The 64,499-nt window shown below is 42.7% G+C and overlaps 3 protein-coding genes across 10 annotated transcripts in view; all 3 read left to right on the top strand.

Annotated features, from left to right (window-relative positions):
• Positions 1-4,055: 4,055 nt before the first annotated feature.
• Positions 4,056-40,557, top strand: LOC124038474 (nuclear protein localization protein 4 homolog). 2 transcript variants are annotated; one of them, XR_006839358.1, is made up of 18 exons: positions 4,056-4,274; positions 6,137-6,217; positions 16,010-16,119; positions 16,736-16,948; positions 18,207-18,255; positions 18,371-18,465; positions 18,673-18,796; positions 19,086-19,265; positions 19,881-19,967; positions 26,099-26,170; positions 26,362-26,488; positions 28,485-28,645; positions 30,029-30,100; positions 33,869-33,961; positions 34,479-34,595; positions 37,581-37,683; positions 37,967-39,428; positions 40,272-40,557. XR_006839358.1 is itself a non-coding variant. In XM_046354399.1 (17 exons), exons 1-17 carry the CDS (start codon positions 4,260-4,262, stop codon positions 38,128-38,130), a joined length of 1,863 nt encoding a protein of 620 aa, XP_046210355.1. In that variant the 5' UTR covers positions 4,056-4,259; the 3' UTR covers positions 38,131-40,557. The 2 variants fall into 2 exon arrangements, 1 of the variants encoding a protein (XP_046210355.1); XM_046354399.1 differs by having other exon boundaries at positions 37,967-40,557.
• A 1,346-nt stretch (positions 40,558-41,903) lies between these two features.
• On the top strand, positions 41,904-44,923 carry LOC124038473. 3 transcript variants are annotated; one of them, XM_046354398.1, is made up of 4 exons: positions 41,904-42,003; positions 43,125-43,225; positions 43,664-43,793; positions 44,098-44,923. In XM_046354398.1, exons 2-4 carry the CDS (start codon positions 43,126-43,128, stop codon positions 44,405-44,407), a joined length of 540 nt encoding a protein of 179 aa, XP_046210354.1. In that variant the 5' UTR covers positions 41,904-42,003; position 43,125; the 3' UTR covers positions 44,408-44,923. The 3 variants fall into 3 exon arrangements, with proteins under 3 accessions (XP_046210354.1, XP_046210353.1, XP_046210352.1); XM_046354397.1 differs by lacking the exon at positions 41,904-42,003 and adding an exon at positions 42,805-42,943; XM_046354396.1 differs by lacking the exon at positions 41,904-42,003 and having other exon boundaries at positions 42,854-43,225.
• Positions 44,924-45,219: 296 nt separating this feature from the next.
• rnf213b (ring finger protein 213b) overlaps positions 45,220-64,499 on the top strand; it is a 71,060-nt gene continuing 51,780 nt past the window's right edge. Inside the window, exons 1-26 of one of the 5 annotated variants that reach the window (XM_046354391.1) lie at positions 45,220-45,478; positions 45,985-46,203; positions 47,339-48,084; positions 48,241-48,396; positions 48,538-48,707; positions 48,803-49,077; positions 49,202-49,449; positions 49,551-49,757; positions 50,018-50,231; positions 50,339-50,394; positions 50,477-50,642; positions 51,120-51,281; positions 51,403-51,501; positions 55,134-55,262; positions 55,417-55,582; positions 58,264-58,431; positions 59,049-59,198; positions 59,376-60,004; positions 60,185-60,344; positions 60,509-60,726; positions 60,874-61,017; positions 61,103-61,255; positions 61,387-62,740; positions 62,838-63,022; positions 63,169-63,327; positions 63,448-64,499. The exon at positions 63,448-64,499 is cut by the window's right edge and continues 2,782 nt beyond it. In XM_046354391.1, coding sequence (XP_046210347.1) covers positions 46,048-46,203; positions 47,339-48,084; positions 48,241-48,396; positions 48,538-48,707; positions 48,803-49,077; positions 49,202-49,449; positions 49,551-49,757; positions 50,018-50,231; positions 50,339-50,394; positions 50,477-50,642; positions 51,120-51,281; positions 51,403-51,501; positions 55,134-55,262; positions 55,417-55,582; positions 58,264-58,431; positions 59,049-59,198; positions 59,376-60,004; positions 60,185-60,344; positions 60,509-60,726; positions 60,874-61,017; positions 61,103-61,255; positions 61,387-62,740; positions 62,838-63,022; positions 63,169-63,327; positions 63,448-64,499 — 7,322 coding nt within the window. In that variant the 5' untranslated portion in view covers positions 45,220-45,478; positions 45,985-46,047. Of the gene's footprint in view, positions 45,479-45,943; positions 46,204-47,338; positions 48,085-48,240; positions 48,397-48,537; positions 48,708-48,802; positions 49,078-49,201; positions 49,450-49,550; positions 49,758-50,017; positions 50,232-50,338; positions 50,395-50,476; positions 50,643-51,119; positions 51,282-51,402; positions 51,502-55,133; positions 55,263-55,416; positions 55,583-58,263; positions 58,432-59,048; positions 59,199-59,375; positions 60,005-60,184; positions 60,345-60,508; positions 60,727-60,873; positions 61,018-61,102; positions 61,256-61,386; positions 62,741-62,837; positions 63,023-63,168; positions 63,328-63,447 lie in introns of all 5 variants that reach the window. The other 4 variants (XM_046354390.1, XM_046354392.1, XM_046354393.1 and 1 more) reach the window with 4 other exon arrangements.

The following is a 64,499-nucleotide window of genomic DNA, read 5'->3' as shown; positions in this document are numbered from 1 at the left end:
AAATTGAATTTTTAGCATTTATAGTGTTGGATCCTGTATTTTACATTATAGCCATTAGATATATATGATTAAATATTATTTACATTTACATTTAAGTCATTTAGCAGACGCTCTTATCCAGAGCGACTTACAAATTGGTGCATTCACCTTATGACATCCAGTGGAACAGCCACTTTACAATAGTGCATCTAAATATTTTAAGGGGGGGGGGTGAGAAGGATTACTTTATCCTATCCTAGGTATTCCTTAAAGAGGTGGGGTTTCAGGTGTCTCCGGAAGGTGGTGATTGACTCCGCTGTCCTGGCGTCGTGAGGGAGTTTGTTCCACCATTGGGGAGCCAGAGCAGCGAACAGTTTTGACTGGGCTGAGCGGGAACTGTACTTCCTCAGTGGTAGGGAGGCGAGCAGGCCAGAGGTGGATGAACGCAGTGCCCTTATTTGGGTGTAGGGCCTGATCAGAGCCTGGAGGTACTGAGGTGCCGTTCCCCTCACAGCTCCGTAGGCAAGCACCATGGTCTTGTAGCGGATGCGAGCTTCAACTGGAAGCCAGTGGAGAGAGCGGAGGAGCGGGGTGACGTGAGAGAACTTGGGAAGGTTGAACACTAGACTGGCTGCGGCGTTCTGGATGAGTTGTAGGGGTTTAATGGCACAGGCAGGGAGCCCAGCCAACAGCGAGTTGCAGTAATCCAGACGGGAGATGACAAGTGCCTGGATTAGGACCTGCGCCGCTTCCTGTGTGAGGCAGGGTCGTACTCTGCGGATGTTGTAGAGCATGAACCTACAGGAACGGGCCACCGCCTTGATGTTAGTTGAGAACGACAGGGTGTTGTCCAGGATCACGCCAAGGTTCTTAGCGCTCTGGGAGGAGGACACAATGGAGTTGTCAACCGTGATGGCGAGATCATGGAACGGGCAGTCCTTCCCCGGGAGGAAGAGCAGCTCCGTCTTGCCGAAGTTCAGCTTGAGGTGGTGATCCGTCATCCACACTGATATGTCTGCCAGACATGCAGAGATGCGATTCGCCACCTGGTCATCAGAAGGGGGAAAGGAGAAGATTAATTGTGTGTCGTCTGCATAGCAATGATAGGAGAGACCATGTGAGGTTATGACAGAGCCAAGTGACTTGGTGTATAGCGAGAATAGGAGAATATTATCTGAGAATATTATCTGATGTTGGTTGTGTGAGGTGTCTGCATTTGTGCACTGGAGCATCATTATGAGATTAAACAACTGCTTGCTACTTGCCTGTTTGTGTGTGACAAGAACTGAGTAACATGGTGTGACCTGGATGTTGCAAAACTGCAGATAACAGCCCAGCAGATGCTTTGTCCTTGTGTTTGTATGTAACAATATTGAGCACATGGTGTTACTTGCTGTATCTTACAAAGTTGTGATAGGGAGGGGTGGTCATCACGAGGTTTAACTGAGATGGAAAAATACTGAACACAATAGCAGGAACTGAGCAACTGTTCTAACTAGGCTGTGATACCAGAACAGTAAGGATCTATACATCGAGGAGGGAGAACTCCAAGAAGCGCCAAGAGGCGGGGACCCGCCTGAGCGCCTGCAATAGGCTGGGCAAGTTTAAACCACACCCAGTCTCTACTGTGATAGGCCAACAGACGTGTTGGTAGTGGAGTAGGGTGGTGGGTTTTTCACGAGTGTAGGGTTAGATGACAGGGTATTTGTTGATTTATAAAATAAAACAATTATACTCCAGTCTAGTAGGTGGCCGTAATGCAACATTTATTGGATGCCAAATGCCGTTAAACCTCATCGAAGAAGAGTATTGCCAGAGTGTAGTTTTTATTTTTATTTCACCTTTATTTAACCAGGTAGGCCTGTTGAGAACAAGTTATCATTTACAACTGCAACCTGGCCAAGATAAAGCAAAGCAGTACGAAAAAAACAACAACACAAAGTTACACATAAACAATTGTACAGTCAATAACACAATAGAAAAATCTATGTACAGTGTGTGCAAATGTAGAAGAGTAAGAGGATAAATAACAATATGGGGATGAGGTAGTTGGGTGTGCTATTTACAGATTGGCTGTGTACAGGTACAGTGATTGGTAAGCTGCTCTCACAACTGATGCTTAAAGTTAGAGAGGGAGATATGGACTCCGGCTTCAATGATTTTTGCAATTCGTTCCAGTCATTGGCAGCAAAGAACTGGAAGGAAAGGAAGCCAAAGGAAGTGTTGGCTTTGGGGATGACCCGTGAAATATACCTGCTGGAGCACTTGCTACGGGTGGGTGTTGCAAGGGTGACCAGTGAGCTGAGATAAGGTGGAGCTTTACCGAGCAGACTTATTGATGACCTGGAGCCAGTGGGTTTGGTGACGAATATGTAGTGAGGGCCAGCCAACGAGAGCATACAGGTCTCAGTGATTGGTAGTATATGGGGTTTTGGTAACAAAACGGATGGCACTGTGATAGACTACATCCAGTTAGCTGAGTAGAGTGTTGGAGGCTATTTTGTAAATCACATTGCCGAAGTCAAGGATCGGTTGGAAAGTCAGTTTTACGAAGGTATGTTTGGCAGCATGAGTGAAGGAGGCTTTGTTGCGAAATAGGAAGCCGATTCTAGATTTCATTTTGGATTGGAGATGTTTAATGTGCGTCTGGAAGGAGAGTTTACAGTCTAACCAGAAACCTAGGTATCTGTAGTCAGAACCATCCAGAGTAGTGATGCTAGTCGGGCGGTTGCGGGAAACACTCGGTTGAAGAGTATGCATTTAGTTTTACTAGCATTTAAAAGTAGTTGGAGGGCTAATTTACAATACCTCTGACTATATTGAGTTGGTATCAGTCGATGTCCATTTTTTCATGAATATACAGTACCATGTAATGTGTCCAGGCAGTGTTCTGTGTACCACCGTTCTTTTCTCTGGGAGCTGCAATCGGTCGTTTTTAAAAATAATAATGTGCAATTTGACAGAAGTCACATCGATTTACGTGTTTATCAAAAACTATGGATTGCAGCACCCCAAGAAAATAACATTTACACAGTCGGGAGAATTTGGAATAAGTGGGACACATTTCCCATTTCTGTCTTCTGTAACCCTTTCGACGTCTATCCAACATATTAGCCCAACCAACACATGATACATTTCTGAAATCCTCAAGATGTTTCATAATCACACACAAAAAACAAATGTTGATATCATATTCACATGAGGCATGACACAACCATTTGTGTACATTGAGTAAAATATTTTCAGTTCTTATTTGGTAGACTGGAACTGCAGGGTAGACAAACAGGGGCACCATTATTATAGTCAATTACAATTACAAATATATTCAATTTTGTGATTTGTGAAACATTTGATAATTTCAGAAATGTATCATGTCAGTCTAATATGTTGGAAAGAGGTTACAGAAGAGTAAATGCAAAAAGTGTCCCACTTTTTCTGAATTCACTTAATTAAATAACAGGACTAATAACGGTACTACATGAAAAAAAAATGCAGGATATACAGTAGCACTACAAGAACCAGAGCCCCGCCTAACCTAAGTACAGGGTGGTCCCTATTGTAAACTGGATATCTTTCCTCCATTGGAAAATCCTATAAAACTGCCCCACTTCAGCTAATCCACGCTGCCCTATTTAGTAAAAAAATTAACGAATTACAAAATGTAAACATAACATTGGCAACTTTTTAAAATGTATTTTCATGCACTAGTACATAGTAGGCACATTTACAATTTGGCACTGTGCATTATGTATGAGTTTTATAACCTTAACATCATAACTGAAGAAAAAATGTCGTAACAATAGTTTAGATTTTCTCTTGTCAGACCAATAAATAAACGCCTCAAGATTAAGCTGTCTCAGTTTATAAAATGTTCACTCTGATATGAATTCACCCTACAATGTATGAAAGAATGGACATTTTTACAAGTATCGACTGATACCGACTCGTTGTAGTCGCAGGTAGGGTACACTCCGCCAAAATTAATCGCCTCGCAATTCAACTCCCTTGAGTATCGTGGAGTTGAGAATTCTTTGTGAGGGAGCAATAACCTGTGGAAATGCTGCAGAACAAAAGTCTCGGAAGGATTTTATATCGAAGCCTCTTTCACTCGGGCAGTTGCGGAGGGGCACTATGGCACGGACTTGTTAGCGTGTAACACCCGGTGTTTGAGTCGTGGAATGGAGTTCCGTTGATTCTGGCCAGTCAGTAAATATTTTATCGTTAGTATCGTTCTCTTTTGCTACACAGTGAAATAAATCGGGACCACAAACCCGAACATCATGGCAGAAAATATTGTAAGTATGACAGAGCGTTATAGTTAAAGCTAAAAGATTTAGGATTGATAGCCAGCTAGCTAACGTTATCAAAGTCTGACCAGCGGAGTGATGAGGCAGCAGAATTAGCCATTTGCTAGCTAACATAGTTAGCATCTCCCTAGACTGACAGGGCCTAGATAACCGCTAACTCCCTCTGTTATATAGCTTACCTAGCTAGTTAGTCAGACATCTTTTATTTCAAATTTGCCAACATGTTGTGGTGGCTCAGTTTACGTTGACCTATCATAGCTATTTATTAGGAAAGTAGTTAAATCGTGTGTTTGCTAGGGAACTAACTATCTTTGTAAACTATTGGTTTTGAAAAATGCGTGGACGTTCACTTTGACAAAGGCACATTGCTGTTGACGTTATTAGCAACCTACCTAAGCAGCCAACAAGTTTTTATCAACATTCCCTGGCCCCCATTTTTTTGCAAGAACGAGGTGATAGTTTCTGTAGCTAGCTAACTTTGTTAAAAGTAAAATGATCTAGTCAGTGTTCTTAGCGACCTTGTCTTCAACTTGTGCCTAAAAATAGTTTTAGCTAGCTAGCTAATTACTTTGTCACGAGTTGGCTGGCTTGCTAGCTAAATAATTAACGTTAGTTAGCTAGCTAAATTATACTGTTAAGGGTTATTTTCCCTGCTCATCCGAGATTAAACAAACCGGCTAACTAACGTACCTACAGCAATTATTTAAAAACCAGCCAGCCCATAACAGAAGCTGCTCATATCATGTACTTTACAATTCTTAGCTAACGAAACTAGGTAATTCACCTTCACAACCAAATTATTGCTTGTTAATTATAACCACTGTGTCACAACATCAATGAACGACGGGTGCCAACGAACCTCCACCCACATTTCTGCACTGACAGCTCTAGCAGAAAAATCTAGCTAAATAGTTACAGCAGTGTCCTGTTTTCTTTGGGTTGCAACAAATGTCAGCGAGACAGTTTTGGGTGTTAATAAAATTAGCTGATGAGTCAAATCACATTTTATTTGTCACATGCTTTATAAAACAAGTGTAGACTGCCAGTGAAATGCTTACTTACAGGTTGTTTGCCAACAATATAGTTAAAGGTAAAAACAAAAACATAGAAATAGTGACACAAATACAAAGTGAATAACAATAATGAGTTAAAAATAACATGGCTGAATACAAGGAGTACCAGTACTGAGTCTATGTGCAGGGGTACATGGTAATGTAGCTATGTGTACATAAACTTAGGGGTAAAGTGACTAGGTGACAGAATAGATAGACAGTAGCAGCAGCATATGTGGAAGTGTGCTTGTGGCGTGTGTGTGTGTGGCATATGTAGTGTATGTTGGGGTGTCAGTGTAATAAGTATGTGTGGATGGAGTCCAGTGTGTGTGTGCATAGTTAGTGCAAAAAAGGGTCAATACAGGTAGTCTGGGTAGCCATTTGATGAGTTGTTTAGCAGTTTTATGGCTTGGCGGTAAGCAGCTGTTTTGGGTCCTGTTGGTTCCAGACTTGGTGTGCTGGTACCGCTTGCAATGCGGTAGCAGAAAGAACAAACAGTTTATGACTTGGGTGGCTGGAGTCTTAGACAATTGCTTTGCCCCTTCCACTGACAGCCTGGTATAGAGGTCCGTACTCACCACCCTCTGTAGTGCCTTGCAGTCGGGTGCCTTGCAATTTCTGTACCAAGCGGGGATGCAGCCAGTCAAGATGCTCTCAATGGTGCAGCTGTAGAACTTTTTGAGAATTTGCCTAATCTTTTCATTGGTGTTGAGTCATTGAGCAATATGGTTTCCCAATGTATTTGGTTTTGTTAAGCAACCTAATGTGGAGAAATGTAATATTTTTCCTGATTTACAGATCATCCGGGTTCAGTCCCCGAACGGGATGAAGAAGATCCTCGCCACCAAGAAAGAGACAGCAGCCGCTTTCCTCAATAAGGTATGGAAACATGACATGGAGACAAACCTGGGCTCTTAATGGTATTGTAGGCTATATGGTTGGGCTGTGTACAAAAACAAACTACTCTCCACAAACACATGGAAAACTTGTGGTTCTTTCTGTCATTCTGTAGTCTTAATAGCACATTTTGTCTAACTGCTTTTGGCCAGGTAGCATCAGAAGATTGACATCTTTCTCTGTCTTTCTCACTCTCTCCTGTGCCCAGCCTGTGCTCAAGCTCAGTGTTCATTTATGAGGTAGGCAGCTCTGCAGGAAAGGGAGAGTATTTCTGCAGTGTTCCCCCTCATCTGTGCACTGTGCAGCTAATGAGTGAGCCATCCACAGTGGAAGGATCCAATGCATTGCTCAGCAGAGACCTGTGGGTGATATGTCAAATAAAATCAAACTTTATTTGTCACATGCGCTGAATACAAGAAGTGTGGACTTTACCGTGAAATACTTATTTACAAACCCTTAACCGACACTGCAGTTGAAGAAGAAGAAGAAGAAGAAGAAGAAGAAGAAGAAGACATTTTTGGTCCTAGACTTAGCACTCCGGTACCACTTGCCATGCGGTAGTAGAGAAGTCTATAACTTGGGTGACTGGAGTCTCTGGCAATTTTATGGGCTTTCCTCTGACACTGCCTATTATATAGGTCTTGGATGGCAGGAAACTGGGCTGTACACACTACCCTCTAGCACCTTACGTTCAGATGCCTAGCAGTTGCCATACCAGGCGGTGATGCAACTGGTCAGGATGCTCTCGACTTGTGCTGGTGCAGCTGTGGAACCTTTGTGGCTAGGGAGCTGGGTGTTAGAGGGAGTGGGAGAGCTGTGTATTATTGCAATTCCTTTGAACAGTGGTTTATAAATAGTTGTATCACATCCGCATGCTTGCTTGCCTGCCAGTCTTGACCACAACTGGACCTCAGAGACTGTGAGACAGTATTGGGTAGGAAATCAAGGAAATACCTTCGAGGCAGTCAGCAGTTCAGACAACAACCAATTGGGCACCCCACCACTGTTTTGGTAAAGAACTGAGTGATGGGGCTTGAGAATGGAACCACTTTCAAATTCATAAACTGAGCTTTCATAAAAGACACACTGCACCACCTCTCTCTCTTCTCTCATGAGGAAGTTCTTAGCTCCATGAGACCCGACAGTAACTGTAGAGTCAGGAGTGGGATTTTTTTTGAATAAATACGGGGCTCTGTCCTTGATCTGGCTCCAGTGTCTAATGCCATCAATGACAGTCAAGATCCTCAGGGACCGAGCTATGGATACAAAGAATATCCATCCATGACATCAATATTATAGGTAACCATGTTTTGAAGCTACACAGTGTTTGTTTACAATTACATAGTTTACAAACAAGGGACTAAAATAAGCTTATATTTTGTTTTGATGGAGTAAGATAGTTGAACTAAGCTCATTAAGCATTTACTGTAATTTCCGGACTATAAGCCGCTACTTTATTCCCACACTTTATTCCCACACTTGAACCTCGCGGTTTATACAATGATGTGGCTAATGTATGGATTTTTCCCGCGTTCACAAGATTCATGCTGCCAAAAAGCTGAGCACCGTTACATAATGTGACGTAAATCGAGCGCGCTCAAACTTCCCATTATTCTGATTTACGGTAGTAATTTTGCCACCCTCATCATGGCAAAGACACGGAGAAATGCATATGATGCAGCTTTCAAGTTGAAGGTGATCGATCTGGCTGTTGGAAAAAGAAATAGAGCTGCTGCATGGGAGCTTGGCCTTAATGAGTTGATTATAAGACTTTGTAAACAGCAGCGTGAGGAACTGACGCAGTGCAAAAAGACAACAAACCTTTCAGAGGGAAGAAAAGCAGATGGCCCAAAGTATTTGCAGCCACTCGAAACATCAGTGTAAATCGTGCATTTAAGGTGGCGCTCCGTGTTCAGTGGGAGGCTTGGATGACAAGTGGGGAGAAATCCTTCACTAAAACGGGCCGCATGCCGAGAGCAACTTATGGTCAAGTCTGCCAGTGGGTCCTGACAGCGTGGAGCATTGTCAAAAAATCCACTATCATCAACTGGTTTCGAAAGGCTGGACTGCTGCGTGTTGAAGGGGCAGCATGAGCTCAGCGGGGTATTTGCCTCCGGATGAAAGTGACGAGAGCGACAATGAAAACGATCCAACATCGGATGAAGCAATTCTGAGGCTATTCAACTCTGACACCGAAGGAGATGACTTCAGTGGTTTCAGTGCACAGGAGGAGGAAGATAGTGACCAATGACTTTACTGGTAGGCTACTGTTTAATTTTTGTTACAAGCCGTGTTTCGTTAAAGCCTATTTATTTTTGTTACAAGCAGTGTTTCGTTTAAAGGCTGTGTAAAGTTCATTTGTTTCAATGTACCAGTAGGCATCTACGGCTTATAAACATGTGCGGCTTATTTATGTACAAAATACATATTTTTTAATAATTCAGTGGGTGCGGTTTATTTTCGGGTGCGCTTAATAGTCCAGCAATTACGGTATACGTTATATTCTTCAAGAATCAATGGGTACATATCATTTAAGTCAACAAATGTATGTACCAATTTCAGATTGCCCATTAAACTCAATTGCAATATCAGTGGCTGAAAAAGAAAAGTCACTGGATGTTTGGTCACAGTGGAGAAGGGTTACCTTGCCTGTGGCAGAACCCTATTAAAAAAGTATGTCTTTTAGTTAAAACAGAAATGTGTTGCAGATCAATGGAGAGAGAAGTCTAATTTGTATTCCCTGCCTCTGATGTGCTGCCAATCAGTCAGTAATAGGGAGAGTTGCATGAAGAGCCCAGAGAGGCACTGTGTCTGATCAGACGAGGGAGGGTAGGGAGGGGGGGGGGGGGGGGGGGGGGGGGGGGGGGGTTTCCCAGACGCGTTCATACATTATTTCCCTTTGCATGTCATTGTTATATTTATGCTGATATAGGCTAGACCACTACTGTTGTCTTGCCCATAAGAACAAAGGCACTGCACTGTCTTCTCAGCTTTGAATAAACTGCATTTTTGTGACCTGTGTATGGCTGACACAGGATTTTTACCATGAGCAGTCTACTTTCGAGACTTTTTAAAAAAATACACTCACAGGGATTTACAGTGCTACCACTTTGGCCGCATAAGCTCCCTAAATATTTTACTGTGTTACCTGGAATTTTAATTTTGGCACACCCGTGTCCCTAGGGATTTTTTATTTATTTGGTCATTGCTGGCGATTTCTTATCATTCATACCTTGAATATTTTTCATTGCTCCGAGACTTATTTATTTGCTCTTATATTTTTCAACATGATGTAAAAAGGTGATTGGACAAGTCAGTCTGCTTGCATCCATAGTAACAAGTCCGGTAGGCTTGATTACCAACAACGACGAGACGGCCTACAGGGAGGAGGTGAGGGCCCTCGGAGTGTGGTGTCAGAAAAATAACCTCACACTCAACGTCAACAAAACTAAGGAGATGATTGTGGACTTCAGGAAAAAGCAGAGGGAACACCCCCCTATCCACATCGATGGAACAGTAGTGGAGAGGGTAGCAAGTTTTAAGTTCCTCGGCATACACATCACAGACAAACTGAATTGGTCCACTCACACTGACGGCGTCGTGAAGAAGGCGCAGCAGCGCCTCTTCAACCTCAGGAGGCTGAAGAAATTCGGCTTGTCACCAAAAGCACTCGCAAACTTCTACAGATGCACAATCGAGAGCATCCTGGCGGGCTGTATCACCGCCTGGTACGGCAACTGCTCCGCCCTCAACCGTAAGGCTCTCCAGAGGGTAGTGAGGTCTGCACAACGCATCACCGGGGGCAAACTACCTGCCCTCCAGGACACCTACACCACCCGATGTTACAGGAAGGCCATAAAGATCATCAAGGACATCAACCACCCGAACCACTGCCTGTTCACCCCGCTATCATCCAGAAGGCAAGTACAGGTGCATCAAAGCTGGGACCGAGAGACTGAAAAACAGCTTCTGCCAACACACTGTCATTGACACTGACCCAACTCCAGCCACTTTAATAATGGGAATTGATGGGAAATGATGTAAATATATCACTAGCCACTTTAAACAATGCTACCTTATATAATGTTACTTACCCTACATTATTCATCTCATATGCATACGTATATACTGTACTCTACATCATCGACTGCATCCTTATGTAATACATGTATCACTAGCCACTTTAACTATGCCACTTTGTTTACATACTCATCTCATATGTATATACTGTACTCGATACCATCTACTGTATGCTGCTCTGTACCATCATTCATATATCCTTATGTACATATTCTTTATCCCCTTACACTGTGTATAAGACAGTAGTTTTGGAATTTTTAGTTAGATTACTTGTTGGTTATCACTGCATTGTCGGAACTAGAAGCACAAGCATTTCGCTACACTCGCATTAACATCTGCTAACCATGTGTATGTGACAAATAAAATTTGATTTGAGTGAAGACAGTATCCTGTCTTATGTCTAAGTGATAATGCCCTAGAAGCCGGTGTTTGGCGGATATATTGACCGCGCCAATATATCCTCCAAACACCGGCTTCGAGGGCCTTATCACTTTTATATAATTGGTTATCAACATGTTCAAATTATGATTTACATATTTTCATTAAACATTTTATTTTAATAAATTCATCAATTTTAGCCTTCCACAAGATACAGTCCTGACCCAAATTTAGGGTTGATAGGATTGTTCGTTCTATCGGTTTGTTTGCCAGAGAAGCGACCCAGTAGTTAGGTCTTTTTGTTCTGTATCTATGGACACGACCTAGTCGTGCTTTCGACAATGCCAAGCATCAAGAATATATCTGTGACTGGTTGGTCGTAGGGATATTAGTTGAAGCTTCTCTGACAATTCCTTATCTAACACCAACTTGACACTCAACAAAGTGGTAGAGCTTGTGAGACAGTCAGAGCAAGTAAAGGGGCTCAGGTCAGCACATACCCTCAGCTGGTCTTTGTTCTTCTTGGGTACCAGGACCATAAGCGCACACCACACTGTGGGCTCCCCAGCATGGGGAACTCTGGTGAGTGGTGTGATCAGGGAACCCACTCTCTCGCGGGAATTCCACTAACAGTCCGTATGTTGCTAACATGAGCAGGAGCTACGTTTGGCATCTGTACTGATGGCGCAAAAGCCATGACCGGGAGACATGGTGGAGTGGTACTGCACGTGCAAGCAGTTACTCCCGACGCCACTAGGGTACACTGCAGCATCCACCAAGAGGCTCTTGCTGCCAAGGGAATGCCTGACCCCTATAAGTCGCTTTGGACACTACAGTGAAAATGGTTAACTTTGTTAAAGCAAGTCCCCTAAACTCTAGTGTATTTTCTGCGCTATGCAATGATATGGGCAGTGACCATGTAACGCTTTTACAACGTGCTGGTTATCAAGGGGCATTTTTAAAGTTTTTTTTTTGAGAAGCACTTAAAAACCTCTTACAACTACCCCCTACTTTGTGCAATTTCCGCCTGAAGACATACCCAAATCTAACAGTCTGTAGCTCAGGCACAGAACCAAGGATATGCATATTCTTGGTACCATTTGAAAGAAAACACTCTGAAGTTTGTGTAAATGTGAATTGAATGTGGGAGAATATAACACAATAGATCTGGTTTAGATAAAACAATGGAAAAAAACACGTTTTATTTTTGTATCATCTTTAAAATGAACAAGCTAAAACAAACATTCAGATAGGATGATGGGGACAATTTCAGTGAAAAATATAAAAGGGCAACAGTACTTGCTACATGACAGTTATCATGAAGTCAACCAGGTGTCCCGCACAAGTAGCCCAAATGTACCCAAGTGGCCAAATTGGTGGAGGTATACATTTTGAAACAAATAACTATATACAAAATACCAAAATGATATTCTAAAAAAAAAAAACGGGGGAAAAATAATAATAATTGATTTAAAAAATACATGAAAAAATATATATATTTACAAAATAACATGGGTAACTATTTACACACTTTCAATATTTGGAAGACCCTCAGTCCTTTATAAAATCTATTTATATAGCCCCAGCCTAAAACCCCAAACAGCAAGCAATGCAGGTGTAGCAGCACGGTGGCTTGGAAACACTCCCTAGAAAGGCAAAAACCTAGGAAGAAACCTAGAGGAACCAGGCTATGAGGGGTGGCCAGTCCTCTTCTGGCTGTGCCGGTGGAGATCACAGTGGGTGTAGAGGGTGCAATAGGACAGCACCTCAAGGGTAAAAATGAACAGTTTAGGGTTCCATAGCCTCTGGCAGAACAGTTGAAACTGGAACAGCAGCAAGGCCAGGTGGACTGGGGACAGCAAGGAGTCATCATGCCAGGTAGTCCTGACGCTTTGTCCTAGGGCTCAGGTCCTCCGAGAGAGAGAGAGAATTAGAGCGAGCATACATAAATTCACACAGGACACCAGATAAGACTCCCATTCGGAGTCAGTGTCACTATGAAAGAATGTTCAGTTAGAATAGTTTCACATATTTTTTTTGTATCTTTATTTTACTAGGCAAGTCAGTTAACCTCTTGCTCCTACCTGACACGCAGGCGTCCCATCTAGACATCTGGAAATGCAAATGCACTATGCTAAATGCTAATAGTATTAGTTAAAACTCAAACGTTCATTAAAATACACATGCAGGGTATTGAATTAAAGCTACACTCGTTGTGAATCCAGGCAACAAGTCAGATTTTTCAAATGCTTTTCGGCGAAAGCATGAGAAGCTATTATCTGATAGCATGTAACACCCCAAAAGACCCGCAGGGGACATAAACAAAATAATTAGCATAGTCGTCGCTACACAAACCGCACAAATAAAATATAAAACATTCATTACCTTTGACCATCTTCTTTGTTGGCACTCCTAGATGTCCCATAATCACTATTGGGTCTTTTTTTAGATTAAATCGGTCCATATATAGATCTATGAAGACTGTGTGATAAACGGAAAAAAATAGCGTCTTATAACGTAACGTCGTTTTTTTTAAATTAAAAAAGTCGACGATAAACTTTCACAAAACACTTCGAAATACTTTTGTAATGCAACTTTAGGTATTAGTAAACGTTAATAAGTGATCAAATTGATCACGAGGCGAAGTATATTCTTTAGCTGTCCGTCTGGAAATAATGTCCGGGTAAATCTCAACCAAAATATCCGGTCGGAGACTTGAACAAATGGCTTGTCTCTTCTTTGTTTGACCAAGAAACAAAGCCTAGGCAAATGACAAGACTGTTGACATCGTGTGGAAGCTGTAGGTATTGCAACCTCAGCCCCATTTATTGTGGTTCGCCTTTATCAATGGGTTGAAGTGGCGGATGGATATATATTTCCATTTTCAGTGATCAGATTTTCCTGCACTTTTCGATGAAACGCACGTTCTGTTATAGTCAGTTTTATAAACGTCTGAGTGTTTTCTATCCACACATACTAATCATATGCATATACTATATTCCTGGCATGAGCAGCAGGGCGCTGAAATGTTGTGCGATTTTTAACAGAATGTTCGAAAAAGTAGGGGGTAGGAGTAACAGGTTAAGAACAAATTATTATTTTCAATGACTGCCTATGAACAGTGGGTTAACTGCCTGTATCAACAGGTATAATAAATATATATGAGTACAGGGAAAATAAGGTTGAATATATTATGACCTGCTAGATCTACTGTCTCTTTTATATTATGACATTTCAGCTAATCTACTGTCTCTATTATATTATGACAGACCAGCTGTATCTACTGTCTTCATTTCACTTTGGCCATTGTTGTGGGCCTGCCCTCCCCTCTAGGCTATTTCATGTGGGTTGGGGTGGGGCGGCAGACGCACGCATCTCACATTTCATGACATTACATGTTTATATGTTTATATATTTAATATTATTCATTTCAAACAAGGGCATTAGCATGATAAGAACTTACCAGTCCAAAACGATGTCCTCTCCCGTTCAAAAAATATTCCTCCACAATTGCTAAATGAATCGTGCTACAACAATCTTAGTCTTACTTTCCCATCAATTTATTCTAAAATTGTGTGTACATCTGTATATCTAGACTTAGATTTAGCTTTCCCTGACTTAGTCACCAAACTGATTGATATATAAACAGCTGAATATGCGTGTTTACCAAACAATGCAGTGCGTAATATGTGTTTCTCCCTCCGGTATGAAACTCCAATAGCGAATGACTCTTACTCTTACACTGGAGCTTACTACATGGGTTGGTCTTGCAAGACATAAAAAGGACCATTTACCATTTACCATTTACCCATTTACCTCAGCTCATTGGCTGTCTACCCAGCTAGATTTCAAGACAATCAATGGTCATTGGGTTAAAAGACAGTCAATCAACGAAACAGCGGGCAAATCATTGGTGCACAATGACACAATGACTTGTTCAAATCGGTTTCTTTCAGTCAATACGTCCCGCGAAATGACCCATCACTTTTGATTGTGTTGCAAACAAACCAGTTGATTGCAGTGAAACCAAACATGACTGGAAAAGTCACGTTCTGTGTGGGCTATTTACCTGGAATGAGACCGAATTCACGACACAAGCGGTTCACAAAATGTTTCGTGTTTTTATTTGATCAAACAAAAGATCATTCATTGTGTAATAATGAGCATTGGAATTGCAAACAGACGAAGATCGTCAAAGGTAAATTATTTATTATAATGCAGTTTGTGATTGTTAAACCTGTGCTGGTTAAAATAGTTGTTTTTTATGGGGCTCTATGCTCAGATAATCGCATCGTATTCTTTCGCAGTAAATCCTTTTTTAAATCTGACAACGCAGTTGGATTAGCACGATTCTATGCTTTCGATACATGTGAGACACATTTATGTAGCGATCACCATATGTTGTGGAATTTCAGCCCGCTAGCGGGTTCCGTTCGCAGAGAGGTTAACGTATTCTTTACTGACCATTTTTACTTGTCTGACTGCTTGCAAGATGAGTTTCTCACACTACTGGTTTATCTGTTTTTTTCTCGCCTAAATGGTCTGAGTCTAAGATTACAGGGACTCTCCGCAACTATATTCAATGAGCGGGACAAAATTGAGGCTATGATTAAGAAGTTGGAGTTCTTCTCTGTCTGCATTAAGGACAACATAGGTCTTTCCATCATTGTATGATATTATTTTTTTTGTGTGCAAATGAACTCAAGCTTACGGACAATGTCAAATATGATAGAGCGAAGCACCTTTTTAGTTTTTTTTAGGTTTCTTTTTTTAACCTTTATAACTAGGCAAGTTAGTTAAGAACAAATTCTTATTTTCAATGACTGCGTAGGAACAGTGGGTTTAACTACCTGTTCAGGGGCAGAACGACAGATTTGTACCTTGTCAGCTCGGGATTTGAACTTGCATCCTTTCGGTTACTAATCCAACACTCTAACCACTAGGCTACGCTGCCGCCCCAGATGGTTAAATAAAGAGCAAAATTATTTATTATTTGCGCCCTGGCCCTATAAGAGCTCTTTGTCACAACCCAGCTTGTGGGAAGTGACAAACTCACACTCCTTATGTTTCAACATTTTATCGTACAGTGTGTGTGGCAGGCTTACAATGATGTCAGTGCGCTGACCCTGGTGCTAGAGGGGGTACGCAGCTGGAGGTTGAATGTTTTGAAGGGGTATGGGACTATAAAAAGTTTAGGAACCGCTGCTCTAAAGTAAAGCTCATCATTACCTAAACTCTTTACCAAGTCTCTTTCCACAGCTGTGCCTTGGGTCTGGCAGGCGAGACTAATCATTATTACCCTTTTTCTACTGTCAGGTGGGCAAAGAGTTTGGCTTCACCTCCAATGGCTTCTCTATCTTCCTGAACCGCAACAAGACTGATGAGATCCAGTCCCAGAATAAGACCCTCAGCCTGCTCAAGATCAAGTGAGTTTGGAGAAACATTAAGTTATTGTTTAAACAATCTGGTGGTACTACTGAGTATATATATTTATTTTTTGCACCTTAACTGTTTCCATCCACTTGACAACCTATTTTAATGCAAGTATTCTATAATCCGCATGAAGAAAATATGCACATGCAGAGGTGTTTCCACTAATTTGTCTTGTTGTGGATAAAAATCAGTGCGTGATGACACGGTGCACACAATGTACTTCATCATGTACTGAATAAATATCTAAAGTTCCAGTTGTTACCATCACATTTTCAACCCTAATGATTTAGTTTTGTCAAACAAATTGTTAGGCTACTCCATTTAGCTAGATAAACATGTAGTTATTATTTACACTGCGTATACTGAACAATGTCCTCAATTCGTCAAGTGTTCCACAGGGATACTGGCACATGTTGACTACAATGCTTCCCACAGTTGTCAAGTTTATTTATCAAGTTACCGCAAGAAGGGATCATAGCATTCACCTGGTCAGTTTGTCAAGAGCAGGTGTTCTTAATATTTTGTACACTCTGTGTATAGCGTCACTTCATTTTGTTCACTACTTATTATCTTGGATTATCATTATGCTCATTGTGTGTGTTTCTCTAGACATGGAGACATGCTCTTCCTGTACCCGTCGGGCTCCCCAGGACCCTCCGGAGAGACCATGGATGTGGCCACCACTCACTCTTCATCACTACCCTCATCTTCATCGTCCATGATGACACGCTCTCACTCGGCACCCCACATCCCCGAGGATGAGATTGACCAGTACCTGGCCAAGCAGGAGGGCAAGATATACAGGAACAAAGATCCACAGCTGTAAGAGATTTTACATAACTCCTGGGAAACTGTGGCACTCCCAAAAACTTTTAGAAAAGGACAAAACGCATTAGCCTGCCTGGCCGAAAATGAAAAGGTGAAATGAGGTGACGTCCTTTTGGAGTGCCATCATTTCCCAATGTTCTTGAAATAGGGATTTAATTTGAAGAAATCTACACCTGTGAGAGATTGATTTAATTTCTGTATGTTGTATAGAATCAAAACTACACAGCAACAGAGATCTACAGCTGTATTTATTTCACCTTTATTTAACCAGGTAGGCAAGTTGAGAACAAGTTCTCATTTACAACTGCGACCTGGCCAAGATAAAGCAAAGCAGTTCGACACATACAACAACAGAGTTACACATGGAGTAAAACAAACAGTCAATAATACAGTATAAAAATAAGTCTATATACAATGTATAGGAAATGAGGTGAGATAAGGGAGGTAAAGGCAAAAGAAGGCCATGGTGGCGAAGTAAATTCAATATACAATATAAAGTAAAACACTGGAATGGTTGATTTGCAGTAGGAGAATGTGCAAAGTAGAGAGAAATAATGGGGAGCAAAATAAATACAGTAGGGAAAATGTTGTATTGAAGCAAATATCTACAGGAACAAATATCCACAGCTGCAATAGATTTATAGACTTAAAGATTTAAGGCAGGGGTGTCAAACTCATTCCACGGAGGTTAATGTCTATGGGTTTTTATTTTTCCTTTCAATTAAGACCTAGACATCCAGGTGAGGGGAGTTCCTTACTAAGTAGTGATCTTAATTCATCAATCAAGTTTAAGGGTGGAGCGAAAACCCGCAGACACTCGACCCTCCTTGGAATGAGACGTGTCACGTGATCTGCTGAAACAGAGATCCACAACTCTGCCGAGTTAAAGGTCTACAGCTGTTTAGACTGCTGAGGGGAGAATGGCTCATAATAATTGCTGGAATGGAGGGAATGAAATGGCATGAACCACATGGAAACCATGTATTTGATACTATTCCACTAATTCTGCTCCAGCCATTACCACGAGCCCATCCTCCACAATTAAGGTGCCACTAACTTCCTGTGGTCTACGGGAACAGAGATCCAAAGCTGTAAGATATTTCATAGTCTTCCTGTATGTTCTATTGAAACAAATATCTACAGGAACAGATATCCACAGTGTAAGAGACACCGATTTGTAGACTGTAGCTCGTTATGTTATTTTATTAAGGCATTCAATTGTGTCAGTGTATTGATTCAGTTCTTGTTTCAGGTGTCGGCATGGATCGATGGGAAAGTGTGTACACTGCGTACCACTAGAGGTAAGTGAGTGTTCTTTCCACCTTCATTTGTCCAACTATTACTGTTTACTTAAAATTTTTGGTTTACATGTCAGGTGTACTTCCTTACTATACATTTAATTGTTATCTCTGTCAGCCTTTTGATGAAGAATACTTGAGCCATTTAGATCCGCCTGTCAAGCACATGTCATTCCACGCCTACATCCGTAAGCTGACAGGAGGCGCCGACAAGTGAGTGGCACCAGATGTTCTCTAGCCTGGTCCCAGACCTGTCTATGGTTTCTTGGCAACATGTTTGGCATGACAACATCCATTGAAGTTGGCAAGATTGCATAAATAGATCTGGGACCAGTCTATGCACTCTTCACTTCCCTAGCAGGAGAATTGGCCACATCCACAAGCTCTTTGTCTTTATTTAATACCTATTTTCCTCTACAGAGGGAAGTTTGTGGCCCTGGAGAACATCAGCTGTAAGATCAAGTCAGGCTGTGAGGGCCACCCTCCCTGGCCAGAGGGGATCTGCACCAAGTGCCAGCCCAGCGCCATCACCCTCAACAGACAAGTACGCCTCATAACTCCCTCCTCCTTGCTCCAAAGAGCCTATACACACTCACCTCCTTGCCCCCAAGGGTCCATCTCAATACTCCCCTTTGCTGCCAAGGGTCCATCTCAGTATTTTAAATTGTCTTCCTCTCCTTGTCTGCTCGGCTTCATTTACATTCCCATCAGTTCAGATTAAGAGAAGATGACGAGAGGAATCCTATTGAAACACACCACAAGAGATTGCTCAGTCTCTACTAATTCCAAGTGGAGATAGTGATTTGTATAACCCGCCTCATCCCTGCTACCAGAAATACAGACATATAGACAACATCATGTTTGAGAACCACACCATCGCAGACCGTTTCCTGGACTTCTGGAGGAAGACAGGCAGCCAGAGGATGGGCTACCTGTACGGCAGATACACAGAGCACAAAGACATCCCTCTGGCCATCAGAGCAGAGGTCGCTGCCATCTACGAACCCCCGCAGGTGAGTGCTCTGCACTCTCGGGAGTCAGTCCAATGGTTTGTTAGTGAGTTGTAGATGTAGTAAAGTTGTTTAGCCACAGGATGGCAGTAAGTTCACTTTCAATGGGGTATTGGACATTGATAAAATGCTGCTTTTGCTGGAGCAGTAATTCTATCACAGACTTAGATGCGCTCTGGCATCTTAAGCACATCAAATTCGTAGCATATGCCACTAATCGGATTTGTAACATATCACACAAATTGCTAAATTTGTAACCTATCACACTAAATGGATGACGTAGTACACAAAAACGGGGACCCATTCTTGCTCGTGAGTACCACTTTAAAAACTACTGGCTGAAACTATAGAAAAGTTTCCAAATCAAATTTTATTGGTCACATACGCATGGTTAGCAGATGTTAATGCAAGTGTAGCGAAATGCTTGTGCTTCTAGTTCCGACCGTGCAGTAATGTATAACAGGTATGGAGTGAATCTTTAAGTAATCAGTTCATTATAGCTATACATAGTTTCCAATAGCATAAGAAAATATAAGGTTGTGTACTTTTTCAGAAATATGTTAATCCAAGATGTGGTTTGTTTAGTTTTAACTGTTGTGAATTCCTCTGTCCATTTAGATTGCCACCCAGAACAGTCTGGAGCTGGTGGAGGACCCTAAAGCTGCAGCCGTGGAGGAGATCGCTGCGAAGCTGGGCCTGCGCAAGGTAAGATGAAACCACTAGCTTATACTACAGGCTTTATTTTAGCTATTCTAGATTCTGATGTCAACCTTCTCTACATAACACTATCAATTCCATTTCGATTACTAAATTGGAATATAATTGACCTCAACCCTGTTCAAGACACTAAGATTGTGCTCTGCAATATATACCCATCCTTGTTTTTATGGTGTAACTTTAGACTTAAAAGTCCAGGGATCTCGTTAATGCAGAATTCTGCATTTTTTCACAGAGAAAAAAAAAAATATTGCTGTGTTTTGCTCTGCATCAGACTAATTTTGTATTTCAGTTGCACTTTTCCACTCGTATGAGAATTCACACAGCTACTTTTCTCAGTGTACAGTTGTGGCCAAAAGTTTTGAATGACACAAATATTAATTTTCACAGTCTGCTGCCTCAGTTTGTATGATGGCAATTTGCATATACGCCAGAATGTTATGAAGAGTGATCAGATGAATTGCAATTAATTGCAAAGTCCCTCTTTGCCATGCAAATGAACTGAATCCCCCAAAAACATTTCCACTGCATTTCAGCCCTGCACAAAAGGACCAGCTGACATCATGTCAGGGATTCTCTCGTTAACACAGGTGTGAGTGTTGACAAGGACAAGGCTGGAGATCACTCTGTCATGCTGATTGAGTTTGAATAACAGACTGGAAGCTTCAAAAGGAGGTTGGTGCTTGGAATCATTGTTCTTCCTCTCTCAATCATGTTTACCTGCAAGGAAACACGTGCCGTCATCATTGCTTTGCACAAAAAGGGCTTCACGGGCAAGGATATTGCTGCCAGTAAGATTGCACCTAAATCAATCACTTTATCGGATCATCAAGAACTTCAAGGAGAGCGGTTCAAGGAGCGTGGTTGTTGTGGAGAAGGCTTCAGGGCGCCCAAGAAAGTCCAGCAAGCGCCAGGACCGTCTCCTAAAGAGTATTCAGCTGTGGGATCGGAGCACCACCAGTACAGAGCTTGCTCAGGAATGGCAGCAGGCAGGTGTGAGTGCATCTGCACGCACAGTGAGGCGAAGACTTTTGGAGGATGGCCTGGTGTCAAGATGGGCAGAAAAGAAGCCACTTCTCTCCAGGAAAAACATCAGGGACTGATATTCTGCAAAAGGTACAGGGATTAGACTGCTGACGACTGGGGTAAAGTAATTTGCTCTGAATCCCCTTTCCGATTGTCTTCTCCGGACAAGCTTTTTTGCGGATGCCCCAAACAAGGTGAGCGCTACCATCAGTCCTGTGTCATGCCAACAGTTAAGCATCCTGAGACCATTCATGTGTGGGGTTGTTTCTCCGCCAAGGGAGTGGGCTCACTCACAATTTTGCTTAAGAACACAGCCATGAATAAAGAATGGTACCAACACATCCTCCGAGAGCAACTTCTCCCAACCATCCAGGAACAGTTTGGTGATGAACAATATCTTTTCCAGCACCTTGCCATAAGGCAAAAGTGATAAGTGGCTCGGGGGGGAAAAACAACGATATTTTGTGTCCATGGCCAGGAAACTCCCCAGACCTTAATCCCATTGAGAACTTGTGGTCATCCTCAACAGGCAGGTGGACAAACAAAATCCCACAAATGCTGACCAACTCCAAGCATTGATTATGCAAGAATGGGCTGTCATCAGTCAGGATGTGGCCCAGAAGTTAATTGACAGCATGCCAGGGTGGATTGCAGGGGTCTTGAAAAATAAGGGTCAGCACTGCAAATATTGACTCTTTGCATCAACTTAATGTAATTGTCAACAAAAGCCTTTGAGACTTATGAAATGCTTGTAATTATACTTTCCATATTCCATAGTAACACCTGACAAAAATATCTAAAGACATTGAAGCAGCAGACTTTGTGAAAATTAATATTTGTCATTCACAACTTTTTGCCAAAAATTGTAGCCTACTTCTCTGGTAAAATGCAAGGTTAACTTCAAGCAAAACATTTGTAAATGTAGCTGGATACATTGTATCATAAACATCAGAAATATGATGAGCAAGCATATTGTTTTGCAAAAAATACTTTGTCTTTTCACTGTACGCTCATCTACTTGTGGGGCTGCTAGCCAAATAGCATTGTACTTCTGTCATTTAATGAAAAGGAAGCTATTTTCTGTGGAACATTTTTTGTTTCACTATGTTGAATCAAAAGATACCCCTGGACGTAACAACTAAACAGATTATCATCGGATTGGTACTATCCTTCCCCCACCTACACCACCTAACTCCTTCCTGTCAGGAAGAGGTAAAGAGGAACATCTGGGTTCAAGCCGTAAGTTCAGGAGGCTAAATACAGGACAGCCTGCTCCTATCTAGTGTGTCTGGCAACTACAGTACAGCCTAACCAACTGGCCAGAGACATCGAGTGGTGGAGGGTCTATGACTGCGTCCCTAATGGTACTCTATTCCCTATATAGTCTGAACTTCTTTTGACCATTTGGGATGCAGATTTATTCTCTCGGGCCATGAGGCTCTAATCAATTCTTTGGATTCGTCAGTCTTCTCAGGATGATGGCTTAAACAACTTCCATATGCCCCCAGACCAGGCCATGGTGTAATGTGTCGAGCTTACACAACCAGTATGATATCTCTGGTAGGAAATTGCAATACAATCAAAAGTGTTGAGTTTTCATGTTGTATCTTGTGGGCAAGCGTTTGCTTGTAACAAATGTACTCGACTAACGTATCACAATAGCCTACATGTTATGTATTGTACAACTTGTAACGTGTGGTCCGATCAAACTGTGTTATTTTCATTGGATGGCAGATCTGCCAACCTGTACTCATTTTGTGTACCATACACACATTTTGAGGAATAACTACTCTAAAATATGCAAAAGAGGCTTTTAGTCGTGGGTTTTGACTCAACCGTCTGAAGTTGGAGCTGAACCAATAAGATAATTTGGGCGAGGAGAGAAAATCTGTCTCTCCGCTCTGGCACGCAAGTTATTAATAACTTCATGTTCAAAGTTGTGCACTCTCCTCAAACAATGGCATGAGTTTCTTTCATTGTAATAGCTACTGTAAATTAGACAGTGCAGTTTGATTAACAAGAATGTAAGCTTTCGGCCAATATCAGATATGTCTATGTCCTGGGAAATGTTCTTGTTACTTACAACCTCATGCTAATCGCATTAGCCTGCGTTAGCTTAACTGTCCTGTGGACGGGAAATCTGTCCCGAAGAAGTTTTAAACCCCCTATGCTCCTTTGAGACCCCTCTTTCAAAGTCACAGAATTCTCTTCTAGCCATGGTAGCCAAAATAATGGGCAACGGGACATTGTTATGCATTGATGGGATGTTACTTGCTTAATTAACTTAAGAACTGCACCCGTGTGGAAAGTACCTACTTTCAATGTGCATTGTATCCCTCATTTACTCAAGTCTTTCCTTTATTTTGGCAGTTATGTCTGTCTCCTGTCTGTCCTGTCTTGTCTGTGATTATATAAGCCTAGTTCAGTTGTTTCATATTCCAAATACAGTAGGCTAGACTTCTACATTGCATCCAGCAATTGAATTATTCAGATTTTGTCACCAAACAAGATTAAGAAGCCAGTTTACATTTTCACTGGACTATCCACACAAACACCGACTATAAAAATTACCCCTAAATAAATTATTGCTGCCACTATTTCAATGTCATTTCCTGTTCTATAGCGGAAATGCACCTTTAGGTCCCACCTCTGAAAGGCTACTTGTATATACAGCGCCTTCGGAAAGTATTCTGACCCCTTGACTTTTTTCACATTTTGTTATGTTACTTTTCACATTGTAAAATGTATTAAGTTGTTTTTTTCCTTCTATAATCTACACACATATAAATAGCCCATAATGACAAAGCAAAAAAACAGTTTTTAAGACATTTTTGTTAATTTTATAAAATAAAATAAAACGGAAATCACATTTACATAAGTATTCAGACCCTTTACTCAGTACTTTGTTGAAGCACCCTTGGCAGCGATTACAGCATTGAGTCTTCTTGGGTATAACGCTACAAGCTTGGCACACCTGTTTTTGGGGAGTTTCTCCCATTCTTCTCAGCAGATCCTCTCAAGCTCTGTCAGGTTGGATGGGGAGCGCGTCTGCACAGATATTTTCAGGTCTCTCCAGAGATGTTAGATTGTGTACAAGTCCGGGCTCTGGCTGGGCCACTCAAGGACATTTAGAGACTTGTCCCAAAGCCACTCTTGCATTGGCTTGGCTGTGTGTTTAGGGTTGTTGTCCTGTTGGAAGCTGAACCTTGTCCCCAGTCTGAGGTCCTGAGCGCTCTGGAGCAGGTTTTCATCAATGATCTCGCTGTACTTTGCTCAGTTCATCTTTCCCTCAATCCTGACGAGTCTCCCAGTCCCTGCCGCTGGATAACATCCCCACAGCATGATGCTGCAACCACCATGCTTCACTGTAGGAAGGGTGCCAGGTTTCCTAAAGATGTGACGCTTGGCATTTAGACCAGAGGCTTTTGGCCAAGCGGGCTGTCATGTGCCTTTTACTGAGGGGCTTCCATTTGGCCACTTGACCATAAAGGCCTGATTGGTGGAGTGCTGCGGAGATGGTTGTCCTCCTGGAAGGTTCTCCTATCTCTACAGAGGAACTTTGGTGCTCTGTCAGAGTGACCATCGGGTTCATGGTCACCTCCCTGACCAAGGCCCTTCTCCCCTGATTGCTCAGTTTGGCCGGACAGCCAGCTCTAGGAAGAGTCTTGGTGGTTCTAAACTTCTTCCATTTAAGAATGATAAAGGCCACTGTGTTCTTGGACCTTCAATGCTGCAATTTATTTTATACCCTTTCACAGATCTGTGCCTAGACACAATCCTGTCTCGGAGCACCACAGACAATTCCTTCGACTTCAGCCTGGCTTTTGCTCTGACATGCACTGTCAACTGTGGGACCTTTTATATAGACAGGTGTGTGCCTTTCCAAATCATGTCCAATTAATTGGATTTACCCCAGGTGGACTTCAATCAAGTTGTTGAATCATCTCAAGGATGATCAATGGAAACAGGATGCACCTGAGCTCAATTTCAAGTCTCATAGCAAAGGGTCTGAATGCTTATATAAGTAAGGTATTTCAATTTTTTACTTTAAATACATTTGCAAAAATTTATACAAACCTGTTTTTGCTTTGTCACAATGGGATATTTTGTGTAGATTGCTGAGGATTTATCTATTTTAGAAAAAGGCTTTAATGTAACAATGTGGAAAAAGTCAAGGGGTCTGAATACATTCCGAAGGCACTGTATATTTTCACATATTGGGTGTGGGAATTTCTATGTGGAGTTCATTAACATCAACAAATAGGGCACTGAAAGCTGTTAGATAAGGTTAAAATGCTAGCTAGCTACACTAACTAGATATCTTGCTAACATTAGCTATCAAGAACCTTATCTGTTGCTTTTTTTTTTTTTACTGCACTGTATTCAAAAGATTAGTCAGCTGGCTCTGGCTGGTTCTGGAGCTAGATTTGTCATAATCAAACTTCCCCACAAATCCCAGCCCTGAAACCGGCTTAAAATAAATTGTCGTATTATAGCAAAATAAACCACATTCACACTGATTTGCACGAAATAGGCATTTCAGATTTGTCAATTCAAGGCCAAGTATATCATACGATGACTAATTGACATAAATCGTTGTGCAACATCATGGGTAAGCTCTAGCCATAGTCTTTCAGCTCAAAAAAATAGATTTCCACCAAGTTCATTCAGGATAAATTGATACTGATTTGGCTACATTGTTTTATGGAATTTAAGATTCTAGGTTTCAGGAAATGTTCTATTTAAAAAATAAATAAAAAATACGCAAAATGCGCCAACTTCCTGACGCCAACTTCCTTCCAGACACACACACACACACAACCGTAGGTCTACATCAGCACAACTTTTTCATAACATTCTAGGGAGAGCCCTGCCTGTACATATAAAATGTATTTCTATTGTAGAGGAGCCAATTACCAAGTACCCATAAGACTATAGCCTACCATTCCTAAGGAGGCAGTCTTCTGCCAACATCTGCCGCCTTGGGGTCTGAGGCCGGGAGTTCCGCCGCAGTGAAGTGCTACTCATAAAGATTCTTAGTTTGGCTGGGATGGTGTTCTACTGACTGTCTTCCTGTGTTGTCTTTACTGTAGGTGGGGTGGATATTCACTGACCTGCTCTCTGAGGACACCAGGATAGGAACGGTTAAATACACCAGGAACAAGGTGAGAACACATCCATACACTGCCTGGACAAGCACTATAACCTTAACCTGTAGACCAGAACTGTGAAATGCAAGGGAATAGCGCACAGCATTAGTTTTGTGAATGAATCTAGACTACTCTAGGTGGACAAAGCTGAAATATCTGACTCTTTATTTCTTTGATCATTAAAATGTTTTATCTTGTCTGTGTAGGACTCGTATTTCCTGAGTGCAGAGGAGTGCATCACGGCTGGACACTTCCAGAACCAACAGTCTAACCCCTGCAGACTCTCACCCGACGGACACTTTGGGTCAAAGTTTATCACTGTGGCCGCCACAGGTACGCTAGTTACCCATGGCTCACCTAACTAGGCTACCTGTGGCTCACTCTAAGCCTAGCGGTTAGAGTGTTGGGCCAGTGACAGAGCAGACAAGATGAAAAATCTGTCTGTGCCTTTGCAAGCCACTTAACCCTAATTTGCTTTATGACTGACCCTGTAAAACATATTTTCTCTGAACCTATCTGGTGTATGTGACAATAAAACAGTTTGTTTTTACATACAGTGCATTTGGAAAGTATTCAGACCCCTTGACCTTTTTCCACATTTTGTTACATTACAGCATTATTCCAAAATGGGTTGAATAATAATAAAAAAATCCTCAGCAATCTACACACAATACCCCCCATAATGACAAAGCCAAAACAGGTTTTTAGATTTTTTTTTTGCCAATGTATTAAAAATAAAAAACCGGGTACCTTATGTAAATAAGTATTCAGACCCTTTGCTATGAGACTTGAAATTGAGCTCAGGTGCATCCTGTCCATTGATCGTCCTTGAGATGTTTCTACAATTTGATTGGATACCACCTGTGATAAATTCAATTGATTGGACATGATTTGGAAAAACACACACCTGTCTTTATAAGGTCCCACAGTTGACAATGCATGTCAAAAAACAACATGCTGAGGTCGAAGGAATTGTCCGTAGAGATCCGAGACAGGATTGTGTCTAGGCACAGATCTGGGGAAGGATACCAAAACATGTCTGCAGCATTGAAGGGCCCCAAGAACACGGTAGCCTTTATCATTCTTAAATGGAAGAAGTTTGGAACCACCAAGACTCTTCCTAGACCTGGCTGCCCGGCCAAACTGTGCAATCAGGTGAGAAGGGACTTGGTCAGGGAGGTGACCAAGAACCCGATGGTCACTCTGACAGAGCTCCATAGTTCCTCTGTGGAGATGGGAGAACCTTCCAGAAGGTCAACCATCTCTGCAGCACTCCACCAATCAGGCGTTTATGGTCGAGTGGCCAGACGGAAGCCACTCTTCAGTAAAGGCACATGACAGCCTGCTTGGAGTTTGCCAAAGGGCACCTAAAGGACTCTCAGGCCATGAGAAACAAGATTCTCTGGTCTGATGAATGCCAAGCGTCACGTCTGGAGGAAACCTGGCACCATGCATACGGTGAAGTATGATAGTGGCATCATCAAGGACAGGGAGACTAGTCAGGATCGAGGGAAAGTACAGAGAGCTCCTTGATGACTAACCTGCTTCACAGTGTTCAGGACCTGAGACTGGGGTTAAAGGTTCACCTTCCAACAGCACAACGATCCTAAGCACACAGCCAAGGCAACGCAGTAGTGGCTTCGGGACAAGTCTCGATGTCCTTGAGTGGCCCAGCCAGAGCCCAGATCAAACATTTCTGGAGAGACCTGAAAGTTGCTATGCAGCGACACTCCCCATCCAACCTGACGGCGCTTGAGAGGATATGAAGAGCAGAATGGGAGAAACTCCCCAAATGCAGGTGTGCCAAGCTTGTAGCGTCATACCCAAGAAGATTTGAGGCTGCCAAATGTGCTTCATAAAGTACTTAGTAAATGGTCTAAATACTTATGGGATCTTTCTGTTGTTTTATAAATTGACGAGGGACATTTTTTAAAATACATTTTTGAACAAGGCCGTAACGTAACAAAAAGTGAAGGGATCTGAATACTTTCCGAATGCACTGTGTATATTTTTCTATCCTGGGCCTGCGCCACTGTCTAAAAGAGCTATCTGTTTACATAACATTGAGTGATGATTGGTATTCCCTGATCTTGTGATATTCATAGATCAGGTAATCCCTTGCCTGGTCCCAGATTGTTTTGTGCCGTCTTACCACTCCTATATAATTTATTTGTGTCCGTTTCGCGAAATTCGTCTTGCATCTCCTCTCAAACTTAACAGTACAGCATCACCACATAGGTTATAAATTACAGAAATATATAAAACAAATCCTATGGTATTTGACCAACGGTGGTATCAACCCCCAGTCGGACTCTGTGTTACCCGCCAGGTGGTCCTGATAACCAGGTGCACTTTGAGGGTTACCAGGTGTCTAACCAGTGCATGGCCCTGGTGAGAGACGAGTGCCTACTGCCCTGCCGAGACGCCCCCGAGCTGGGCTACGCTAAAGAGTCCAGCACAGAGCAGTATGTACCGGACGTCTTCTACAAGGTACAGGAACACACACGCATTCTTAGACTGTCTAAACTTCTCAAAAGCTCAATAAACTCTGAAAGAGAATGCACTCAAAGTCACTACCTTTTCTTTCTCACCACTAACAGACCATTTTGTCATTTTAGTTCACCAAACATTTTATTTTGGCTGAAACTAAAGGAACAAACGTTGTCATGCTTGATTGAAGTTTATTATGCTTCAATTAAGTGAAATTATTCAGTTGATCAGTTAAATGGATGTGGCTATGGTATGAATAAATGGAGCTAGCCAATAGTGTTGCTGGAAAAATTGCTATACTGTTACATCGCAATATTATTTTGGACGATATTTCAATACTTTGACTCCAATAATGAATTGTTTATTTTTGCTAGGTAGCGCTAGTCAGTTGTACCTGCGCCAGAACTCCAGTATTTTTCATCCTATAATTTGTTCTTCATTTTAAATAGTGAGCCAACATGTTTTCAGCATTTTTATTTCTATTACTAACCTCGTTTCCATCTACAGTTTTTATTCAAGTAGTCATACCGTATAAAAATAAAACCACGACAGCTGTGATGGAAACAGGAAGTATCAGTATAATTTTATAAATGCTGACAGATAATTTGTTAGTTCGACATGGGATCTTTTTGTCTGTAATTAATTATGCGCGAATTGGCTGTGGATATGCCTTTGTGTCAATATTGATGTAATCAACCATCATATCGAAGTAAACTTGGAGTCACGTGATGATATGGTATGATCCTCCCACTATGACTCAGGAAAGCATGCAGTTTATTAGGCTACATATTAAATAAGTTATGAACTTCACAGGGTGGTGAAAGTCCAAGGTGATGAGCTTGATGCTCTTTTCTAATAAATATTGAGGGTCTTATTCTGGTGACATGATCGATGCTTGGCTGCCATTTGACAAATTTTAAAATTAATATTTTTCTGTCCATAATATTCTCATCATGTAGGCTATACCCTCACTGTATCTGCCAGCTGTTGGCTAGAGCGCATGTGCCAAGACCAGAGTGGACACATTCGCTATATAACGCAACATGCTTAGTGATAAAACCATCAGTACAGTTGAAAATGCTAAGGAAACTAATTTTTCTGTATTTAAAAAAAAAATGTTACACTGTTTTTGCCCCAATTTCGTGGTATCCAATTGGTAGTGAGTCTTGTCTCATCGCTGCAACTCCCGTACGGACTCGGGAGAGGCGAAGATGGAGAGCCGTGCATCCTCCGAAACCCAACGAAGCTGCACTGCTTCTTGACACAATACCCACTTAACCCGGAAGCCAGCCGCACCAATGTGTCGGAGGAAACACCGTGTACCTTTTTTGCTACAGTATTCCTATTTTTCTCTCCATTGATGATTGTTCTTCCCCTCAACAGGACAAAGATAAATTTGGCAACGACATCACTTATCTAGCCCGGCCTCTTCCCGTGGAGTACCTTATCATAGACGTGAGTATGATTGATTTTTTTTTTCTCTGATGTTTCTGTTAAAACAAGAAGAAAAATTCATAAAATTCCATGTGAATTCATTGTTGCTGCCAGCAACATGGTTAACCATTGTACCTATACTACTTTATCTCAATTTCCTTCTCATTTAACTTCTCAAAGAATTCCCATACAGGACTTCGCTGCTGTAGCTTGCCTTTCTATTTGCCATTTTCCCAACTGTTAACGATGACGTAGTGGTGGAGAGTCGACTCCAAAATAATTGTTTCCTAAACTCCTTGCACGTCGACTCTCATTTCTGAGTGCTAAGATTTTACTCCTAAGATTCCGTATTTTTGGAACGGTGGAGACTGATTAGTTGCTTCCGAGAACAAACACTTGCATCTTTCATAACGAGCTAGCAAGGGACGGAGAGCGCAGGGGTGGGCGCAGTTTAGGCAGGATGGCCACCAGTCAAAACCGTGTTGTATCTCGCAATGGAAGGCTGCATGTCACACTTTATTGGCTTACAATGTCTCATAACTTCAATGAAGCATGGCCTATCATCAATGAATAGGCTTGGATATTGAGATTAGCGAGATGCAACACTTGGCTCTCACACAGTCACATACAGTATGTGCACAGGTTCACTTCAAGCTGTTCACAGCTTGGTAGCCAGGGCACCAAAGCAGTGGAAAAGTTGAGCCTTCCCCTTCAACGTTCTTAGTTGTTGCGGAAATTGATCCACCAAGCTGTTTACTTTCTGCATCTACGTAAAAAAAAAAAGTGTTTTTCGGTTAGGAATCTTTCCTAATTTCAAGCATCCCAACTTTGTTTAAACGTTCACACCCCTAGATTGAATAAGTTCTTGCATATACAGTGCCTACAGAAAGTATTCACACCTTCAATTTTTCCCCATAATTTGCTGTTACAGCCTGAAGTTAAAGTTGAGATTTTGTCACTGGCCTACACATAATACCCATAATGTTATTGGAATTATGTTGTTAGAAATCTTTACAAATTAATTAAAAATGAAAAGCGGAAATGTTTTCATTCAATAAGTATTCGAACCCTTTTGTTATGGCAAGCCTGAAATAAGTTCAAGTATACAAATTTGTCTAACATGTCACCTAAGTTGCATGGGCTTACTCTGCAATAATAATGTAAAAACATTTTTTGAAAGACTACCTAATTTCTGTACCATTCACATGCAGTTATCTGTAAGGTCCCTCAGACAAGCAGTGCATTTATAAATGTATTTATAAACATCAGCAGACGTCACAAAGTGTTTATACAGAAACCCAGTCTAAAACCCCAAATAGCAAGCAATGCATATGTTGAAGCACGGTGGTTAGGGAAAAACTGCCTATAAAGGCAGGAACCTAGGAAGAAATGGGCTCTGAGGTGTGGACAGATCTCTTCTGGCTGTGCTGGGTTTGAGATTATAAGAGTACATGGCCGTTAAGGCCAGATCGTCCTTCAAGATGTTTAAACATTCATAGATGACCAGCAGGGTGGTTGTAGAGGGTGCAACAGGTCAGCACCTCAGTAGTGTCTGTTTGCTTTTCATAAATGAGCTTTCAGAGGTTGAGACAGCAGTTACAGGGAGGGATGAAGAGGGGGAACCAGAAGACAGGAGAAATTCATCGGATGGGTGACCCTAGCCCCCCGGCACATAGTCTATTGCAGCATAGATAATGGAGGCTGAGATGGAGGGTCAGGGGACCCTGTGGCCATGTCTAACAATACCCCCGGACAGGGCCAACCCCACCCACTTTGCCAAAGCACAGCTCCCACACCACTAGAGGGCTATCAACAGACTACCAACTTTCTACCCTTACCCATAACCCACCAGACAGGAAGATCACGTCAGTGACTCCAACCACTCTAGTAAAGTATAGCACTGACTGTGCTAGTGTCAGACTCCACTAAACTGGCAGGCTGGCTTAACCGCCTGCTGCCTGGCCTGCACCCTATCTCCTAGAAGAGTTAGACGGGGCTCTCTGTTGATAGCACCCCTCCAGCTTGGATGCAGTTGGTCACTCCTCAGCAGGTTTGGCCCCAGAAAGAGGGCCAGTTATCTACAGTTTTCAACCAGCGATTTTTTTATTCATTATTTATTTAACCTTTATTTAACTAGGCAAGTTAAGAACAAATTCTTATTTAAATTGAAGGCCTAGGAACAGTGGGTTAGGGGCAGAACGACAGATTATTATTATTATTATTATGTTTACCTTGTCAGCTCGGGGATTCGATCTAGCAACCTGCCCAATGCTCTAATCACTAGGCTACCTGCCGACCCATGTAGCCCAGTGTTGTGCGAGTCTGCTGTAGAGCTCATCACTCCCCTTAACTGTGGCCCAGAGACAATTACTCAATGCCAACATGTCTTTCTAGCTGATTTACATGAAGCTATGTTGCCCGTTGACCTGTTTCATCCTAACACTGTTGGTGCCAACGTGGATAACAATATCCCTATACCATTTACACTCGCCAGTTTTAGCCTCCGCCAGCACCATCTTCAGATGAGCTTTTACGTTGATATCCCTGCCCCCTGGTAAACAGTGTATGATCGCTTTTAAAGTCTTAATATTAAAGTCTAATACCTCTCTTCATATTTTCAAGCATATTGGTGGCTGCATTGTTTTATGGATATTCTTGAAGTTAAGGACTGGGAAGTTTTTCAGAGTAAAAAATAAACGTAGTGGAGCGAAGCACAGGCAAAATAGAGGAAACCTGGTTTAATCTGCTTTTCACCAGACACTGGGAGATTCATTCACCTTTCAGCAGGGCAATAACCTTAAACATCAGGCCAAATCATTGTTGCTTACCCTGAAGACTGTAAACATTCCTGAGTTGCCGTGTTACAGTTTTGACTTAAATTTTCTTAAATCTATGGCAAAACCTGAAAAAGGTTGTCTGACAATGATCAACCAATGTGACCGCTTGAAGAATTTTCAAAATAACATTTTGCACGTGTTGCACAATCCAGGTGTGGAGAGCTCTTAGAGACTTACCCAGAAAGACTCAGCTGTAATTGCTGCCAAATGTGATTCAAACATGTATTACCTCAGGGGTGTGAATACTTCTGTAAATTAGATATTTCTGTATTTAATTTTCAATAAATGTGGTAATATTTCTAAAAAAAAAAATTCACTTTCTCATTATTTTTCCCTTACTCAATAAAGTGTGAAATAAGTCGAAGGTTATTAATACTTTCTGAAGGCACTGTCGGTAATTCATCAATGACATGTTGAGTAGCGGTATGGCAGGTTTTAGAGTTTAGCAAACTTGGCAGGGCCAGTCTACTAAAATAAGCCTCTGTCAATCAATATTATTCCATTTATATTCCCCATGCCTTCCAACTAGCAAGTTCATATACACATGTTGTTTTCAGAACATTTTGGTTGCTGTGTGTGTTTACGAACAACTAAATGGTCAAACCGAAATTTTGCCCAATGATGTCAGGATGATGTCTTCCTCTTTCCACAATAATCTCATAAAATGTTGGCATCTCCATGCCATGCAGCCATACATCTACCACCTCACCCTGGGGTGGTGCTAGCCAATGATCAGCCAGAGAAAATAAAGAGAACTAGATAACTTGCCTAATATTTATTACCATCTGAGAGCACTTAATTCCTTCTTGTATTCTGTTTTCATATTGACATCTGTTTTCTTGGCTCTACATCTCACTGATGTCAGAGGGAAGGCGCGTGCTCTCAAAGATTTAACTCTTTTCCAGTCAGTCAACTCTTCTTCTTCGCTCTCCTTCCTTCCATCTCCATCCAGATAACCACCACGTTCCCCAAGGACCCCCAGTACACCTTCTGCTCCACACAACGCTTCCCCATTGAGAACAGAGACATCCTGGGAGAGACACAGGTAATCATTATCACACGCACAGTAGCTCAGTTGGTAGAGCATGGCGCTTGTAACGCCAGGGTAGTGGGTTCGATCCCCGGGACCACCCATATGTAGAATGTATGCACACATGACTGTAAGTCGCTTTGGATAAAAGCGTCTGCTAAATGGCATATATTATTATATATTATTCTGCTCCACACAACACTTCCCCATAGAGAACAGACACATTCTGAGAGAGACTTGCTCAATAACACACCCACAGTAACAAATAAAATGTTATAATTATTTTGCTTTCCGTAGCCAAATAGTGACCTACATACTTCTCTCTGTCTCAGAGCTTTCAGAAGGCTCTGTCATTCCCCCCTGACCCTATAACCCTCTTTGGCAACAGCCATAATTTCTGCTATGTTTCAACCTGATCACATGTAACTCTGCCAATGAAAATGATTGCTCATGTTTAGAGTCCCTGGGCTATGGAGGGGCTATATTACTCTCGATCATATTCTATGTTTTCCCCTTTCTCTGTGTGTAACAGGACTTCCACAGTTTAGCTACGTACCTGTCCCAGTGCACCTCCACTGTATTCCTGGACATTGTGTCGGATTTTCACCTACTCATCTTTCTGGTCACCAACGAGGTCATGCCTCTCAGAGTAAGTACTGTAATGCCACACACACTCTTTTCCACACATCATACAGATTCGCGCACACACCAAACACGTTCAAGCACAATGTTTTGGTTTGTTGTCACGCTACAAAAGGTTCAGATTATCACCACGTTTGTCCAATGTGGAAGTGATTAGTGTCGTAGTCGTCAGGATGTTTTTCCTGAGAATGTCTTTGATGGCGGTTAAATACATTACACGCTTTACATAATAACGCTTCACCATCTGGCAGTCTGACGGATGAATCTGGGTTTAGTGAATGCCAGAAGAACGCTACCTGCCCCAATGCATAGTGCCAATGGTACATTTTGGTGGAGGAAGAATAATAGTGTTGGGTTTTTTTATGGTTCGGGCTAGGCCCCTTATGTCCAGTGAAGGGAAATCTTAACGCTACAGCATACACTGACATTCTAGACGATTCTGTGCTTCCAACTTTATGGCAAAAGTTTGGGGATGGCCTTATCCTGTTTCAGCATGACAATGCCCTCGTGCACAAAGTGAGGTCCATAGAGCAAGTCCCCGCAGCAACGTTCCTACATCTAGTGGAAAGCCTTTCCAGAAGAGTGGAGGATGTTATAGCAGCGACGGGGGGACCAGCTTAATTTGAATGCCCATGATTTTGGAATGAAATGTTCAACGAGCAGGCATTCACATACTTTTGGTCATGTAGTGTACTTTTACTCACTTTAAAATACAGTGCCTTCCAAAGTATTCATATCCCTGGACTTATTCCACATTTTGTTGTTACAGCCTAAATTCAGATTGGATGAAATATTTTTTTTTTATCACCCATCTACTCACAATACCCCCTAATGACAAAGTGAAAAGAAGTGTTTATAATTTTTTGCTAATTTAAAAAAAATTAAATACAGAAATATCTAACATGTAAGTTTTCACACCCCTGAGTCAATACATGTTTGAATCACCTTTGGCAGCGATTACAGCTTTGAATCTTTCTGGGTAAGTCACTTAAGAATTTTGCACACCTGGATTTTACAATATTTGCACATCGTTCTTTTTAATATTCTTCAAGCTCTGTCAAGTTGGTTGTTGATCATTCCTTGACAGCCATTTCCAAGTCTTGACATACAGTACCAGTCAAGAGTTTGGACACCTGCTCATTCCAGGATTTTTCTTTATTTTTACTATTTTCTATATTGTAGAATAATAGCGAAGATATCAAAACTAGGAAATAACACGCATGGAATCATGCAGTAACCAAAATATTGTTAAACAAACTGAAATATATTTGAGATTCTTCAAAGTAGCCACCCTTTGCCTTGATGACAGCTTTGCACACTCTTGGCATTCTCTCAACTAGCTTCATGAGGTAGTCACCTGGAATGTATTTCAATTAGCAGGTGTGCCTTATTAACAGGTCATACGTGGAATTTCTTTCCTTAATGCGTTTGAGCTAATTAGTTATGTTGTGACAATGTAGTGGTGGTATACAGAAGATAGCCCTATTTGGTCAAATGCCAAGTCCATATTATGGCAAGAACAGCTCAAATAAGAAAATAGAAATTCAGTCCATTACTTTGAGACCTGAAGGTCTGTCAATCTGGAAAAGTTCAAGAACTTGGAAAGTTTTTTCAAGTGCAGTCTTATAAATGATCAAGCGCTATGATAAAGCTGGCTGTCATGAGGACCACCACAGGAAAGGAAGACACGGAGTTGCCTCTGCTGCCGAGGATAAATGAATTAGATTAGCACCACCTCAGATTGCAGCCCAAATAAATTTGTCAGAGTTCAAGTGACAGGACACATCTCAATGTCAACTGTTCAGAGGAGATTGCGTGAATCAGGTCTTCATGGTCAAATTGCTGCAAAGAAATAACTACTAAAGGACCCCAATAAAAAGAGACCAAGAAACATGAGCAATGGACATTTAGACCGGTGGAAATATGTCTTTGATCTGAATCCAAATTTTTGATTTTTGGTTCTAACCGCTGTGTCTGTGACGCAGGGTAGGTGAATGGATGATCTTTGCATGCGTGGTTCCCACTGTGAAGCATGGAGGTGATGGTGTGGGGTGCTTTGCTGGGGACACTGATTTATTTAGAATTCAATGCACACTTAATCAGCATGGTTACCACAGCATTCTGCAGTGATACACCATCCCAACTGGTTTGTGCTTAGTAGGACTATCATTTGTTTTTCAACAGGAGAATGACCCAACACACCTACAGGCTGTGTAAGGGCTATTTGACCAAGAAGGAGGGTGATGGAGTGCTCCATCAGATGACCTGGCCTCCACAATCACCCAACCTTAACCTATTTGAGATGGTTTGGCATGAGTTGTACCACAGTGGGAAGGAAAAGCATTCAACAAGTGCTCAGTTTATGTAGGAACTCCTTCAAGACTGTTGGAAAAAGCATTCCAGGTGAAGCTGGTTGAGAGAATGCCAAGAGTGTGCAAAGCTGTCATCAATGCAACGGGTGGCTACTTTGAAGAATCTCAAAATATATTTAGATTTGTTTTAACCGTTTAAAAAAATATATTATTATTACACGATTCCATGTGTCATTTCATAGTTTGGATGTCTTCGCTCTTCTTCTACAGTGTAGAAAATAGTAAAAATAAAGACAAACCCTTGAATGGGCATGTCCAGACTTTTGACTGGTACAGTGTAATTTCAAGACAATTAAAAAATATATAAGAAATCAAACACTGTTATTGCACACAGTGAGTCCATGCAACTTGTGACTTGTTAAGCTAATATTTCTCCTGAACTTTAGGCTTGTCATAACAAAGGGGTTGAATACTTATTGACTCTTGACATTTCACGTTTTCATTTGTTATTCATTTGAAAACATTTCTAAAAACATATTTCCACTTTGACATTATGGGGTATTGTAATACATTTTAAAATCAGGTTAACATAACAAAATGTGGAATAAGTCAAGGGGTGTGAATACTTTCTGAATGTGCGCTGTATGTTGTATAACAGAGTTATAATGATCTGTTCATAGGACAGCATTGGTCTGCTGCTGGACGCGGTGAAGACAAAAGACGAGGAGCTGGCTCAGACTTGGAAGAAGTCTGAGCAGTGGGCCACCATCGAGCAGCTGTGCAGTAAGTTCCACTGGGCATAAAGGAGGGCGCTGACATGCCTTAGTTGAAATTTTTACATTTCTATAGCTGTTGAGAAGAAATGGATTGGATTTTAAAGTGATGGATGAGTTGAACTTGTCTTGCATTAATTTCAGTAAACCTTTATTGACCACAAAGACCAATTTGGAATCAGCTCATTACATGTATCATTCCTTCATACAAAAATAAGTCTGAAAAGTAATCACTGGTAAGAGTCATCTTTCTGTTTTCCCTTACCCCTGACCACTCTCTCTTCTCTCCTCAGGCACTGAGGGTGGGCAGCCATCGGGCCCTCAGGAGTTTGGTGCCATGGGTGGGGGTCCCTCTACTCCAGCTTCCTCATCAGCCATGTGGTCCTGCCTCCACTGCACCTTCATGAACCAACCAGGCACAGAGCTCTGTGAGATGTGCAGCCTGCCGAGGGGTTAAACCCCATCCCTCCTGTGGCCCCCTGCCCTGCTTCTCAATCCCTTCCTTTACTACCCTATGTCCAGCCCTGCCCACCTCCCCGCTTCCTTACGCACCAATGACATCATTGCACCGGGATTGGATGTCTCCTCCTCTTGGCCCCTCCCCCTGGCCCTCAGTCCCTCCCATCTCAGACTGCTAAGGAATGATAAGCGCAAAATGAAGGCACTAGTTTACAGCAAATGAAATTATGTAACAAAGGTTGACTGTGTGCTCTCAATCCTCTCTCTTTCTCTCTCTCTCCGCCGTGGCCTCTGACTGAGACTGGCTGGGACATGTTTAGGTAAAAGCACTTTGGCATCAAGTCTTCTTCCCTATTTCTCCCTATGGCCCCTAATAATTCTTCCATGACCTGGCTCCCCAAAAAATGTCTGTGCTTCAGGACAACGGCAAAAGAAAGACTCTAGAATTTGGATGTTATATCCCACTCACACCGACCAGTGCCCATCCCCTCTTGCTGTTATGACTTATTCTGGAAATTCTGTTGTGTAAATAATATACATTATTTGAGGAATGATTGATGCTGTTTATTTAATTACATTTAATTCGTGACTGTAGCTACAGTATATATCTGGACTTTTGAATCAGTTTGGGTCAGTTTTGTGCCGTCAGATGCTACAGTTCTTGTAGAACTCATCCTCCCTTACAGTTGACAGTTATCAGACAGTGACGGTCTATCTATAAGTTCTCTTCATTGGCCCAAGCTTAGAGATATTAAGTTTATCTATCATACACAGTCTCATAAATCTAACTTCCTTTATTTAGTGTTTTCTGTTGCAGGAGTGATGTTTGTTCTCGGTTGCTTAGGCTTTTCCCCTTGTTTGATGCCATGCCCTCAGGAGTAAGTTTGGGAGATGGCCTTTTGTGTTATATTTCTAATTTGAATTAGAACTGGCGTACATACTCAGTATTTGTTATATCTCCAGTTGAAGCTTATACTGTATAGTAGACCATGCCTGTTTTGATGGCAGCTTTGAGAGGCTTACTTACAGTGTAGGTAGTTAACCCAGTATCTCCCTCTTTCTCGCCGTAGCTTTTTCTGGCCTCTTGTCCTTTTTCGACTGGCGCCAGTCCAGAGGGGCCAGGGCGTAGAGAATGGGTAATCTTCTCTGACGGGCCCCCTATGGATCTCCATCACTCTGCCTTCAAAGACTCCATAGTTCACAGGTCAACATAGTGGGAGAGAAAGATACCTTAATGGTCCATGCCTTCCAGCAGGCCAATGTGCTGTGCACCTGGGATGGAGAGGAAGAAAGATGGTGAGGGGAAAAAGAGATTGCCAAGAAGGGGGGAGAAGGCAGGCAGTCTTGAGCTCGGGGTGTGTGTGCTTCTTTTACATAGAACCAATATTTCCCTCCACTAAAAGCTGTAAAACTGAACTCATTCCTTCGGTAGTAATTTGATGTCAAATAACTGATGTCCACCGCACAATCAATTCAGTAGGGAATGTTTCCCATTCTCATGCCCCCTTTTTGAGATGCAGATTACAGTGATCCAGGTACACTATAATGTCTATAATGAGAATATGAATGGGTTAGCGGGTATCATTGACCTTCCACACGAGCACTTATTCCACAAGAGCTCTGTCAACACTGGGGGGTTGTGTGTTACTTCACATATATCGCTGATTCAAGGGATTCAGCTTTATATGCTTGAAATAAAGCGCTCAAACCTTTACACTGCTATTTTGATGGCATTCAACTAAGTCATTGGTTTGATTTTCTTTTTTTGGTTTGATTTTACTCTAATTTGACATTGTAGAAGTCAGATTTAGTCCAACAGATACCTCAACTTTTTCCAGCCTTCAAGTATTTCCTGAAGAGGGGCTTTATTCAAAATACGTAGCGAGTGTCCCAAGAGGTTGGGCCTGTTACTTGAATTTTTCATCCATTTTGGGGCTGCTATCAGGAAATTGTCATTTTTAAGTTAAAAAGAAGAGGGGGGGTGTCATAGCTTTCAAATTATGCTATTTATAAAGATTTTTTTATAAGAGCTTAGAAGTAATTTTCACTGACGTGAGTATATATTTTTAGTTTGTAGATTAATTTGAGAATGCTTTAAGGTTATTTTGCCTGTTTCTATCCCTTTCCCTCTGTGAGAAGATCTGAAGATCTGCTGATGCCATGCTAACGGATTGATGAACAGTACATAACACATGTCCTAGCTCTGGTCCAGGGGCTTACATATGGCTTGCTGATGAAGCCGCACGTAATGCCCTGGACCAGAGCTACAAAAGTCCCAACTTCCCGCTCAGAGCTGAAGAATTGGACCCTGAAAGAAAGTTATATGATACTGTACACCTGGATTTAAATTTTCAATATCAAAAATACCAGTAAAACAATAAAAAATAATTCCTATCAATGGAGCAGTGTTTTATTTTGTTTTGCCTGATAAGCCTGATATGGTTTCTTCATAACTGTACTTTACAGTTATGGAAGTGGTTAAGGTTGGGGCCTATTTAAAAGGCCATATGGTGCGTGGCCTCAGAATGCATGTGTACTCTGAAGCACTGTGTGCTTTTTGAAGCAGGACCTCCACCATTGCTCCTGAGTGGCGCAGCGATCTAAGGCACTGCATTCCCTGGTTCGAATCCAGGCTGTGTCATATCCAGCTGTGATTGGGAGTCTCATAGGGCGGCGCACAATTGGCCCATTGGTTAGAACGTTGGAATTGTAACCGAAAGGTTGCAAGATTGAGTCCCCGAGCTAACAAGGTAAACATTTGTTCTTCCCCTGAACAAGGCAGTTAACCCACTGTTCCTAGGCCGTCAATGTAAATAAGAATTTATTCTTAACTGACTTGCCTAGTTAAATAAAAAATTAACTCTTTCCCCATGTTCTTTTGAAGTCTTTACAAATGGATGTTTTTCTGATTTGTGTTATTTTGTTCTCAACTGGTCCCTGTTTTTCAGCTTCCGGGAATTGTGTATAGATCCTTGAGACATGGGGCCATGCATTATGCTGAAACACGAGGTGATGGCAGTCAATTAATGGCATGACAATGGGCCTTAGGATCTTGTCACGGTATCTCTGCATTCACAAATTGCCATCGATAAAATAAAATTGTGGTCGTCTGTAGCTTATACCAGCTCATGCCAAAACACCACTGCCACCATGGGGCACTGTTCACAACGTTGACATCAGCAAACCGCTCACCCAAACAAGTCACGAGGCACACTCCCTCAACTTGGGACATCTGTGGCATAGTGTTGTGACGACAACTGCACATTTTAGTGTGCGCAAGAAGCACCTGTGTAATGATCATGCTGTTTCTTGATATGCCACACCTGTCAAATGGATGGATTATCTTGGCAAATGAGAAATGCTCACTAACAGGTATGTAAATAAGTGCTTGAAATTGGAGAGAAATAAAGGTTTTGTGTATATGGAAAATGTTGATATTTTTGTATTTTTTCAGCTCATGAAACATGGGACCAACACTTTACACTTTGCATTTATATTTATGTTCAGTGTACTACTTTTACTTTGTTTTCAAATGCATATTTTAAAATGGATGTAATTTTAGCCATAAAGTCAAGATAACGTATTGATATGATAAAATAGCCATGAAGAAAACATAAGGAAGTGTAATGTCCCTGCTTCCAATTAAATCCACTAGTCTGTGACACAATGTACTCTATCTTTCCTGTGCTGTCTTGATCATTCTGTTTTATGAGGGATCGGTGAATGTTATGAAGCAGTCATTTATAGGTGAGGGTTATCGTCTTTGTGCAGATGGAGATACTAGTCTCAACAGGACCCAGGTGGGAAGCAGATGTAGCACAGGCAGGATCGCATTCATCACGCACCAAATGGAATAACACGGACAAACAAGGTGGGACTACGTGAACTTGGCCAATAAGAAGTACTAGTCTGAACTACTGAACAGGAATGTCCATGAAGAGGGGTGCTCTCACATTTGTATGTGAGGTTTATCCCCCTGGACACATTTATTTTACCAGGCAAGTCAGTTAAGAACAAATTCTTATTTTCAATGACGGCCTAGGGACAGTGGGTTAACTGCCTGTTCAGGGGCAGAATGACAGATTTGTACCTTGTCAGCTCGGGGGGTTTGAACTTGCAACCTTCTGGTTACTATTCCAACGCTCTAACCACTAGGCTACCCTGAAGGCCAAGATGGAATGTGCAGGAAGAGAAGAGGTTAACTCAGTTTCAAACACTAGTGAGATATTTATACATGGTACTACTGGTTTATGGGACTACACTTAAGACCCCCCAGGGAACCCAGTTTAGGTAACCTTGGCTACTATCGTACAACGAGTACTCCTCCACTACTGTCTGGATAACGACCCTCACTCACTCTTACTGTTATGCCCCATTTGTAGTTCTCTTGTGATAAATGGCCATTTATGTCACATGCTTCTCCCATAGAGGTCACAACATGGGGTCAAGTATGACAGAGAAAGGAAGAGAATGCTGGGGTTAAACAATTCTAATAACTCATTCCAACCCAGTCCCTACACATTCCTGTAGATCTGAAAGTAATGTAAAATAAGGTACAGATACTGGATAAGCATTATGATAAATGGACGACTGTAATAGTGATGCATGATGTGGGTGTGTTTTTTCTTAGGGGGGTGGAGAGATGGATGACACCCTTCTCTTGGCAAGACCTCAGTGTGGGGGAGGGGACATACTGACTGCCAAAATGTATATAAGCAGGTCCCTCTATCGGTGCTCTACAAACTTGCACTGCTGTGGGATTATTATCAAACACTGTGACTTATTCGGGACAGAGTTTTTTGTACGAGCAGGTACATAGTCTGTGTCTACTTATGTATTCTCAGCAAACCCTCCAAAAAATACTGTGAGAAAATAATCAGGTTATTACACATTTAGTGTAAGACGATAGAATGGATGTCTGCAGAGCAAGTTAAACCGTCATAATTATATCAGTTCAGGTGTAATGTATGATATGTCTTATTCTGACTTGAGGATGAGGACTACAGTGGCTTTGCTGTGCCTGGTGGCTCTTTGTGCAGCGCAGAAGAGGAGGAGAACTGAACAGAACTCAGAATGGGACTACAGGACAGAGGGTGAGTGGCTGCCTGGTCTGTTTTCATTTCAGAATCAGAATCAGCTTTATTCACATTTTCAAGTACATTTACAGGTACCAGGAATTTGTTCAAATGGTGCTGACCACAATAAACAGAATATACAGACAAGATATATAGATGAAGAATTTCCTCACAATCCACATACAGTATATAGATACAGCAAAAACAGAGCAATTACGGTACACATTCTGGTTGGCCCCTCTGAGCATGTGAGTCATCCTCAGCAGTCACAATTTGCTTTCTATGTTATTATTGCATTCCTTTGTTGCTAACGTATTCTTCAGACATGATACGGACAGGGTAGCCAGAAATCAGCACAGGGATTTTGAAGAATTGTTAGAAGTAGAACTAAATACAAGACACGATCAAGAAACATTAACCAAATGACTACCCTCTCCCCTGTTCATGCCATTGCAGCAGAGAAGGTAAACACTAGAGTCTGTGCCAACCTCACCCTGGTGTTGGACAACTGGAAGTTTGCCATCATGACCCAAGTCAAAGACCTTCTCCTCAACGACCACAGCACTGTGTTGCCTGACTACGGGAGGTGGGTAGAATCCGTTGTAGATATGTTTAGTAGGTATTTAGATCAGAAGTTCATTGGTAAGCTCAGAAAAATAACATACTGTATGATTTGATAAATATAAAGGTAAGATACTTCACTGTATCTATTACAAAGCCCATTACTTTGGAAATGTACCTTTTAGCTTTAGTCTTTGTTAGTCAGATCCCTTTGTTATAACAGACACAATAAGACTTTATAACATAGAACTTGTATTTGAACTGTAATGAACTCCCGCAGCCTCCTAATTACACTTTTTCCCCCTCACCCTATCACTCCCTTCCTCCAGGATCCCTCCTCTATCGGATGCCTTAGGAGACCTCTACAAGGAATTCAATGCCCTGAAGGAGCGCCTGGGGGAGCTGACCACCAAGTTTGAGGGCGTCGAGGCGTTCGTGGACGACGTGAGGGCAGGAAGAAGCCCTTCCCAGAGAAGAGCAGAGCCCCGCCCACTGACACCAGACGAGGAGAACCAGAGCACCATGCTGACCGGAACTGGAGACAGAACCGGTACCAGCACTGGTACTAGACCACAGGGACGCAGGAACCGGGTGGTGGTCCGGAGAGTCAAGATACCTGCCGATGGTGCCCAGGTCTAAGGGATTGGACTGTGACCACAAACTTAAATACACTCTCCACCTTAAACTCAGTGGTGAAAATGACACTCTTTCTCTCTAAGCACTCAAGAATTATAAAAAATAATGAGCTGGCTATACAGTAAAAATGTCATGCTTTCCCCATTCCGTCAATGAACTCAAATTGTGGGAGACAAGTTGTAAATATTATTTAGCTATTTCTCATTTTTACACAAAATGTTGGTGAGAATGTTAACCTGTGGATGAATCTGATAACCTATTTTGTCGATAGGTGGCGCCACAGTGTATCCAATGACCATATTACAAGTTTGTGCCTTGCTTCAATAGGGTTTCCTGTGAGGGCTTGATTGATCATTTGATATTTTACAGTACAGTCATTTATCAGGTGTTGTTTTTATCAGATTATTGTCTAATTGTACTATTGTATTGGCCTATCATCACAGTTTCACATCTGCATATGAATGATATTATTGATATCATTTCTTTTGATCTGTAAATTATATAAATCTTTAACCTATTGAGCTTTTCTTCAAAGGATGAAGTTACCCCTAGGCACAGATCTGGAATCAGCATTTTACCTGAAAATAAGCATTGGCCTACATGTATTAGGGGTGCCAAGCATATCCTAGATCCGCTGCTTATTGCAGACATAATAAAGGTATTCTGGTTTAGTTACGGTTGAATGAATGTTAAATAATGACAAACATTTACAGAAAAAGGCGCTTTAAAATGAATGCGTGTAAATCATAGTGGGCGTGACTGTGAATATGTTTAGGTTTCTAGTTTGGAAACAACACAGGCCCAGTTGGTAAGAAATGAAACTGAAAGGCAAAACTTAAGGGACTGTCATACACTGACCTACCCGCATTAAATGAAGATAACTTTACGTTCACATGTCCAGTTATACATGTAAGATGTTTCGCGACGATCCCTCGAGTTAGATAAAGGATGGAATTTATGAATGTTGGCAGGTGAGCGTTCGAAGGTATTGGCAAATGTATCTTACTTTAGTGGTTGTATTGCTGCAACGGACAGATGTCTGAATAGTATTGTAGCAGAGAACACATTTGTCAGGTAAGGAAGTGCCGCCTGTTTTCTCACAGCTTTTTCTTGTTATAGGCTGTGATGTTACCGTTTATTAGAAATATTGTTTTTATAGACAAAAAATGTTTTTGTCTATAATGAGACGGTCAATTTGTTGACAAGTTAAATACGCATGTATCTAGTAAATCTTTAGAGGGAAATGCAATATTTGTAATGACATTTTAAATAAGTAAGCAAACAATTTCTTAGGAAAGAACTCCCATACTCATAACTGGGAGATGAGAGTCAAACAGAGAAATCGAGGAAACAGAAACTTGGCGACTGATTGAGGAAGTTATTTTACTGCAGCTATATATGGGGCGTGGCAGCAACGGCAGCGCAGTTGTTGCTGTTTTGCATGTTCCGTAAAATGTCTAAACATAGTAAGTTTCTTTCTGAAATAGTTAGATATTGCTTCCATTAGAACATTTCATTTGTATTATTCTCCATCTGTAGTGAGAGATTAAGAGAGTGTCTTTAACGTCCAAACCTACCAGAGAGGATACACAACATACAGAGCAATATATCCCGGCCTGGTGGGCTGGCCAGCAACTCTGCAGATGGAGCTTGGTTCAGGTGACAGTAGTCCCCAAGGAGATCATGGGTCCTTGTCCCAGCAGTGCCCTGGGGTGCCAACAGGGAAACATTGGCACAACATGGAGGTAACTGCTGAGAAGGACACTGTCACTAAGAGACCCAAGACAGAGGGACAGCAGGTGACACATAACCACCAAACCACCTTTCATTTTCACATTTACATAATTTAGCAGACGCTCTTATCCAGAGCAACTTACAGGAGTGAGTGGATACATTTCTGTACTTTTTCCTGTACTGGTCCCCCATGGGAATCAAACCCACAGCCAGCAGCATACCACCCTGCATTCCACTGCTGGCTTGCTTCTGAAGCTAAGCAAGGTTGGTCCTTGTCAGTCCCTGGATGGGAGACCAGATGCTGCTGGAGTGGTGTTGGAGGGTCAGAAGGAGGCACTCTTTCCTCTGGTCTAAAAATTCAAATCAAATCAAATGTATTTATATAGCCCTTCGTACATCAGCTGATATCTCAAAGTGCTGTACAGAAACCCAGCCTAAAACCCCAAACAGCAAGCAATGCAGGTGTAGAAACAAAATATCCCAATGCCCCAGAGCACTGCCCTGTGTAGGGTGCTGTCTTTCGAATGGGATGTTAAACGGGTGTCCTGACTCTCTTAAAGATCCCATGGCACTTATTGTAAGAGTAGGGGTGTTAACCCCGGTATCCTGGCTAAATTCCCAAGCTGTCCTTCATACCATTATGGTCATCTAATCACCCCCAACTTACAATTGGCTCATTCATCCACCTCCTCTCCCCTGTAACTATTCCCCAGGTCGTTGCTGTAAATGAAGTGTTCTCAGTCAACTTACCTGGTAAAATAACGGTTAAAAAAACCTGCCGTTGCAAGCGCCGTTCTCTACCAACTGAGCCACACGGGAACCCGTGTGCATATGTCTTTCATTGTACAATCATTAACAATAAAACTAATGAAACAATTTGGGTAACAGTACATATGTAACAGTATAATTTTAAACCATCCCCTCGCCCATACCCGGGCGCGAACCAGGGACCTTCTGCACACATCAACAACAGTCACCCACGAAGCATCGTTACCCATCGCTCCACAAAAGCCGCGGCCCTTGCAGAGCAAGGGGAACTACTACTTCAAGGTCTCAAAGCAAGTGACGTCACCAATTGAAACACTATTTAGCGCACACCGCTAACTAAGCTAGCCGTTTCACATCCGTTACACATATTGTCCTAATTTAAAAGAGAAACTGACATTTATTGTCATTGCTGACTTTTTTTGTTATCAACAGGACCAAACAAAGTCCCCCAGAAGAGATCAGGATATGAAGAAGAAGACAAGGAGAGGTAATAGAAGAAAAAATAAAGGAATGAAAAATCAAGCTGACAAGGATCCTCAGACTCAGAGTACACTGGAAAAAGGGCAGATGGAGACCCAAACCAACCAGGTGTGTCAAACCTTGGAAACACAGACACAAGAACACAACCAAGACCAAGACCACCAAGCTGAAACCAGTCAACAACAGGACCAGTCCATGCATCAGACTAATGATACAAAACAAACACATGTCAAGGACGCTAAGAGAGTTCACGTCCAGACTCAAACAAATAAACCTAAAGGCAAGAACCGGGCAACTCAGACCCTTATAGTTGTTCAGAACACACAGCAGACACAGACAGAACCCTCTGATTCCACTCAGCCAATGACAGATGAGCATGCTGACACCACTCAGCCAATGAATGAGCAAACACAGAACAGCGATGGAGCAGGCAGTGAAGGAGCAGCATCAGAACCACCTAAGAGGGAGAATCCAAACTCTATCGAAGAGGTAAAGAGTAAGCCCGAATCCGAGAAAGGGGTACAACATTCAGGAGAAAGCTCAGGGAGTCCCGCAGCCTGCCAGGTAAAACAGGGAGTCAAATTGACTACCAAGTCTTATGCAGAAGCTGCAGCGGAAGATAAAACAAAGACTCAGAAGAGGTCGAGTCCTCAGACTTCAAATCAATGCAAAAAGGATTCCAAGAGTAGAGGATGTCGGTAAGCTGGCAATAAGCTTATGGCATGCTGTTATTACCTGAGTACAATGAGTAACAGCACATGACTCGACACACAAGTATACTGTTATTACTTCTTTATTACCCTAACTAGTCACTCAACATTTTTGGTCTTCTTTTATTTTCTCGCCTTCATCAGAGAGCGGTCCTCAGTAAGGATTCCTCCTGGGAGTCCTATGTTCACCTTTCATATCTATGCTGTGCTGAACAAAAAGTTCAGATTCAACCAAGAATGTGACACACTCTTGTTATGTCATCAAGATGAAACTCTTGCACTTGAAATGACTCATTTCGTGTGAGTATGAATACTTTTCTCCTTACTGGTGATGTTGGATTGATGAGAATATTTTACTGTTTATCGGCTACATAAACCACACAATACACACATGGTGATAATTAACATTGTTTGTAAATCAGTTTTTTATTTATTCTTTAGAGGTCTATCTCAGCAAGGCTATCTAATAGAAGCAAGTCTCTCAGTACCGGAAAGCTCAATACCCAGGGGACAAATGTTGACTTACCAATATCGGGTGCAGCAAAGGCAGAAAGAGATTGTGGAGATAGCCACAAGGAATATTCAAATTCCAAATGATTTACAAGTAAAGGGTAAGAGGAAAACATTTAAAATCTATTTTTAGAAGTTAACGGTTACCTTGTATGTTACATTGAGTATGATACTGATTATTCATCATTGTTTCCAGAGTTGCACCTTTATGAGGGTCACATTCATCGGCTGGAGTCATGGTTGTTCTTCCAAGGGTGGTTAGATGTGTTCCAATCAAAAGGAAAGGGTATGGCTGATGCCTGGCAAGCCTCTGCCCATCTTCTACTAGACCACATTTTACAGAAATGGGATCCACCCAACCAGGAGAGCACTGCGCAGTTTGCTCAGCTCTTGCATCATTTCCGGAGGAGTTACTGCTCAGCTGTTCAACAGGTGGTCTACCCAGGATATTTCAATACCCCTTTGGTTAAGGTGAGTGGGACATTTACAGTGTGTAATGATGTTGTAATGGAATTTCAATAAAACAGTATGACCATTAGATCCAATACCACACATTCAACGTTTTCATTATTTTTTTTTTTTTTTTTTTATAAAGGTGTCAGAGTTGATTTCTGAGCATTTGCTGCAGCTGTTGCATGCAGAGTCCCAGGGAACATCGCAGAAGAGCCAGACTGTCAACAACCCTCTAGTGTTTGGCTTGTCTTTGTTCAGAGTCTGCCAAGCTTGTAAGATAGATCTTGGCGTGAAGGGCTGGGCAAAACTATGCTACGTAGTATCCTCACACACTGCACTTGACAGCAGAAACATAGAGGAAATTAGAAATGTCTTCTCTTTGCCACAAAAGTGAGTTTCAGATGCAATGTTTATATTGTGTTGTTTGATTACAGCAACCCTGTTTATATGTTGGGTGAAATCTGTTAATCTGTCTTTCTTTGTCTCCACAGCCTTGTGATTGGTATGATCAACTACTGCTCACAGAGGCTGGTCTCAGAGCTTCCCCTGCTCATTCCTCTACTGCACACTCTCATACAGCCGGGAGCAGACGCTGGCAGGCTTGGTCCTACTATAGAGGAGATGAACTGGGCAGGGCTTGAAAATGTTAAGTACAACAACTTCAGAGAGAGGATCAGAAGCTTTTCTGACAAAAGAAGGTTTGTCCAATTCTCCCTCAGTGTCTCAAAACCCTATTTGAGTGGTCCACAATGTGCTTTTTAAAATCTGCATTGTGAATAATTGTATCATTGTGGAGTGAAATTTAACCAAAAATATAACTATTTCTAACTCTGCATATATGTGTTCAATTAGACTATTATTCCAGTTAGTTCACATTTCTTCTTTTCCTCAGGAGAAATACTTGACAGTACATTGACCTCAAACATGCATAACATTGATGACACTTTCCTCTTTGCAGGATGATGCTCACTTTGATCCAGAATCACATTTCTGTGGCTAAAGAGATGCCTCTGGTTTGGACCAGCTGGCTGTCCCTGGTGGCCTTTGAGGACCTTCCAGAATTCTCCACCCTGAAGAGCATACCTCCAGAACACATAATCCAGAGCCTGCTGTACAGGCTTCGACAGTATGGAGAGAATACTGATATCAAAACACAACAACAAAATGTAGAGGTAAGGTATGGATGATTAATGTCTGATTAGATTACTCAGTTAAAGAGTAGTACTATTGCTGTGGATCTTTAAATATTCATTTGTGACATTATTATTTCAACTTCCAGGTTACTCAAAAGATCCTGTGCTTTGTACTGGAGAAAGTTGAAGAGGAGAAGGAAAGGTATTGGAATTTGAGATCTGTGAGCATGAGTCGTTTGAGTGTTATATTATTCTGCTATTGTATGTGTGGCTTTTGTTTATAGGCTAGCAGATTCTGGGTATGTGGACTCCATCCTCTTGAGTTGCATCAGTGTTCTGAAGAGCACTTGCCGGATGGTGCGACTTGTCCCGTTCTACAAGGCAGCAGTGCTATCCTTCCAACTAGTGCTGAAAGCGGCTGAAATTCTGGATGCTGCACTTGCAAACAAGGTAGTTGTTGATCTGGTAACTTGCTGTTCTATTTATACCCCCTTTTCCTCCTCAATTTCGTGATATTCAATTGGTAGTTACAGTCTTGTCCCATCGCTGCAACTACCGTACGGACCCAGGAGAGGTGAAGGTCGAGAGCCATGCGTCCTCTGAAACACGACCCTGCCAAGCCGCACTGCTTCTTGATACACTGCTCGCTTAACCCGGAAGCCATCCGTACCAATGTGTCGGCGGAAACACCGTACCTGCGCCCGGCCTGCCACAGGAGTCGCTAGAGCGCAATGCGGCTAACCCAGACGAGGCTGGGCCAATTGTGCGTTGCCTCATGGGTCTCTCGGTCACTGCCGGCTGCGACACAGCCCGGGATCAAACCCGGGTCTGTAGTGATGCCTTAGACCGCTGCTCCACTCGGGAAGCCGTCACTGTTGTTCTTTGAACTCCAATAGTACACCAAATGGTGTGTGTGTTCCTTCCCAGACTCCGGATGGTGAGGAGAAGAGACCTGAGCAGTTCCAGCTATCTGACAAGCCTGGGGACGTGCTGCAACATCTCAGCCAGTGGAGAGACGATCTTCTCTACAATGATCTCCTGAAACAAGGCACTCAGTCCAAATCCCTCAGCTACCCCAAAGAAATAGAGGTACTGTAGCCAAACTACCAGACATACAAGACCTTAGCAGACAATATTTGTTCCCAGACGTACACAGTTTTCTGTTAATTATAAACCTGTTTGTATGTGTATGTTCACCTTGTGTTGGTAGATGTGGGATGCCTTCGTGAGGGTAGAATGCTCTCTGCAGAGTGTGTCAGCCCAGTGGATGTCCAGCCTGGACAGAGACCTGAGGAAGAGGATCTCTAGGGTGAGTATATCGGCCTAAAGACCTGGTCATACATTCAGGAAACCTAGGAGAGTTTTGAGATTTGATTAGCTGGACACAATAGGTCAGATTCACTCGGACACAAATCAAGCATAGTCCTGGACTAACTAGCACATTAAATGTTCTTTATTGAGCATTATTTTTAGTCTAGGATTAGGCTCAATCTGTGTCAGGGAAACCGGCTGTGTCATTCCTACTATGCAGTGCCTTTTCTGTTCCCAGGAAATATCACTTCTTATTTCATGTAAAATGTAGATTCTAAAAGGCTTTAAATATAAGATCAGGTGTCCTTTACCTTAACATCTCACAAATATGGATCTTGAAAGGGAATTTTATGCATTTTGAAAATGTCCCCTGGTGTTATTTGTCAACTTCTACGAAAATGATATGCTATAATTTGTTTCAAATCTTTCATTATTTTAGAGTATTTTAGAGTCCAAAATTCTTGGACTCGAGTCACACATTTGATGACTTGATATAACATAAAATAACTTGAGACTTGGAGCAACAAGACTCGGGACTCGACTTGAGACCGATGACTTGAAATTATCTAGCCAGGTTTTGTAATGTTTTGGCACTCATTTTGTGGCACAGAGTTTACATAGATTACTCTCCATGCAGCCAGAGAGTGTAGCCGCAGTATCTCCATTGCAAAGAAAGGTGCAACAGATTTGGAAGTGAAATGCACACTCGGCACTCTGTTTGGACCAACAAACTGTCAATCAATACAGATGGTGAGCTAGCGAACAATTGCTGATTTGCTGTACAGCACAAGGGTCGGGTCAAACATCAAATTATAGGAAGAGAGGATTGCCATAATGAATAAATATGCAGCTCTAAAAAAAATTGGTGATCAGGAATATTAACTGTTTACTTTACAAGCTCATCAGCAATGGGGCAACAATTACTAGCATAGGCCTGCTGGTATTTTGGTATGTAACAATTGCTTGAAATGTATAATTTACTTATGAAGTTTGTATTTGGAATTTGCTGTTAAAATGAGTTATTACTGTGGCGAATATGCACCATAGGGCACAGCTCTTCACTTGCGCTCCCAACGCTCCCGCCAGCGGAGAGAGCTTTTTTCTCCTGTTGAAATGTTTCCTCTTGCTTTCACACGTTTAAATGCATAGGCTCTGTGTGGTAAATCTGTATTCCATCTAATAATACAATAATTGCTAGCGTTTCATAATTACATCCCGTTTATTGCAACACCTAGACATTTCTGTTTGATAGCCCTACCATTGGGGCAGCAGGTAATCTAGTGGTTAGAGCGTTGGGCCAGTAACCGAAAGGTTGCTCGATCGAATCCCAGAGCTGGTAAAGATCTGTCCCTGAACAAGGCAGGTCGTCATTGTAGGTAAGAATTTGTTCTTACCTGACTTGCCTAGTTAAATAAATAATGGTTAAATAAAAAAATACCATACATTTTCAGTTTGGCAAACCATTTCTTTATCCTCAGAGTGGGCGCAATGTTTATTGTGCACATGAATGTTCACAAGACTCATGAGGTAGAAGATCTGTTTAATTCAATGTATGGTTTCGCTCCTGGGTGGACGGGTCTTTAGAGGTAGCCAATGAAGACCTTGCTAGATCTATCCCTGTACCAATGACCCTCACACACAGAGTTTTGTGTGTCCTATGAGCCAATGTATGTTTGATCCGAAAATGTGGTCGGAGGCACCGTACGGATGGTGTTACGGTGTAAGTGCAGCACAGCCAATGCAGACGGCTTTTAGAAATAGGCTACGTGGCCTGCACTCCATGGTTTGGAGTCAGAATGTTGAATAAGCTAAAATAAGCTAAAATGATTGTTCCATCATGGTGTTGAAATATCATGAATAATCATTATGTCTGATTAAGACGAATGTACTAATGTAAAAATGGATGTGGAAATGGCCTTTTACATTGAAGAACCAGTTTATTGGTTGTAGTTGCTAATTGGGTAATTGTATGGTCCTGGGGGCCAAGTGCTTATATTATTTAGGCCTACCTGTTTGAGCTCCTGTTAGACAGATTCCATTTGGTTTCTCAGAGGGAACCAGGCTGTACAGTCTTGCCCTCTACCTGTGTCCATACAGGTAGTCTCTGTAGCAGGCTTAACCTGCCCTATTTCATTTGGGCTATTGCCTGTGTATATTTGGTCCACCACATTATCCCTATTGTCCACCCTGTGGACAATAATGCAATAACTATGGGATTATAAATGTAAATGTAATGTAAATTATGCACCTAAAACAGGAGGCAGGTAGCCTAGTGGTTAGAGCGTTGGTCCAGTAACTGAAAGGTTGCTGGATCGAATCCCTGAGCTGACAAGGTAAACATCTGTCATTTTGCCCCTGAGCAAGGCAGTTAACCCACTGTTCCCTGGGCTCCGAAGACGTGGATGTTGATTATGGCAGCCCCCCGCACCTCTCTGATTCAGAGGGGTTGGGTTAAATGCGGAAGACACATTTCAGTTGGATGCATTCAGTTGTACAACTGACTAGGTGTCCCCCTTTCCCAATATACTTATATATTTTGTATGATTTGGCTCTTTCACCATTGGATCACCAAGACCCGTAAATAAATCTACCTGCCTTCTGCTGATTTCATGCCCTAATGACTGTTACAGGGTTCATATTTTACAATTACATAGGTTAGTCAAAATGTGTTGTAGACAAAATAATGAAAATGGCTGTCTGGTAGCCTCAATAACTAGACAAAGATGTGTAGTTGAACAAGTCCTTGCATGTAAAAAAAAAAATGTTTACTTGACTTGAAAACTTGGACTTGACTCGAGTCTTGACCCGATCTACTTGGGACTAAACTTGACTTGCTCTTAGAATGCATGACTTGGACTTGACTCGAGTCTTGACCCGATCTACTTGGGACTCAACTTGACTTGCTCTTAGAATGCATGACTTGGACTTGACTCGAGTCTTAACCCGATCTACTTGGGACTCGACTTGGATCTTGTGACTCGAATAATTGTGACTTTGTCCCACCTCTGCTATTTTATAGTCCTAGTTAAAAAAAGGTTTATTATTGTATTTAACATTTTCTGTGTCCCTGATTACACTTTCCACCCAGTTAGTTTGTAGTAATTCTCCTTAGAAAACAGCCTCTTCCCACAATGATAGCACATTCAGGAAGTGTCATAATTTGTTTGGTGGGAAAACAATGGTGCAAAGCTAAGTAAATATAAACACTTGGTTTTATCTATTTTTCCATGTTTCATGATGCTAGTCTGTTTGTCTCACTCATACATTTCCACCTTGTTAGGCTAAATTATATATAAAATGTATCACATTTTAAAATGTTAAAATATATTTAATATATACGTTTAAACCCTCTTCACGTGTTTACCATTATTCTAGCGTAATCTCAATCACCCACAAAGCTATTGATTATTTAGACTCCAAATTTCCACCCTATTATCAAGCCTGTTAGGATAATGCAATAACTATGGGATTTAATTGTCTGAGCTTGACCAATATATTATTCTGAAAGTCAAACATGTCCTTTTGTGGTAGAATACAAAGAAAATTACAAATATATACTCCCCCCCACATAGTATAAATAACCCAGCCCTATATCCCCCTGAGGTCAATCATTTTCTCTTTGCTCCACAGGCCAGTGATATGGACAAGGTGGTGGTGTGCTGCCTTGAGACATCAGTGGAAGCTATAGGGAAGAGCCATGCCACCATAAAGACCTGCTTTCAGGAACTGTGTCGCTCTGCCATCAAGAACATCTGTCAGGTTAGTGGCATCCATCTTTACAAAAGCTGTCTGTAAGACAGTCAGAATTATCATTACTAGTGAGTGAGTGAATGAGTGAGCCAGAAATTGAGTGAGAGAATAAGTGAGTGAGTGTGATCATGATTGTTATTGATGAGTTATTTCTAATTTTCAGGATGGGAAAGAGGGGGACCTTATGCGAATGCTGTACCCCCTGTCTAAGGTGCTCCCCCCCTCTGTCCTGTCTTCCATCGTGGTTGAGTCAGCGGCCCGGTTTGAGAACGACCCTGTTGGTCACCTGCTGGACCCCCAGTCTTCCCTCAACCACCTCCTGTCTCATGGTACACCTCATGTCTCAATCAACCAGTCTGAACAGTCATAGTTACAATATCTTCACTAGTGTAATCTTATCTATTGATATGTACCATGGTTTATATATGCCAATTGCTTACATATCTTAGTGTTTTTGACATTTAAAACTTTTTATTTTTTATTTCACCTTTATTTAACCAGGTAGGCTAGTTGAGAACAAGTTCTCATTTGCAACTGCGACCTGGCCAAGATAAAGCATAGCAGTGTGAGCAGACAACACAGAGTTACACATGGAGTAAACAATTAACAAGTCAATAACACAGTAGGAAAAAAAAGGGGGAGTCTATATACATTGTGTGCAAAAGGCATGAGGTAGGCGAATAATTACAATTTTGCAGATGAACACTGGCGTGATAAATGATCAGATGGTCATGTACAGGTAGAGATATTGGTGTGCAAAAGAGCAGAAAAGTAAATAAATAAAAACAGTATGGGGATGAGGTAGGTCAAATTGGGTGGGCTATTTGCCGATAGACTATGTACAGCTGCAGCGATCGGTTAGCTGCTCAGATAGCAGATGTTTGAAGTTGGTGAGGGAGATAAAAGTCTCCAATTTCAGCGATTTTTGCAATTCGTTCCAGTCACAGGCAGCAGAGAACTGGAACGAAAGGCGGCCATATGAGGTGTTGGCTTTAGGGATGATCAGTGAGATACACCTGCTGGAGCGCGTGCTACGGATGGGTGTTGCCATCGTGACCAGTGAACTAAGATAAGGCGGAGCTTTACCTAGCATGGACTTGTAGATGACCTGGAGCCAGTGGGTCTGGTGACGAATATGTAGCGAGGGCCAGCCGACTAGAGCGTACAAGTCGCAGTGGTGGGTGGTATAAGGTTCTTTAGTGACAAAACGGATGGCACTGTGATAAACTGCATCCAGTTTGCTGAGTAGAGTGTTGGAAGCAATTTTGTAGATGACATCGCCGAAGTCGAGGATCGGTAGGATAGTCAGTTTTACTAGGGTAAGTTTGGCGGCGTGAGTGAAGGAGGCTTTGTTGCGGAATAGAAAGCCGACTCTTGATTTGATTTTCGATTGGAGATGTTTGATATGAGTCTGGAAGGAGAGTTTACAGTCTAGCCAGACACCTAGGTACTTATAGATGTCCACATATTCAAGGTTGGAACCATCCAGGGTGGTGATGCTGGTTAGGCGTGTGGGTGCAGGCAGCGAACGGTTGAAAAGCATGCATTTGGTTTTACTAGCGTTTAAGAGCAGTTGGAGGCCACGGAAGGAGTGTTGTATGGCATTGAAGCTCGTTTGGAGGTTAGATAGCACAGTGTCCAAGGACGGGCCGGAAGTATATAGAATGGTGTCGTCTGCGTAGAGGTGGATCAGGGAATCGCCCGCAGCAAGAGCAACATCATTGATATATACAGAAAAAAGAGTCGGCCCGAGGATTGAACCCTGTGGCACCCCCATAGAGACTTCCAGAGTACCGGACAGCATGCCCTCCGATTTGAAACACTGAACTCTGTCTGCAAAGTAATTGGTGAACCAGGCAAGGCAGTCATCCGAAAAACCGAGGCAACTGAGTCTGCCGATAAGAATATGGTGATTGACCGAGTCGAAAGCCTTGGCAAGGTCGATGAAGACGGCTGCACAGTACTGTCTTTTATCGATGGCGGTTATGATATCGTTTAGTACCTTGAGCGTGGCTGAGGTGCACCCGTGACCGGCTCGGAAACCAGATTGCACAGCGGAGAAGGTACGGTGGGATTCGAGATGGTCAGTGACCTGTTTGTTGACTTGGCTTTCGAAGACCTTAGATAGGCAGGGCAGGATGGATATAGGTCTGTAACAGTTTGGGTCCAGGGTTTCTCCCCCTTTGAAGAGGGGGATGACTGCGGCAGCTTTCCAGTCCTTGGGGATCTCAGACGATATGAAAGAGAGGTTTAACAGGCTGGTAATAGGGGTTGCGACAATGGCGGCGGATAGTTTCAGAAATAGAGGGTCCAGATTGTCAAGCCCAGCTGATTTGTACGGGTCCAGGTTTTGCAGCTCTTTCAGAACATCTGCTATCTGGATTTGGGTAAAGGAGAACCTGGAGAGGCTTGGGTGAGTAGCTGCGGGGGGGGCTGTTGGCCGAGGTTGGAGTAGCCAGGCGGAAGGCATGGCCAGCCGTTGAGAAATGCTTGTTGAAGTTTTCGATAATCATGGATTTATCCGTGGTGACCGTGTTACCTAGCCTCAGTGCAGTGGGCAGCTGGGAGGAGGTGCTCTTGTTCTCCATGGACTTCACAGTGTCCCAGAACTTTTTGGAGTTGGAGCTACAGGATGCAAACTTCTGCCTGAAGAAACTGGTCTTAGCTTTCCTGACTGACTGCGTGTATTGGTTCCTGACTTCCCTGAACAGTTGCATATCGCGGGGACTGTTCGATGCTATTGCAGTCCGCCACAGGATGTTTTTGTGCTGGTCGAGGGCAGTCAGGTCTGGAGTGAACCAAGGGCTATATCTGTTCTTAGTTCTGCATTTTTTGAACGGAGCATGCTTATCTAAAATGGTGGAGAAGTTACCTTTAAAGATTATGACAGCCTTATGTAGGCCTTATGATGGAGTGTGATGGAGTTTTACCCTTATTTTTAGAGATCCTGATTTGGATGTTTATGCAGGTAGTTGATGTTTATACTTACAGATACCTGACTCTTTTCCAGGGGACTGGAAAGTGATCCAGGTGGATGCTGAGGCTGGTGAGGTGATCGGAGGCTGTCGGAGTGCCCTGGCCTCCCTGGTAGAGGCTCTGTGTCTGGGTCATGTACCTGTGGGACATCTTCAGACCACCCTGAAACACAGAGAGCAGTTCAAACAGATCTACCGCCAGTGTAAGTGCCACCATATCTCTCAATACATGGACTTAGATGATGGTAATGGATTAAGTTCAATGTTCTCAACGTGTTACCTAAAAAATTCTCTCCGTGAATGAAAATTATGTGTAAACATCACAATAATGATCTCTGAGTCGAGTTCTGCAGGTGCTAAGGTTTTTTTTCACTTTGTTCCACCTGGCATGCTCTCCTGCTGGTATCATGTTTTAAAGTATGACCCAGTATGTGTTGAAAAAACAAGGCAAAACAGCATGTCAAGGCAGGCAGGGGTCAATAATCCATAGAGGGTGTAAGGTACAGGACAGAAGGCGGGCTCATGGTCAGGTCAGGCAGAGGTCGGTATTCCAGAGTAGTGGGGCAAAGGTACAGGCTGGCAGTAAGGGTCAGGAATGGTCAAAACTGGGAAACTAGAAAACAGGGACTATAGCAGGAGCAAGGGGAAAGCGCTTGTAGGTTTGAACAAACAAAACAAACTGGCACAGACAGACAGAAAACACAGGTATAAGTACCTAGGGGATATTGGGGAAGATGGGCAACACCTGGAGCAGGGTGAAGACAAGCACAAGGACAGGTGAAACAAATCAGTGCATGACAGCTGGTCTGGTCTTTCACAGATAAGAGGCCTGCTAAGCTGGAGAATGTTCCTGCTGATGCTGAGGTGATCCTGGCTCAAAGAGAGAAAGACCTCCAGGCCTTCTACCAGCAACGAGAGCACGTGGACACACTCATCAAGATGATGGGCAAGGTCTCAGAGAACATCACAGGTGAGAAACTGAATTTCTCAGCAATAGAATGTAATAAGATACTGTACAGATGCAAAGTCACAGAGATGCAGTAAGTCATCAAAAGAAAAGTAATCAGAGAGAGAATGGTTGGCTAAGGTATTCTCTCAGCTATGATGTAGTACAGTATGATTCAATATGTTTATCTCTTTTCACCAGCTCCAGAGATTTCCACTCTGGAAGACCAACACAGAGCTGACTTCCAAACAGTGAGTCTGAACAAGCTGGTGGTGGTCCAGCCCTGCTGTATGAAGAAGGGGGATGAGCAGCAGACACCCCCAGGGCTGGTTCTGTGGTACAGCGCTAGCCAAGGGGTTCTGGAGATGGCCAGGGAGATGCACGAGCTGGGTGACAGTAACTTGCTGCTTCGCTCCTGGGTGGACGGGTCTTTAGAGGTAGCCAATGAAGACCTTACTAGACCTATCCCTGTACCAATGACCCTCACACAGGTCTGCGACATCATCTGGAAACCCCGGTTGAGTGGCTTCTGTCAGCTAGGCCTTAGGATCGCCATGTCGCTTGCCACCTTTGAGGAGATCGACCAGGCACTGAATGCATCAGGGGACCAGGGAGAGGGGTTTCAGATGAGGAGGGAGCTGGGGCTGATGTCTGGGAAGCTGCAGGGGTACCAGGAACTGGAACAAGGCTGGGTGGAGGTCAGGCTGGGCCAGATCCAGGAGTATCGTCAGGTCCATCAGGCAGTAGCCTCGGCCAGTGCAGTCCTGAGGATCGCTGAGAGGATGGATCTTAGAGGAGACTTCAGTAAGATCCACAGTCTCACCCAACTGGTAATAAAGCAGTCACTTTATCATAGAGGTTTCATAATGGTGTTGTTAATATGAAATAGTGTTGTTAATGTTTATGATTGCAATTTCTGCCAGAAGGTGTATACTACATTATCTTGTCTGATTTTCTCTATTCTATAACAGTTCTATACTTTGTAATTAATTGTGTCATGTAACATACAGGAGGACGACTCGTTCAAGATGAGGGTCCTGGGGTCGCTCAGTGATGACCTCATCCGTGCCAAGCAGCAGCTGTCTATGGTCACCCCGCAGCACACTGCATGTCTAGAGGTGTTCCTAGACAGCCATACTCTGGTCAGCTGGGTCCAGGACCAACTCTGTAGTAAGACACTGGCCAACACTGTTATCCAACAACACGGTCCAACACTACTGTCCATTTCAGCCATTATGGTTGGCCATTCAGCAATTATGGTTGAGTTTGGCATTCAAAGGGGACTTAATCTAAGTTGAAAGTCTCTTCTTTTACTGTTTATTTACATTGAACAGATATGAGTGACGTGAAAGTGTTTGTGGACCTGGCCTCCATCTCGGCTGGAGAGAATGACACAGAGATCGACCGAGTGGCCTGTTTCCATGATGCGGTGATGGGCTACAGTCCTTTGCTCTACTCTCTCTCCCCCAAGGCTGGGTTTGAGGAGTTCATGATCTCTGCTAGACAGGTGTGGGACACCCTACAAAGAGACAAGAGACTCCCTGCCAAATTGGTGATTACTTTCTCTACATTCTTTGAATTCAATATTAAAGGTACTTTGTCCTGTTTTTGGGAGACCTAAGGTGACTGTTCTGTCATCTTTGGGTGTGTATAGTAACCATACCATGTTCACACTGATATACCGGTATGTGTATTCTAGAGGGACTCTTGTCATTTGCTGGGCTGGCTGAAGGGACTGAGGGAGACCCATGGGTCTGTGGAGCAGTCCTCTCTCTCCCTGGCCTCAGCGATTAATGCACAGGGGGTATACCACGTGGGCTGGTCTGAGACACACACAGACAGGGTGAGTGGAATGTCTCAAATGAGCACAGATCTGACATCGATCAACATGAACCATGAAAGACACGTCTTCTTCTTCCTGTTTGTAGAGATGTCTGCAGAGCCTGCTGGTGGTCAGAGTGAGGAAGGACCATGAGGTGAAGAGCTATAACCTGGAGGAGCTACTGGAGCTGCAGAATAAGCTGATGCTCATGTCATCCAAAGGAGAGCATGGCAAGGAGCATGTCAACAGGTTCACCCAGGTCAGTTGATTTCAATGATGCCTTTACCATTGAGCCCTACTGTATCACAACAAGAACATAACAATAGCAACATGACAGATTTGTTTTCTGGTCTGAAAAGTTAATTAAATATTTAAACTCCCTGTCGCTAGGTGTTTGAGGGAGTTCAGAGACTGGGCTGCATCCTCCTCCAAATGCAGTCTACTGGCAACATGCTTTTCCGGGAGTGTCGAGCCCAGGTACAGTGTAGCCAGGAGAAGCAGCCATGCATCCGGGTCACGTTCTCCTCCCTGCGGGGTAAAGAGATGGTGTACAGTGGGGAGGTGACAGAACAGCTCCAGTCCCTGTGTCGCTCCATGGAGACCTGCCATAAAGAATGGTGTGCTTTCATCAGCGAGAAACGTTCCCAATTCCACACGCTGAACCACTACACATCTGAGCAGGTGGTTTACCTGTGCAGGTGGATCTACAGTGTGTGTGAGAGGCGGGCCTGTGTTCCTCAACAGGTGTGGCACCTGCTGTCTCCCATTAAGGCTGGGTGCACACTGAATGATGTCAGAGAGGCCTTCGCCACGGTAACAGAGGTGTTGTCAGGGACACTTTCTGGCAATCCAGCAGTGTGGGAAGAGGATGATGAAGATGATTCTGGACATTCTATGGACTTTAGATCGATTGGACACAACGTTGACAAAAGATGGGGGTACAATGACGAAAATATCGAGAGCAATGTTGAAGAAGTATATGATATGATTGAGTTCTCAGATACTGAGGAAGATGAGGTAAAAGAACTCTCACCTATGGCCCAGAGTGATGCAAAGGAGGAGGAGGCTGAGGAAGGTCTGGAGGACCTGTGGAGGCGATTTAAAGAGGACATGCCAAAGTACCTCATACAGCATGTAGACATCACTACTCTGGCTCGCTTCCTCTCCTGCCTCTCAGAAATGAACCAACAGGATGTCAAGAGGAAGCTGCCTCCTTCACTCCAAGAAGGGAAGCCCAACCTCGTCCTCTGCCCAGCCACAGAGGTCCTGAGCACCACTCTGTCCTTCTACATGGAGAGCCCAGATCAGCCTCTGCCGTCCACTGATGAAGTTCTGGTCTGCAGAGAGGATACCACAGAGGAACAGGTGGAGATCTTCCTCAGTCGAGCCCTGGGCCGGGGCAATGGTGCCGTAGGGAGCCAGCAGAAGATCTACACCCTGGTCAACCCAGGCCTCCTGGGGTACGACGTCAGTGTGGCCGCTGGGGAGCTATTCGAGGACCTGGAGAGAAGTGCGGGCCACCATTACCGCCTGGTGATTACCAGCCCAGTGATGCACCAGCACAGATACGTGCCCTCTTTCTTCAGCAACCACAAAGTACAGGCAGGAGTGGGCATCACTGCAGAAAATGCCAGAAGATATCTCCGTCACCACTTTACTGTTCCGTTCCAACACAGCTCTGTCTCACTCATCTATCCAGACAAACTGTCCGTCTGGGTTGTCTCGTCCACTCGCCCTGCAGTTGGTAAGGAAAATTATTGTAATATCTGTTACAAGAATGTACTTGTTTTATAAAAATATTTACCTTATACTATATAGTGTTCTGTTATTTTTTGCAATAGGGAAATCCCTTTATGTGGACCGACTGTTTGAGAAGTTCCCGCAGACTTCAACCAAGGCCCAGCATGTTAGGATCAGACTAATAGAGCCACGGGTTGATCTAGACTCATTCATACATACCCTGTCAGAGAGACTGGCACTGTTGAGGGAGCAGGACCCTGTGCTGCTTCACATTGACACTGCTGCGGTAGGTCTACAGGTGGAGGTCTACAGCTGTCTCTTTTCTGTGTAATGATCGTGTATAAGGATGCATCAAACGGTCACTATTTGTGCACATAAAATCATGGTAATACTTTGCAGAGAATCAATGAAGACGATTCTGTTGAATTTCAGGTTAATGTCGGTCTAGAAGAGTTCCTGTTCCACTTACTGGTTCTGGGATGTTTGAGTGACAACAAGGGAATGCTTTGGAGAAGAAATGTAGCTCATCTGATAGCAGTTGAGGTTCTGAGACCATACCCAACCCTTCAGAACCAACCACACACTAAGGAGGTAGGACTTACGACTATTGCTATTAATACTACCCAGACCTCTTTTGGAGTACGATTTTCGTGGGTCTCATCTGTTTCTATCCTTCCTCATATATGTAATGTGATCTTGTTTTTTCCATAGATGAGAGTTGGACTTCTTGACATTCTACCTACCATCCAATGCAGACCACCAAAGGAGGTGAAGAAGTTGTTGTTGACAAAACGGAAAACCTTGGACCCACTGATGGATGAGCAGGAGTTTGCCAGTGGAGGGATTCAGAGGCCTTATCAGTTCCTGAAACGATTCAACAGAAATGAGAACCTGGATCCATTTTATCACCGGGAAGGATCCAGAGAGGGGGATCCTATTGACTGTCTACATCACCTTCTGGCAAACTGTGGATTGAAAGATCCGTCATGGTCTGAGCTCAAAAACTTCACCTGGTTCCTAAATTTGCAGTTGAAAGACTGTGAGAAGTCAGTTTTCTGTGACCCAGACTTCCTTGCTGAACACCTGCGGGGTTTCAAGGGCTTCATTGTGAAATTCATGATCCGGATGGCACGGGATTTTGCTTCACCGTCTATGGACACTTCTGACCAGAGTCCCTCTCTGCTCCTTGATGACAACCAAGGAGATGACCTTCTGGCCCGTTTGACCATTCGTAAGCGTTGGGAACGCGAGTCTCATCCATACGTTTTCTTCAATGCGGACCGCTTCTCGATGTCATTCCTGGGCTTTCATGTGATGAGAAGTCCTGTCGGAAACACTCTCAATGCAGTTGATCCTCAGAGCCATGCAGTGTTGATGGGAGATGTGATGACTCATGAACTTCTACAGGGCCTTCAGCGGCAAGGGATCTCGCTCACTGAAGACTTTGACGGTTTGCCCAGAGCAGAAAAGATCAAGAGGATTTCACGTGTTGTTGGTGCCAAGAAAGGGATGATGAAGGGGACATTTGATCCAGACCCGACCTATGAGCTCACTGCTGATAACGTGATGAAGATGCTAGCCATTCACATGAGGTTCCGTTGTGGAATTCCTGTCATCATCATGGGAGAGACAGGCTGTGGGAAGACCCGATTGGTCCGTTTCCTCTGTGATCTCCAGAGGGAAGACAGAGAGGTAGAAAACATGAAGCTGGTAAAAGTGCATGGTGGAACCACAGCTGAGATGATCTACAGAAAGGTGAGGGA

This window comes from Oncorhynchus gorbuscha, linkage group LG06 (assembly GCF_021184085.1).
Source record: "Oncorhynchus gorbuscha isolate QuinsamMale2020 ecotype Even-year linkage group LG06, OgorEven_v1.0, whole genome shotgun sequence".
NCBI classification, from domain to species: Eukaryota; Metazoa; Chordata; class Actinopteri; order Salmoniformes; family Salmonidae; genus Oncorhynchus; species Oncorhynchus gorbuscha.
This window is presented reverse-complemented; position numbering and strand designations above follow the sequence as displayed.

Bases quoted from the DNA above. Each gene is read 5' to 3' on its own strand.
- LOC124038474 (XM_046354399.1), top strand. The intron at 18,466-18,672 runs GTGAGTGGCACC...TTTCCTCTACAG, and splicing joins CTGACAGGAGGCGCCGACAA to AGGGAAGTTTGTGGCCCTGG. The intron at 19,968-26,098 runs GTAAGATGAAAC...TCTTTACTGTAG, and splicing joins CGAAGCTGGGCCTGCGCAAG to GTGGGGTGGATATTCACTGA.
- LOC124038473 (XM_046354396.1), top strand. From the start codon at position 43,096: ATGTATGATATGTCTTATTCTGACTTGAGGATGAGGACTACAGTGGCT. The intron at 43,226-43,663 runs GTGAGTGGCTGC...ATGCCATTGCAG, and splicing joins ATGGGACTACAGGACAGAGG to CAGAGAAGGTAAACACTAGA. The intron at 43,794-44,097 runs GTGGGTAGAATC...CCCTTCCTCCAG, and splicing joins GTGTTGCCTGACTACGGGAG to GATCCCTCCTCTATCGGATG.